Source organism: Saimiri boliviensis, chromosome 19 (genome assembly GCF_048565385.1).
Source record: "Saimiri boliviensis isolate mSaiBol1 chromosome 19, mSaiBol1.pri, whole genome shotgun sequence".
Lineage (NCBI taxonomy): Eukaryota > Metazoa > Chordata > Mammalia > Primates > Cebidae > Saimiri > Saimiri boliviensis.
In genome coordinates this window covers 34,256,546-34,327,044 of record NC_133467.1, presented here as the reverse complement: position 1 = coordinate 34,327,044, position 70,499 = coordinate 34,256,546, and the positions used below count along the sequence as shown (strand labels likewise).

At 49.1% G+C, this 70,499-nt stretch overlaps 1 protein-coding gene and 1 non-coding gene across 3 annotated transcripts; one reads left to right on the top strand and one right to left on the bottom strand.

The window, feature by feature from the left end:
* Positions 1-22,625: 22,625 nt before the first annotated feature.
* On the bottom strand, positions 22,626-68,171 carry IQGAP3 (IQ motif containing GTPase activating protein 3). Of its 2 annotated transcripts, none has more exons than XM_074390238.1 (38): positions 68,082-68,171; positions 65,158-65,245; positions 62,128-62,284; positions 61,775-61,852; positions 60,370-60,446; positions 59,520-59,587; positions 59,317-59,430; positions 58,898-59,076; positions 58,366-58,453; positions 57,645-57,808; positions 56,741-56,828; positions 54,564-54,727; positions 51,996-52,153; positions 49,859-49,980; positions 49,592-49,755; positions 48,110-48,200; positions 45,998-46,165; positions 45,774-45,913; positions 45,499-45,669; positions 42,007-42,090; positions 41,775-41,846; positions 41,604-41,673; positions 38,381-38,589; positions 37,535-37,687; positions 37,071-37,234; positions 36,506-36,730; positions 35,196-35,336; positions 32,867-32,951; positions 32,202-32,434; positions 31,726-31,858; positions 31,493-31,595; positions 30,694-30,820; positions 28,900-28,987; positions 27,859-28,071; positions 26,389-26,555; positions 25,982-26,083; positions 25,430-25,538; positions 22,626-24,093 (listed from the first exon to the last, which is right to left on the bottom strand). In XM_074390238.1, the coding sequence occupies exons 1-38, from the start codon at positions 68,116-68,118 to the stop codon at positions 23,980-23,982; spliced, it is 4,908 nt and encodes a 1,635-aa protein (XP_074246339.1). In that variant the 5' UTR covers positions 68,119-68,171; the 3' UTR covers positions 22,626-23,979. The 2 variants fall into 2 exon arrangements, with proteins under 2 accessions (XP_074246339.1, XP_074246340.1); XM_074390239.1 differs by having other exon boundaries at positions 45,774-45,910.
* LOC120360269 (small nucleolar RNA U13) lies at positions 26,799-26,897 on the top strand. The gene has a single exon (XR_005576839.1). It is a non-coding gene; the product is annotated as a small nucleolar RNA U13 (small nucleolar RNA).
* Positions 68,172-70,499: the final 2,328 nt, after the last annotated feature.

Here is a 70,499-nt window from a genome sequence, read left to right as displayed (position 1 = left end):
GTGGGGGTGGGGGCAGCTGAAACACAGCCTGACAGTCGTCTCCCCAGCTCCTCCCTTCTTCTCTGGTGCCCCCCCCACATCCGCCCCCTCCCGGTCACGTGCTCCCAGCCGGGGCACCGACGGACTATTTCCCCCTTTCCGCGGAAGGACATAATTGTCCCAGCAAACTACAGTCGCCGCTGACTTCAGCTGTACCACGCCTTTTTCTTGTCCCATAACCCAGGACCGAAAGTTTGCCGAATACACATTTCTTTAAGGCCCTGATTGCTAACCAAGGAGTGGCTCCTTTAAATGCAAATTAACCGCCTTCTCTCTCGCCTCCCCCCCACCCCCAGCCCAACTTCGCTCCTCGTGCCCAGACTCCACCAGCTGCCATTGACGTCACGCGTGCGTCAGCGTCGCCAGCCCAACCAGACGGCACGTGGGGGGAAGAAGGTAGACTTAAAGGGACAGACGCTCGCGGCCTGCCAGATTTCGGCTGTGAGACTTGGCCTGGGGGGAATGAAATGGGATGTGGGGAAGTGTCTTAGAGCATAAAGAAATGCAGGGTAGAGCCGGGCGCAGTGACTCACGCCTGTAATCCCAGCACTTTGGGAGGCCGAGTTGGGAGGATCACCAGGTCAGGAGTTCGAGACCAGCCTGTCCAATATGGTGAAACCCCATCTCTACTAAAAATACGAAAATTAGCTGGATGTGGTGGCGCGCGCCTGTAGTCCTAGCTACTCAGGAGGCTGAAGCAGAAGAATCGCTTGAAGCCGAGAGGCGGAGGTTGCAGTGAGCAGGGATCCTGCCACTGCACTCCAGCCTGGGCGACGAAGCAAGACTCCGTCTCAAAAGAAAAAAAAGAAAAAAGAAAAAGAGAAAGAAATGAAGGGTAGACCCTAAGAAGGACTTCCCAGAGTAGGTGGATGTATTTGCTCATGGGAGAGAAACCCAGGAGCAGGAGGAGCAGAACCACTGTGAAGGTGGAGGCTTGGCATTTAAGACTCACCCAGTTATAATTTCAGCTTTTCCATTATCCCTGCCCGGCACGTCCATAAGCACAAGGACTTTGCTCACTTCTGTGTCGCTACCTAGTACCACATAGTACCACGTGCTATGAATGCAGCACCTAGTAGGGACTCAATTTAAGTCCAGTCCTCCCTCCTTACCTGGCGGGGACTGGTTCCAGGACATCTCTCACAGCAAAATCTGCTGAATCTGTGATACAATGTAACATTTGCATGTGACCTCTGCACCACCTCTGATACACTTTAAATCATCTCTAGATAACTTATAATATCTAATACAATGTAAAGGCTACGAAAATAGTTGTTATACTGTATTGTTTAAGGAATAATGACAAGAAAAAAAGTCTTCATGTTCAGTAGTACAGATGCAATTTTTTTCCTGAATATTCACTATCCAAGGTTGGTTGACTCCGTGGATGCACAGTATTTGTAGAATGAATGAACTGATCCACTGAGTCCAGTGCAAAACCACCTCCTTTAGATTTTCCTTGATTGCTCCATCCAGCATGCATAGCAGAAACAAGCTCAGCTAAAGACAATCGCACTGTCTTTTGCACACTCACAGCAGTTAATAAACCTGTCGCTTCCTTCCATGCATTAGAGACTGTGAAAGCAGTGGTTAAGAGCACAGAACTAGGAATAATATCAACTTGGGTTCCAGTCCATTAATACTGTTTACTAGTTGAACAACGTTAGACAAGTCTCTTCATCTTAGTTGTAATAACTGTCCTATGGGGTCAATGCTACTTAGACCTAGACTTGCTGTTTGAATTAAATGCAACCATTTCTGTGAAGTTCTAGTATGGCACCTGTTGCATAGTAAGCATTCAATAATTGTGGGGAGTAGGTTTACCTGGCCCTCTCCCCCACTAAATTGTGAGCTTCTTGAAAACAAGGACCTTGCCATCTTGATTTATTTCCCAGCATCAAGCTGGGGGATAAAGGCTTACAATTGATGCCTTAAAAATGTTTTTGGGGGCTGGGTGTGGTGGTTCACACCTGTAATCCCAGCACTTTGGGAGGCTGACGTGGGTAGATTACAAGGTCAGGTTAGTTCAAGACCAGCCTGGCCAAGATAGCGGAACCCTGTCATTACTAAAAACACAAAAATTAGCCAGCCATGGTGGCGGGCACCTGTAATTCAGCTACTTGGGAGACTGAGGCAGAGAATTGCTTGAACCTGGGAGGCGGAGGTTTCAGTGAGCCGAGATTGCTCCACTGCACTCCAGCCTGAGTGACAGAGCAAAAAAAAAAAAAAAAAAAAAAGTTTCTGGGCCAGGCGCAGTGGCTCACACTTGTAATCCCAACACTTTGGGAAGCCAAGATGGGAGGATCACTTGAGGCCGGGAGTTCAAGACCAGCTTGGTCAACATAGTGAAACTTGGTCTCTATTAAAAAAAAAAAAAAAGAAAGTTCTAAAAATGAAAGGGTGAGGCTTTCATTTGTCATCCCAGGTTCTCAGGGGCTGAGGCAGGAGAATCTCTTGAGCCCAGGAGTTTGAGACCAGCCTGGGTAACATAGTGAGACATCATCTCTTAAATAAAAATTTAAAAAATTAATATGTGAACAATTTCAGTATTCCCTGAAATTTGACCTCCAAACTTAGCTCCGAAGTTGTTATCCAAAGGAAGAAAACATTACAAATACCCCTTTACCACCTCCTGTGTCCCTCTGTGTCCCAGGTTTTAGGGCTCTGTGGTAGAACCTCAAGGTAGAGTTGAGGTTAATCTCTGCATTTGAACCAAAAGTACTGTATTATGCAAATAAGCCACAGAGAATTGGTCTGTGATCAAGACCTGCAGGGGTTGGGGGTTCCTGACCTCTCCTCATCTCCAGCTTAGCTACTGAAACCCTGTCCCAAGAAAGCCAAGCTAGGCTTCTGCCAAAGACAGAGGACACTAAAAGAGAGCTGGAAGAGGGAACTTTTCATCCAGACACTAACTCACCTTCAAGCTTTTCTTCTCTGGAGCCTCATCTTACCCCGGCCCCCAGCCCATTCCTCTCCTGTCGCTGGCTCTGGCTTCCACTCTCCACCCCAACCTTCATTCCCTCCACAGCTCCCCAGTGGTTATAGTGGAGGGAACAAGACCTCCTATCACCTGATTCCAGCTCCTTGGCCAGAGGAGCAGTAGCCACCTTGTCCTTGTTCAGCCTGTCTTGCAGCTGTTTATCGATCTGATTTGCAATATCTGTCACCATCTCTGAAGTAGGAAAGCCTGACAGACAACAGGAGGGACTTCCTGCCAGGGGGACAGCTATGATCAGAAGGCAGTGAGAGCCCTCTCTTTCCTTGAGGAGGAGGAAGAAGTGGTGAGACCCTCCTCTGGCTAAGAGCAACCTCCTCAACCCAAGGAACCTTGGGGGTGTGGGTGGGTTTCCCCCACAGGAATCTCCCATCAGCCTTGATGCTAGCTCCGCCCCCCCTGCAGCGGTGGGGTGACACCCAGGAGCACTGTGTTCCAGAAAACCCCAAAATAACCTGCCTCACTGTCCGGCTGCTATTTCTGTCCATCTTGTTTAATTATTCAAACCTAAGTTAGGGAGTGAACTATAAAAAGCTCTCCTACTTGGGGACCCAGGAGAGCTGGGAGACTCGCCAGGTTGCAATAGCAGCAGACCACAGCGTTTGGGTGAGGTCGCTTGGTCCGGCCTCCTGCCTAAAAGTTCCATCTGCTGTGTGGCTGCTTCCTCTGCTGGAAGGCAGAACCCAGGCCTCTCTCCCAAAGCTCCCTCATGCCCTCACTTCAGCATCCCTCCAGCTCCTATCCTGCCTGGGAGCTGTCCTTCCCACGCTTGACTCTGGCCATACTTACTCTCAGCTGTCCCTTTGCTGACCTGTTCCCTAGTTCAGGCTTCTTTTTTTCTTCTTTTTCTTTTTTTTTTTTTTTTTTTAAGATGGGGTTTCACCATCATGGCCAGGCTGGTCTTGAACTCCTGACCTCAGGTGATCCACCCACCTCGGTCTCCCAAAGTGCTTGGATTACAGGCGTGAGCCACTGCACCCGGCCTAGTTCAGGCTTCTTTTTTTTTTTTTTTTTTTTTTTTTTTGAGACGGAGTTTCGCCCTTGTTACCCAGGCTGGAGTGCAATGGCGCGATCTCAGCTCACCGCAACCTCCGCCTCCTGGGCTCAGGGAATTCTCCTGCCTCAGCCTCCTGAGTAGCTGGGATTACAGGCACGTGCCACCATGCCCAGCTAATTTTTTGCACTTTTAGTAGAGACGGGGTTTCACCATGTTGACCAGGATGGTCTCGATCTCTCGACCTCGTGATCCACCCGCCTCGGCCTCCCAAAGTGCTGGGATTACAGGCTTGAGCCACCGCGCCCGGCGCTAGTTCAGGCTTCTTAACCGACAGATAATATTGTTAAACTCAAGCATCAGCAGTGGAGGGAGGTGGGAGGGCAGAAGACTAGTTCAGTGGACACAGAGACAGGGAGATGGCAGCAGGCCCTTGGGTGGCATCACCATCAGCGGGGGGTGGAGAACAATGTTCTGGGTGGAGCAGTTCTCAGCTGTCACCGGTGCTGAGCCTCTTCAGGAGCTTCTCTTGGGAACTCTGACGCAGTGGCTGAAGGGATGGAGGTAAGGCAGCAGGAAGAACCTGGTCCTTCTTTTCTTTTATGGGCCTGGTCCTCTTCGAATTGGACTAGGCTGAAGTCCAATGTCAGTTTCCATTGAAACGGAAACATAGGGCAGGCTAAGTGAGAAAGGCTCGTCTCCCTGAGGGCCACTTCTGTGACCCTTCCTACCGCAGGCCTTTCCTAAAAAGGTAGTAACGGAAGGTTACAGTCATGGTGGCTCTGGCAATGTGAGATTGTCACAGTGACTGGTCTTTGGGGGTGGGAATGAGAGGATTCTTGCTAGTGAGAGAGAGACTGGCAGTCACACAGCTTGTGCAGGAAGAAGGGCAAGGGAGGCTGTGGCAGCCACAGAGACCCACACATGAGCAGGAGTTACAGGGTGGACAGAAGGACGAGGGGCAGCAAAAGTGACACTTGAGCCCCAAGGAGGGAGAGACCCCAGGAGCAGACGCAAACACCCAGGGCAGACAGAGGGGCTGACAGCTGAGAGCACGGAGGTGGAGTAAGAGGCCCAGTGTGGGAGGGGAGCCGCAGCCCGGCAGAGCCCGGGACAGGGGAGCCTGGCAGGGCTTTCCAAGAGTCAGTGTGGGACCCGAGTGTTTAAAAAGAGCCTTGGGTTTCACACTCAGGCCTATTTTGGGGCTTGTTCCCACACATCTCCGTCAGCAGCAGTGGCAGCTCCTGCGAGGTCCAGCCCAGCTCTCCCTTTCACGGCTGCTCCTTGGCTGCTGGGGGAGGTTGCCGAGGTACCGGGAAGAGGTGCGCCGTCGCTAAGCAACAAGAGGCTGTACACCTGGAGGGCCTGGGAGGGGACCCTGGCACCGCAGGCCCGGGGGAGGCAGGGAGACAGTAAAGGGTGGACCAAGCGCAAGGCTCCCTCTCCCATCCTCCCCAAGACAGTTGCAGAGGAGGGACGGACCCGTCTCTCAGGAAGCCTGTTGAGTTAGCTCTCTGTCCCCCGGGAGGCTGCTCCGTGGACGGAGAGTTTTGGAGGGGGTGAGGCTAGGGCATGAGAGGCAAGGGTGAGCATCTTTCACACCAGTCTTGGAGGAAGGTCGAGGACTTACTGTCTGCTAAATGGTAGGAACTTCTGTGGAAATCCAAAGGCCTGAGAGCGGAAACGTAGGGAGGTGACAGAATGGGAAGAGAAGCCCGTTGGAACCTGGGCCAGCCTTCCAGTTGCAGAGGCTACCGAAGAGCCTACACAGAAGGGAGGCGGCAGGACAGCAGGGGCCCCGCACCCATCAGCCATCTGCCGGAAGTCTCCGTGTCCTCAGAGCTGAAGGGCTGCACTGTATGTCCTTATGTTTCTTCCCATTTATTATTTTTTTCCCTGGTGGACAAGAGTTGGAGTGAGGTAACGATCGAGAGGGAAAGACCCCTCCACTGAGCCCGCCTCACTGCATCTCTAACAGGCCTGTGGGCCTGTAAATGTGAGGAGTAGCTAAGGGTGATGCGGAACCATTGCCGCCCTTTTCCTGACACTTCCTGCATTGCCTCAACCCCTGTCTGGAAGAGTGCACCTGCATTCAAGAAGCAAGGATTGAACACTTGTGATGCGCCAGCCAGGGTGCCGGGGAAGTGCTGAGGGGTGGGTGCCATGGTGGCCGACACCCCGCCCCTCCTCCACGGTGCCCGTCTCCTCCCTGGTATCTTGGCAGGCTCCCGTTCTCCCATCAGACGCTACGTTCGCACATGTTGCACATGCTGGTTAATAGCTTCTTGCTGTCCATCCTGGCACGGTCCCGAAATTCCGCAGGGAACAGGGTGTGCTTCAGCCCCCTCCTTCTCTCACTACGGGCTAGGAAGTTTTGAGTCTTCCATCTCGCACGCCCCAGAGGCTGCATTTGCTGAGTAGACACAGGCAGCAACGTGAGGCCTTCTTATTCCTGACCCACGAGAAGGATGTCAAGTTGGGGACAAGAAGGCTACAGGCTTGTTTTGCTTTCTTTCCTGCTGTATGCCAGGCACTCTGGAAGGCATTATGTGCACTATTTTCATCATCACACAATAGCCCATAATTCTTTGTCTGACATCTGACAAAGAATGATCAGCCTCATTTTACAGACGATGAAACTGATGTTCAGAGGGGTTAAGGAGCATGTTCATGTTCATACAGCGCAAAGTGGCTATGGGATTTCAACCCATAGAGTACAGTTGGGACAATACCCTCCTGAATTCTTTTATTTTCTGTTTTTTTTTTTTATTTTTTATTTTTTATTTTTTTTTTTTATTTTTACCCTCCCGAATTCAATGTTGAAAGTGCTACTGAGACAGAAGAGGGCACAGAAAGATCCAGTTACCCAGACACCTCTCAATTGCTCAGATTTAGAGAAGGTTGGGAGAGAAGATTGGGTCAAACAGACCTGAGATCCAGTCCCGGCTCAGTCATTTACAGCTGTGTGATCTTGGGCGAGTCACTCACCCTTTCTCAGTTTTCTCAGTGATGGTATGACAGCAATGTTTGTGAAGTGCTGCCAACATTACTGTAGATCATGTAAACTATGTACAGTATACTTCATTGCCTTGCAGCAATGGATGGTGCCTCTCCTTCCATCCTCCACAGAAAGAGGAAGAGGTAACCAAGAGCAAATTCAAGAGGGTGCAGATCTGTCGGTATAGAATCAGGAAGCCCAAAGCCTGGCAGAGGCTTGTGGCATAGGCAAAGAATAGCAAAAGGCCCTTTCTCTCTCTGTGTCTGTCAAGGTGGGAGGTGGGAGGAGGGCACTGGGGGAGGGGAGTCATTTTTGGAGCAAGAGTTTCAGGAAAAAACAAAAAAGGGGTCTCTGCTGGAGCAGGTAATGGTGACAGATGACAGAGTGAATTGAACTCCCAACTCCTATTTCCTTCCCATTTCTCTCCAAGACAGATGTTTAAAGTGGAAATAAGACAACTGGAGTTCTGAAAATGTGAGAATCAAACCTACAGCCGCACTCGTTCAGTGACTTCCTATCTCCACCCTGTGAAGTTCACCGAGGGAGCTTGCCCAGATGGTTTGGTGGCATTGTCCCTGGTGTGTGAGGAATTCTGGATAAGAGGTGTCAAACAACTATAGATGGAAATAGGAGGTTCTAATCTTTAAGAGGGGAAAAGATATTTTCAAAACTCTGGGATTTCATCCCCACAACCGTGTGGAAAGTTAGAGAAAAAAAGGGGGGCCATCAGGAGCAAGTTGGGGTCCGCTAATTAACCCCTGACTACCCCAGTGAGAATGGTTGTCCCCAGGGAGGTTGTCAGAATGGCAAAGGAGCCCACTCCACTCCGGACCTGCGAATCACAGTTTGTACTTTAACAAGAGGCATAGGTGATTCAAACGTACATTCAAGACTGAGATGCACTGCATAACCTGTTCTGTTCTTTTATTTTTGGAGACGGAGTTTCGCTTTCTCACTCAGGCTGGAGTGCAACGGCGCAATCTTGGCTCACTGTAACCTCCGCCTCTGGGTTCAGGCAATTCTCCTGCCTCAGCCTCCTGAGTAGCTGGAATTACAGGCATGTACCACCATGTCTGGCTGATTTTTGTATTTTTAGTAGAAGTAGGGTTTCACCATGTTGAACAGGCTAGTCTCAAACTCCTGACCTCGTGATTCACCCACCTTGGCCTCCCAAAGTGCTGGGATTACAGGCGTGAGCCACTGTGCTCAGCCCATAACCTGTTCTTGAACCATATTAAGTAGGTGAATAATGTTAAAGGTGCCATGGAAAGCTAAGAGTTCCTTCTGGAACCTCTTTCTGCAGGAGAGGAGAGGCACTGTGCAAGGCAGCGTTCTGCCTCCTTTGCCCCATGGCTTCGTTCATTTGTTTTACATAGTGGGCTTCCAACTAAACTTTCCCTTGAAGAGCGGGGCCACAGCCAAAGATGTTTGAAAATCATCTGTACTATGTTATGGAACATCTGTGCTATGGAATGTTGCTCAGCCTTACGAGGCATGCACTGGATCTTGGCCCACTGACAGAATGGTCCCAGAGACAAATTGTTTAGTGAAAAAAGCAAGTCTCGGGCCAGGCATGGTGGCTCATGCCTGTAATCCCAGCAATTTGGGAGGTCAGGGTAGGTGGATCACCTGAGTTCAGGAGTTCAAAACCAGCCTGACCAACATGGTGAAACCCTGTCTCTACTAAAAATGCAAAAATTAGCCAGGCATGGTGGCGGGTGCCTGTAATCCCAGCTACTCAGGAGGCTGAGGCAGGAGAATCACTTGAACCCAGGAAGCAGAGGTTGCAGTGAGCCAAGATCACATCACTGCATTGCAGCCTGGGTGACAAACTGAGACTGTGTCTCAAAAAATAAATAAGAAAAAAGAAAAAAGCAATTCTCAGTGCAATCTATAGAACAGGCTACTTATGTCAATAAGCATGAAGAGGTATATGTGTTTTCATCAACTATCAACACTCAGTGGCTTAAAACAGCAATTACTGCTTTTGGTTTTGGGGACCGACTGGGTTCCGCCAGGTGATTTTCCCTTAGGGTCTCATGCTGTTGCAGCCTGACAGGGTTTGGATCAGGGTTCTGAAAGTCTTCTTTGCACGTCTGCCACGGAGGCTGGGAACACTCAAGCAGGTGGCATCCAGAACAGCTACAGTCTCTTTCTCTCTCTGGTCTCTCCTTGTGGTCCTTGCGGTCTCTCCAGCACGAGGGCTTCAGGGTAGCCAGCCTTCTTACAGGGCGGAGTTGGGGGGGACTAGGTCTCTGAAGGCATTATCCTGAGATAGAGAGCAAGGGGAATCAATATTGCTTTTTATGACCTAGGCTTGGGTGTCACCCAGCATCGCCGTCATATATTAGTGGAGGCAGTCACAGAGGCCTGTCCATGTTCCAGGGTAGAGGACAGAGCCTTCTACCTCATGGGGAGACTCCAAACTTCAGGGTTTTGGAAGAGCTCATGAAATGGGAAATGTCGAGACCATATTTGGAAAATACATTCTGCCACAATATGAGCATACATACGAGGGCAAATGTATAGGAAGAGCCGGGCGCGGTGGCTCATGCCTATAATCCCAGCACTTTGGGAGGCTGAGACGGGTGGATCACGAGGTCAAGAGATCGAGACCATCCTGGTCAACATGGTGAAACCCCATCTCTACTAAAAATACAAAAATTAGCTGGGCATGGTGGTGCATGCCTGTAGTCCCAGCTACTTGGGAGGCTGAGGCAGGAGAATTGCTTGAACACAGGAGACGGAGGTTGTGGTGAGCTGAGATCGCGCCATTGCACTCCAGCCTGGGTAACAAGAGTGAAACTCCATCTCAAAAAAAAAAAAAAAAAAATGTATAGGAAGAAGGCCTGCCGGGATCTATACCAAATTATCAACAAGGCTTGTTTCTGGAGAAGATGCAGATATATTTTACCTTACTTTTGAATGTATGATTTGGGCCTTTTACATTGAGATGATATATACATTATTTTATTTGTTTAAGGAAAAGGGACCTCAGAAAAGAAAAAATTTGCTTTTTATAATAAAAGGGTTTAATAGATTGGTATTTCTGAGGAGTGTTGCATAATGCATCTGAATTTTATGAAGGCATTTCATTAGGTTGATTATCTTTTTAAAAAGATGCAGGAACGTGGCCAGCATTATGCATTCACTTAACTGATAGTCATTGAATGCCTACTGTGTGTTAATGGAACAGCTATACCCAGAAAATCTTGTTTATAAATCTGAGTCAGCTTGGAGAGATCACTCCTAGCTCCATCCATTGCCCTGCACTGTTTAGCACTTTTATGTGGAAAGAGAAGAGGCAGACTTGGCAAGAAGGTGGCTCATTGGTGCAAAAGGACTTGAATATATGAGATTAAAACAGTGGGAAATGTTCAGACCAACTCTTCCATTTATCTGTTGCTATGTCACAGACCACCTTAAAACCTGGAAGCTTAAAACAACATCCTTTCGTTATTATTATGGTACTGGGCTCTACTGGGCTAAACTAGGCAGTTGTCACTTGACAGGTCTCTCCTGTGGTTGCAGACAGCAGCTGGAGTAATCTCAAAGGCTTCCTGACGTGTCTGGTTGTCAGCTAGGATCTTAGCTGGGAAAGTCAACAGGAACATCACATAGATGCTGACTTCTCCAGGTGGCCTCAACTTCCTCACAGTATGGCAGTAGGGTTCCCACAGCAAATGGCCCATAGGACGAGGTGGAAGTTGTTTTTTTATTTTTTATTTTTTTATTTTTATTTTTGAGACGGAGTCTTGCTCTGTCACCAGGCTGGAGTGCAGTGGCGCGATTCTTCCGCCTCAGCCTCCCAAGTAGCTGGGACCACAGGTGCGTGCCAAACGCCTGGCGAATTTTTGTATTTTTAGTAGAGACGGGGTTTCACCATGTTGGCCAGGATGGTCTCGACCTCTTGACCTCGTGATCTGCCCACCTTGGCCTCCCAAAGTGCTGGTATTACAGGTGTGAGCCACTGCGCCTGGCCAGGACCAGGTGGAAGTTGTAAGTCACATAACCTCACTTTCACTGTAGTTGGAGGCCTTCCAAAATTCAAAGGGAGGGACCATGGATGCCACCTCTCAATGGGATGAGGGATAATACCCCTATAAGAAGAGCATGGGCCGGGCGCGGTGGCTCACGCCTGTAATCCCAGCACTTTGGGAGGCCGAAGCGGGTGGATCACGAGGTCAAGAGATCGAGACCATCCTGGTCAACATGGTGAAACCTCGTCTCTACTAAAAATACAAAAAATTAGCTGGGCATGGTGGTGTGTGCCTGTAATCCCAGCTACTCAGGAGGCTGAGGCAGGAGAATCGCGTGAACCCAGGAGGCGGAGGTTGCGGTGAGCCGAGATCGCGCCATTGCACTCCAGCCTGGGTAACAAGAGTGAAACTCCATCTCAAAAAAAAAAAAAAAAAACAAAAGGGTTGGGTGTGGTGACTCACGCCTGTAATCCCAACACTTTGGGAGGCTGAGGTAGGGGGATCCCTTGATCCCAGGAGTTTGAGACCAACCTGGCCAACATAGGGAGATCCCATCTTTATGAAAAAAAAAAAAAAAAAATTATCTGAGTGTGGTGACACACGCCTATGATCCTAGTCACTTGGGAGGCTGAGGTGGGAGGACTGCTTGGGCCCAGGAGGTTGAGGCTGCAGTGAGTCCTGATCACACAACTGCACTCTAGCCTGGGCAACAGACTGAGATCCTGTCTTGAAAAAAAAAAAAATGTGATGGGGTCTTGCTATGTTGCCCAGGCTGGTCTCAAACTCCTGGGCTCAAGCAATCCTCCCAACTCAGCCTCCCAAAGTGTTGGGATTACAGGTGTGAGCCATTGTGCCTGGACACATAGGGGATTTTTATTGCCTCAGTGTGGAAACGGCACACTGTACTTCCAGTAGGCTTTCACTAGTCATATAGTTCTGCCTAACTGCAAGGGGATTGGGAAATGCAGCAGAGAAAATGGTTTTTTTGGTGAGTGTTTGGTGGTCTCTGCCACAACTTGTTATAGTCTACAAGGCTGTATCAGATCTGTTCTTCCACCTTACTTTTTAGAACTTGTTGGCTGGGCGCAGCGGCTCACACCTGTAATCCCAGCACTTTGGGAGGCCGAGGAGGGTGGATCACGAGGTCAAGAGATCGAGACCATCCTGGTCAACATGGTGAAACCCCGTCTCTACTGAAAATACAAAAAATTAGCTGGGCGTGGTGGCGCGTGCCTGTAATCCCAGCTACTCAGGAGGCTGAGGCAGGAGAATTGCCTGAACCCAGGAGGCAGAGGTCGCGGTGAGCCAAGATCGCGCCATTGCACTCCAGCCTGGGTAACAAGAGCCAAACTCCGTCTCAAAAAAAAAAAAAAAAAAAAAAAAAAAAAAAAAAGAACTTGTCTCCAGGTATTCACACATAGCTCATCTTTTTTATTTTTTTTATTTTATTTTATTTTATTTTATTTTATTTTGAGACGGAGTTTCGCTCTTGTTACCCAGGCTGGAGTGCAATGGCGCGTTCTCGGCTCACCGCAACCTCCGCCTCCTGGGCTCAGGCAATTCTCCTGCCTCAGCCTCCTAAGTAGCTGGGATTACAGGCATGCACCACCACGCCCAGCTAGTTTTTTGTATTTTCAGTAGAGACGGGGTTTCACCATGTTGACCAGGATGGTCTCGATCTTTCGACCTCGTGATCCACCCGCCTCGGCCTCCCAAAGTGCTGGGATTACAGGCTTGAGCCACCGCGCCCGGCCTATTTTTATTTATTTTTATTTTATTTTTTATTTTTTTTAAAGACGGGGTTTCACCATGTTGGTCAGGCTGGTCTTGAACTCCTGACCTCAGGTGATCTGCCCACCTTGGCCTCCAAAGTGCTTGGATTACAGGCATGAGCCACCACGCCCAGCCGACGTAGCTCACCTTTCGCCTCCTTCAAGTCATTGTGAGATGTTGTCTTCTCAAGGAAGCCTCTCCTGATCACCCTACTTAAAATTGCAACCCACTCTTCTCCTCCACTTTTGATGTCCCTTACCCTGTTTTTCCTTTTTCCAAGCCACTTATTCCTTCCTTTTTTTTTTTTTTTTTTCTGAGACAGAGTCTTGCTCTGTCACCCGGGGTGCAGTGTAGTGGCATGATCTCGGCTCACTGCAATCTCCGCTTCCCAGGTTCAAGTGATTCTCCTGCCTCAGCCTCCAGAGTAGCTGGAATTACAGGCACATGCCACCACACCCGGATAATGTTTGTGTTTTTAGTAAAGACAGGGTTTCACCATATTGGCCTGGCTGGTCTCGAACTCCTGACCTTACGCAATCTGTCCACCTTGGCTTCCCAAAGTGCTGGGATTACAGGTGTGAGCCACCATGCCCGGCCATAAGTCACTTGTTTCTTCTAACATACTGTAGAGTATCTGTCTTTTTCTGCTGCAACGTCAGCTTCACTAGGTCATTGATCTATGTCTGCTTTGTTCAGGGATGAATTCCAAGTACCTAGGGCAGTGTCTGGCACACAGAAGGCACTTAATAAATAGTTGTTGAAGGATTCGATTTTTTTTTTTTTTTTTTTTTTTTTTTGAGACGGAGTTTCGCTCTTGTTACTCAGGCTGGAGTGCAATGGCGCGATCTCGGCTCACCGCAACCTCCGCCTCCTGGGTTCAGGCAATTCTCCTGCCTCAGCCTCCCGAGTAGCTGGGATTACAGGCACGTGCCACCATGCCCAGCTAATTTTTTGTATTTTTAGTAGAGACGGGGTTTCACCATGTTGACCAGGATGGTCTCGATCTCTTGACCTCGTGATCCACCCGCCTCGGCCTCCCAAAGTGCTGGGATTACAGGCTTGAGCCACCGCGCCCGGCCACCCACACATATTTTTTAAATGTCCGTGTTTCTTGCGGAGAAAGGGGCCCTCTTATGCTACCCTGGTGGAAAGGCAACTGAGATGTTTCATAAGCCCCAGCAGACACAGATTTGTGTAGATTTGCAGCACAGTCAGTCTGGGCTTCCTTCCTGACTCTGGAGTACTGGCCCCAGTAGTGTGGACCATTTTCTCTCACTTTCTGTCCCTTCTTTCTTTCTGTTAATTGGCACAGATTTTCTTTAGGACGTTAGGCCACGTGTAAAAAGATCCTTTATAAAATGCAAACACTCTGACTGAGCCACTTCTCATCTAGACATATAGTCCAACACAGCATTATTTTATTTTTTTGAGACGGAGTCTCACTCGGTCCCCAGGGTGAGTGCAGTGGCGTGATCTTGGCTCACTGCAACCTCCATCTCCGAGGTTCAAGCAATTCTCCTGCCTCAGCCTCCCTAGTAGCTGGGACTACAGATGCACGTCACGGGGCACAGCTCATTTTTGTATTTTTAGTAGAGGTGGAGTTTCAAGCTGGTCTCAAACTCCTGGCCTCGAGTGATCCCCCCGCTTTGGCCTCCCAAAGTGTTGGGATTACACGCGTGAGCCACCGTGCCTGGCCAATACAGCATTATTATACTAAAACTTAAACAATCTAGTTATTTTATAGTGGATGCATTAAGTAGATTATGTTGCAGCCCATTTAATATGGGAAAAAGTTTATAATGGTAAATGGAGAAAGCAGGTTACACAAGAAGCTGCGTAGTGTGGTTCTAATTGTAAATATAATTGGAAGAAATGTTACAAGTGTTCACCACTTGTTACGGTATCATGAATTATTTTTACCCTTTAAAAAAATACATTTTCTAAATTTCCCACAATAAATATGTATCATAATTAGGAAAAAAACCTCCAATTTTTTTCTTTTTTTTTTTTTTGAGACGGAGTTCTGCTCTTGTTACCCAGGCTGGAGTGCAATGGCGCGATCTCGGCTCACTGCAACCTCCACCTCCTGGGTTCAGGCAATTCTCCTGCCTCAGCCTCCTGAGCAGCTGGGATTACAGGCACGCGCCACCATGCCCAGCTACTTTTTTGTATTTTTAGTAGAGATGGCGTTTCACCATGTTGACCAGGATGGTCTCGATCTCTTGACCTCGTGATCCACCCGCCTCGGCCTCCCAAAGTGCTGGGATTACAGGCGTGAGCCACTGCGCCCGGCCCAATTTTTTTTTTTTTTTGAGATGGAGTCTTGCTGTGTTGCCCAGGCTAGAGTGCAATGGCACAATCTCAGCTCACTGCAAACTCTGCCTCCCGGGTTCAAGTGATTCTCCTCCCTCAGCCTCCCCAGTAGCTAGGATTACAGGCGTGCGCCACCATGCCAGTTAATTTTTGTATTTTTAGTAGAGACAGGGTTTCACCATATTGGCTAGGCTTGTCTCAAATTTCTGACCTCGTGATCCGCCCACCGCAACCTCCTAAAGTGCTGGGATTACAGGCATGAGCCACTGCACCCAGCCAAAAACCTATAATTTTTTAGAGAAGTGTATACTCTCTGAACTACCTTCTGTTCTAGTGTTCTGTTCTAAGGAGTTAATTAGAAATGTAATGGAGAGCCGGGTGCAGTGGCTAATGCTTGTAATGCCAGCACGTTGGGAGGCTGAAGCGGGAGGATCACTTGAGCCCAGAAGTTCGAGATCAGTTCAAGCAACATGGTAAATACCCTGTCTTTAAAAAAATTAAACATTAGCTGGGCATAGTGGTAAATACCTGTAGTCCCAGCTACTCAGGAGGCTGAAGTGAGAGGATCCCTTGACCCCAGGAGTTGGAGGTGGCAGTGAGCTGTGATCATGTCACTCCCTCCAGCCTGTGCAACAGAGTGAGACTCTGTCTAAAAAAAAAGAAAGAAAAGCCGGGCGCAGTGGCTCAAGCCTGTAATCCCAGCACTTTGGGAGGCCGAGGCGGGTGGATCACGAGGTCGAGAGATCGAGACCATCCTGGTCAACATGGTGAAACCCCGTCTCTACTAAAAATACAAAAAATTAGCTGGGCGTGGTGGCGCGTGCCTGTAATCCCAGCTACTCAGGAGGCTGAGGTAGGAGAATTGCCTGAACCCAGGAGGCGGAGGTTGTGGTGAGCCGAGATCGCGCCATTGCACTCCAGCCTGGGTAACAAGAGCGAAACTCCGTCTCAAAAAAAAAAAAAAAAAAAAAAAAGAAAGAAATGTAACAAAGATTTTATCTACAAAGATATCCATTATATAATTACTTATACTAGTGAACATGGAAAACAATTCAGTCTTGTAGAAATGTTAAGTACATATGGGCTATATTATAGGCATTAATATTTTTGAAGAAATTTTAAAGACAGGAAAAGATTTTTTATGGCTGAGCGAATAAAGCAGAATCTAAAATTGCATATACAATATGCTCTCAGCTACTCTCAAGTCTCTTTATTTTTTATTGTCAATGGACAAATTATAGTGCTATATAAGTCTCTTTAGTTTGACTCAACAGAGCTAATGCATTCTTATATCATGTTATTAAAGTATGCCTCTAGAACAGTTCTCAAACTGTCTGTAGTGAAGAATGCATTTTTTAAAATTTCCAGTCTTTTATGGAGTAATATTTTTGTGAAATACAGGACAACTAGTTACTAGAAAACTGAAATTAAAAAGACCTATAAAACACAGGCCTCAGTTTTAAAAATGATTACCTTCAGATGGAAAATTACTGGCAGTTTCTATAAGCTTCTAAACACTTGCTCTCAATTATTGCATGTATCTAGCTGTGAGCCAGTAAAGCCTGTGGAGCCCACTGTCAGAAGCACTGCTCTAGAACGAGTGGTATGCCACTCTGTCATGTTGCTCACATCTGGGCAACAGAGGGAGATCCTATCTCTATTTTGTTTTAAAGAGCAATATAAGCTTATTGTATTCATATTACAAGAAGAACCTTCCCCTCATCTCTACTGTCCAAAAGTGACCACTGCAAAGTTTCTTTGTGTATCCGTCCAAAATGACAGCTTTCCACATTGGCACACACAGATCCACCTCTTTTTTTTTTTCTTTCTTTCTTTCTTTCTTTTTTTTTTTTTTTTGAGATGGAGTCTCCCTCTGTTGTCCAGGCTGGAGTGCAATGATGCGATCTCAGCTCACCGCAACCCCCACCTTCTAGGTTGAAGCAATGCTCCTGCCTGAGCCTCCTGAGTAGCTGGGATTATAGGCTCCTGCCTCCACGCCTGGCCAATTTTTTTTGTATTTTTAGCAGAGACGGGGCTTCACTATGTTGGCCAGCCTGGTCTCGAACTCCTGACCTTGTGATCCACCCTCCTTGGCCTCCCAAAGTGCTGGGATTACAGGTATGAGCCACCACACCCGGCCGATCCACCTCATTTTTTTAAGAGACAGGGTCTCACTGTGTTGCCCAGAGTGGTCTTTTTGTTTGTTTGTTTGTTTTGTTTTTTAGGGATGGGGTCTCACTATGTTACCCAGGCTGGCTGGAGTGCAGTGGCTATTAACAGGTGCGATCCCACTACTGATCAGCACGGGAAATTTGACCTGCTCCATTTCTGACCTTGGTCGGTTCACCCCTCCTTACGCAACCTGGTGGTCCCCCACTCCAGGGAGGTCACCATATTGATGCCAAACTTAGTGCAGACACCTGATTGGCATAGTGCACTACAGCCCAGAACTCCTGGGCTCAAGCGATCCTCCCACCTCAGCCTCCCAAGTAGATGGGACTACATTTTTTTTTTTTTTTTTTTTTGAGATAAGTTTCGCTCTTGTTGCCCAGGCTGGAGTGCAATGGCACAATCTTGGCTCACCGCAACCTCCACCTCCCGGATTCAAGTAATTCTCCTGCCTCAGCCTCCTGAGTAGCTGGGATTACAGGCATGCGCCACCATGCCCAGCTAATTTTTTATTTTTAGTAGAGATGGGTTTTCTCCATGTTGGTCAGGCTGGTCTCTAACTCTGGACCTCAGGTGATCCACCCGCCTCGGCCTCCCAAAGTGCTGGGATTACAGATGTGAGCCACCGTGCCCGTCCTCTTTTTTTTCTTTTTTTTTTTTTTTGAGTCAGAGTCTTGCTCTGTCACCCAGGGTGGAGTGCGGTGGCACAGTCTCGGCTCATTGCAACCTCTGCCTCCCAGGTTCAAGCGATTCTCCTGCCTCAGCCTCCTGAGTAGCTGGGCTCACAGTTGCATGCCACCATGCCTGGCTAATTTTTTCTATTTTTAGTAGAGATAGGGTTTCACCATGTTAGCCAGCCTAGTCTTGAACTCCTGATCTCAGGTGATCCTCCTGCCTTGGCCTCCCAAAGTGCTGATATTACAGGTCTGAGTCACTGTGCCCAGCCTTCCTAGGCTGGTCTTGAGGTCCTGAGTTTAAGCTATCCTCTGACCTTGACCTCCCAAGTGCTGAGATTACAGGCATGATCCACATATCCAGCTTCCAGCTGATAATTTTTATTGGCTGCATAATGTTCCATTGTGTGGCTGCCTACTGAGTTTATTGCCATTACAAACAATACTGCAACAAATGCTCCAGAACTCTTTGCCCACATATCGAGGTACATCCAAAGGAAAAAGTCCTTGCTGGGTATGTGTACTTATATTAAGAAAAACAAACTTTATTGAAATATAATTCACAGACCATGCAATTCACCCTTTTAAAGTATATACTTGTGTGGTTTTTATTATACTTAGAGTTGTGCAGCTATCACCACTAATTACAGAATATTTTTATCACCCCTAAAAGAAAGCCCGTATTCATTAGCAGTCACTCTCCATTCTCCACTTTCTCAGGCCTTTGCAATTGCTGATCTACTTTCTGTTCCTATGGATCTGAGTCTTTTAGACATTTCACGTAAATAAAAATATACAGTATGTGGCATTTTGTATCTGGCTTCTTTCACTTAGCAGTTGTAGCATGTGTCAGTACTTCATTCCTTTTGATGGGTGAATAATAGTCCACTGCATGGAGATACTACCTTTGTTTATCCACTCATCAGTTGAAGGCCATTTGAATTGCTTCCACTTTTTGGTGGTTATGAACAGTGCTGCTGTAGATATTCGCGTGCAGATTTTTCTGTGGACATATGCTTTAAATTTTCTTGGATATATATGTAGGAGTGGAATTTTTGGGTCACATGATGACTCTGTGTTTAACATTTTGAGGAGTTGCCAATTGTTTATCAAAGTGGCTCCACCATTTAACCCTTCCAGCAATGTATTAGAGTTGTTATTTCTCCTCACCAACACTGGTCATTGTGTCTGCTTTATTTTAGCCATCCTAATGGGAGTAAAATGGGATCTCATAGTGATTTTGATTTGCATTTCTCTAATGGCTAGTGATGGCTGGGCACAGTGGCCCAGGCCTGCGATCCCAGTACTTTGGGAGGCTAATGTGAGCGAATCACTTGAGTCCAGGAGTCCAAGACTAGCCTGGGCAGCATGGTGAATACTTTGTCTCTACAAAAAATACAAAAATTAGCTGGGCATGATGGCACATGCCTGTAGTCCCAGCTACTTGGGAGGCTGAGGTGGGAGATCACCTGAGCCCCAGGAGGCTAAGGCTTCAGCAAGCCATGATCACGCCACTGCACTCCAGTGTGGGTGACAGAGTGAAACTTGCTTTCGAAAGAAAAAAAGCCATTTGTATATGTTCTTTTGGGAGAAATGTGTATTCCAATCCTTTGCCTATTTTTTTTTTTTTTTTTTTTTTTGAGACCGAGTTTCGCTCTTGTTACCCAGGCTGGAGTGCAATGGCGCGATCTCAGCTCACCGCAACCTCCGCCTCCTGGGCTCAGGCAATTCTCCTGCCTCAGCCTCCTGAGTAGCTGGGATTACAGGCACGCACCACCATGCCCAGCTAATTTTTTTTTGTATCTTTAGTAGAGACGGGGTTTCACCACGTTGACCAGGATGGTCTCGATCTCTCGACCTCGTGATCCACCCGCCTCAGCCTCCCAAAGTGCTGGGATTACAGGCTTGAGCCACCGCGCCCGGCTCCTTTACCTATTTCTTAATTGGGTTGTCTTTTTATTGTTGAGTTCTTTATATAGTCCAGATATAAATCCCTTATCATTTATATGATTAGCAACTACTCTCTCCAACTTGGTGGGTTTTTTCATTTTTTAAAAAAATTTTATTTTTATTTTTTGGAATGGAGTCTTCCTTTGTCACCCAGGCTGGAGTGCAGTGGCACAATCTCAGCTCACTGCAACCTCTGCCTCCTGGGTTCAAGCAATTCTCCTGTCTTGGCCTCCGAGTAGCTGGGATTACAGGTGCCCGCTACCACGCCTGGCTAATTTTTGTATTTTTAGTAGAGACAGCGTTTTGTCATGTTGGTCAGGCTGATCTCCAACTCCTGACCTCAAGAGATCCGCCTGCTTTGGCCTCCCAAATTGCTGGGATTACGGGTGTGAACCACTGTGCCTGGCTTATTTAAATTTTAAATATATATATATATATATATATATATATATATATATATATATATATAATTTATTTATTTATTTGATATGGAGTTTTGCTCTTGCTGCCCAGGCTGGAGTGCAGTGGTGTAATCTTGGCTTACTGCAACCTCTGCCTTCCAGGTTCAAGCGATTCTCCTGCCTCAGCCTCCCGATTAGCTGGGATTACAGGAATGTGTCACCACGCCCAGCTAATTTTGTATTTTTAGTAGAGATGAGGTTCTCCATGTTGGTCAGGCTGGTCTCAAACTCCTGACCTCAGGTGATCCACCTGCCTCGGCCTCCCGAAGTGCTGGGATTATAGGCATGAACCACCGCGCCTGGCCTAAAATACATATATTTTTTAGAGATTAGAGTCTCACTATATTGCCCAGGCTGGTCTTGAACTCCCTGGGCTCAAGCAATCTCCCATTTTGACCTCCCAAAGTGCTGGGATTACAGGCGTGAGCCACCATGCCTGACTTTTTAGAAAAGAGTTTTAGAAGGCTGGGCACGGTGGCTCAAGCCTGTAATCCCAGCACTTTGGGAGGCCGAGGTGGGTGGATCATGAGGTCAAGAGATCGAGACCATCCTGGTCAACATGGTGAAACCCCGTCTCTACTAAAAATACAAAAAATTAGCTGGGCATGGTGGCACATGCCTGTAATCCCAGCTACTCAGGAGGCTGAGGCAGGAGAATTGCCTGAACCCAGGAGGCAGAGGTCGTGGTGAGCCGAGATGGCACCATTGCACTCCAGCCTGGGTAACAAGAGCCAAACTCCGTCTCAAAAATAAATAAATAAATAAATAAATTAAATTAAATTAAAAAGAGTTTTAGAGTTTTATCTCTTACAGTTAGGTCTGTGGTCCATTGTGAGTTTATGTTTGTATATGGTGTGGGGTAGGGGTCCAACTTCCTCCTTTTGCATGTGGATTTCCAGTTGTCCTGACACCATTTGTTGAAAAGACTTTCTCTGTTGAATTATCCTGGCACCCTGCACTTAATTTTTTTTTGCCACTTTGTCTAAGAAGCACTTACACTTTTGATGTTCCCAAATTGTCCTCCAAAGAGGTTATACTGATAGAGTTGCCTCCATAGGAGCTAAGAGACTGTATCTCAGATTGGGCCCCTAAGGTTAGCAAGGACACTGATGAGCTCAAGCTTATCAGGGACACACAGCAGAGTGGAGTGTGGGAGGAGCTTGACAGCGTCATGTAAGGGGAGGTCAAGGAAGCAAAAATGTTTCTCTCAGAGAAGAGAAAAATGCAAGGGAATGTATATTTCTTCTGTGAGTAGATGGGCCTGAGTCTGAAGCCCTGTTCTGCTCCTTTCCAGCTGAGTAGTCTTGATCAGTTACAGGATCCAACTCTCCGAATCTCAGTTTCATCATGTTAAACCAAGATGGTGACCACAATCACCTTTGTAGGGTTTTGGGAGGAGCAAATGTATGTAAATATCCCAGCCCACAATAGGCTCTCCACAACCGTAGCTATTGTGACATTTCTATATGTGGTATATGTGGCTGAGATCATGTGACTGTGGGGGAGAGTGGCAGCCATTTGGTGAGTGTGAGATTTTTAATCGTGACTGATCACATGTAGAAACTTGGATCTACTGGTAAATGTCACTGTCACCCGGAGCAAGGCAGTACTTGAAGCCTTTGCTGTGACATGTTAAGGGGGGGAGAGGCTGTGACTGAGATTGGATGTGACAGCAAGACAGATCCTGAGTGACAGAATGGAATGGAGTGGAGGGAGGCAGGCTGCACCAGGCAAAGGTGTGTCCCCAACAGGGGCTGCCTGGGAGTTCAGATGTCAGGGCAAGTGTCTGTACTGTCTCCTCCCCAGCAGACTTCCCTCCCTACTTTCTGAAAGCAAGGAGGAGAGGAGGGGGCTTTCCTCTTGGAAAGGAGATTTTGATCAGAGTGTAGAATCTACAATACCTAAGAAGTTAATGCTTAAGAGCCTTGGTGGGTATCACCACCCAAGACTCAGGAAAAGAACCTGCAGGTACTGTGTGTGAAACGGGTAGAAGTTAGACTGGCTTCTCCTCTCAGCTTTAGTCTTCAGAGTGGCCGATAAAAACAGAATTGAAACCTAAGCATTCCTTCCTCCTCTCCGTCCCCTGGGGGAGGGAAGAGAGAATAAATGCCACATCTCATTAAGCTTTTACGAGCTCAGGCAGGCAGAGTGGACTCACACCGGAGGCAGGCAGAGGGCTGGGGGAGGCTGCAGGAAGGATTCCCCAGCTCTCTCAGGGAAGATGTGTTCCAGAACTTAGAGGCTGGCTCCACAGAAAATGAAATAAGGGTTAACAGATGTGGGAGTAACCGCTGCTTTTATTAACATCAGAAGGGCAACAGTACAGGAAGTTGGGTAGATGTGGGGACAATAGAGACTGTGAGAGGCAGGACTGCAGATCTATGGAAATTGCCTGGAAAAGTCAGCTGCAAGGCATGAGAATCCTGAAGGTATAAGAGAGAAGGGAAAGACTCCTCTTTAATCTTATGGAGCTGAAATGAGGAGATCTTAAACATGAGTGAGAACTCTGTTGCCCCAAACTAAACTGACTTTAAATCCAAGGTATAAAACACTGGCATGGGCCAGGCACAGTGGCTTATGCCTGTAATCCCAGCACTTTGGGAGGACGAGGCAGGTGAATCACCTGAGGTCAGGAGTTCAAGACTAGCCTGATCAACATGGAGAAACCCCACCTCAACTAAGAACACAAAATTAGCTGGGTGTGGTGGCACATGCCTGTAATCCCAGCTACTCGGGAGGCTGAGGCAGGAGAATCGCTTGAACCTGGGAGGCGGAAGTTGTGGTGAGCCAAAATTGCGCCATTGCACTCCAGCCTGGGCAACGAGAGTGAAACTCGGTTTCCAGCAAAAACAACAAACCACTGGTATGGATATTAGTTTGAATAGGAAAAATGAGAACTCTCTTTGAGCTCAAAAAAATCGAAGAATTAAAACCTTGATTAAGGCTGCACAATGATCCAGAGTGTAGGGATGGGAGAGAGAATAAATACCCTAGTGACCCACATATAAAACACTACAAATGAGAACGAGACTTGAGGTTAATGGAAGGTCATCTTGCCCATGCTGCCAGGGGGCCAACAGTGCCACAATGCCACATGGGCATTAACGCACACTGCATACCCTCAGTCCCTGCCTGGTTGGAGGGTATGCAGATCACACAGCAGAGCTGCTTAGGCTGAGGCAGACAGGGAACACCCGCTGCTAATGCAGTGGGAGGCAGGGATGGGGAGCCTGGCCCTGGCTTTGGGAGTGTAGAAAGGCAGGCAGCAGGGAAATCAGGCTGCTGGAGCAGTGCCTGTAAGATTGGGGTGACCATGGGAGGGCAGTAGCAGATACAAGAGTAGTGGCCTTCCCAGGCCAAGGCCCATGCTCTACCATCTGGCAGGAAAGCCAGTGGTTTATCATGCATGATAAAAGCCACACAGTTGGACTCTGGGCAAGGCCCACTTTGGCCAATTAGAAGATACACTGTGGCCAGGCAGGCAGGCTCCTCCCAGCTGGGGAAGGGGTGAGAATCCCTGGGCTTTGCCCAGTCCTGAGCTCTAGGTGTCTGCAGAGAAGCGCAGTGGTGAGTTAGTGTTAAAGAAAGCATCCAGTGAGGCAAGAGGGGCTTGGGTAGCACCCTTTGCCTCTGTCACTTCCGCAAAAACTTCTTGTTGAGGAGGAAGATAAGAAGGTTGACATTGACTTTGGCCTTGTTGAAAAGTTTCATGACAGCCACGCCCTCATACTGGAGCTGCAGGAGGTCCTAGGAGGGAAGAGGCAGGGAGGGGAGTTTAAGGGGTTCTGAATGTGGTCTAGCCAGGCAGTGTACAAAACACTCACATCATGGGGCCTTCTGCAGTCACCGGTGGCACTGGCCACTGAAGCAGGGCACTGAAACCCCACTTCACAAATGAAGAAACTGAGGCAAGAGAGGTACAGTGACTTGATCAAATGTCAATTCAAGCAGAACTAGGGCTTGAAATCATTTTTCTTTTCTCTTTTTTCTTTGTTTTTTTTTTTTTTTTTGAGATGGAGTCTTGCTCTGTTGCCCAGGCTGGAGTGCAGTGGCGTGATCTCAGCTCACTGCAACCTCCGTCTCCTGGGTTCAAGTGATTCTTCTGCCTCAGCCTCCCAAGTAGCTGGGATTACAGGCATCCGCCACCATGCTTGGCTAATTTTTGTATTTTTAGTAGAGACAGATTTCACCATATTGGCCAGGCTGGTCTTGAACTCCTGACCTCAGGTGATCCGCCTGCCTTGGCCTCCCCAAGTGCTGGAATTACAGGCATGAGTCACCGTGCCCAACTGAAATCATTTTTCTTATTCAAAAGACAAAACACCAGAGCAAAAAGATTTGGATTTAAAACCACTGCTTGGCTGGGTTTGGTGGCTCACACCTGTAATCCCAGCACTTTGGGAGGCTGAGGTGGGCGGATCACAAGGTCAGGAGTTCAAGACCAGCCTGACCAACATGGTGAAACCCCGTCTCTACTAAAAATAATTAAAAAAAAAAATTAACTGGGCATGGTGGTGCATGCCTGTAATCCCAGCTACTCGGGAGGCTGAGGCAGAATAATCGCTTGAATCTGGGGGGTGGAGGTTGCAGTGAGCTGAGATCTCCAGCCTGGGCAACAGAGCAAGACTTCATCATCACACACACACACACACACACACACACACACACACACACACACACAGTTTTCCTGAACACTGGCCTATGACTTTAGGCCAGCTTCTTAAACTTTTTGCCTCAGAGCCTGTAAAATAGGGATAATACTTCAGAGCTGTGGAGAAGATTAAAGGAGGTAACATGTAAAGTCCCTGACATGTGATAGGGTTTCAAATATTAATCCTGCTTCTGACACCAGTGGCCTACTCCAGTCTCCCTGATGCTTGGTGGTGGGGTGTCAGGGTATGGGGAAAGGGGGCCTTGGGCTGCACAGACCCCCATTCTTCTCTTCAGGAACAGAAGATACTGATCGGGTGAAGAGCTGAGCTGGTGTCATCTGAGGACTAGGGAAGTGAGGCCAGCTGCTCTCTTCAGGCCAGCACCTAAAGCCCAGCAGGTGTCTTGTAGGTTCATGGAACTGTCCTCTCACCTGATAGTGAAGCTGGAATCGCTCCATGTCCACACCCAGGAACTTGGCATTTACTTCAAACTTTCCTGCCTCTTCTCCCGGGGTGATGTCAAAGATGACGTTTCTGAAGCTGTCAGGAACCAGATTCAAAACAGGAACCCACTGCCTCTTCCCAGGGCTACAGCCACACTCTTGCACCCACTGCTCCTCATCCCGGGCAGCAGTGTTATCCGGAGCCAGCTTTCCCCTCTGTCACTCCAGAGGGCCCAGCGCGCTGTCTCCTCCCAGTTTTACTTCTGCTCCTGTCTTTACCTGCCCCGCCCTACCCAGCTGTTCTCACCTCTCCAAAGCTTTCCCAGTACCCTCTGCCTGAGGGCACCTAGAATTGTGCTAGACCATGTCCATGGCGCTTCATGTTCTGTCTGGGCATGCTCTGTCTCCACCATCATTCTAGCAACTCCTCCAAGGCCGGGACCGCTCCTCCTTCCCTTCCACCCAGTGTCCAGCCCAGAGTTCCACCCCCAGGTTAGAGGACAGGCAGGGGCTGACATCCTGCCCTCCAAAGACACCTACTGAGAGGCGGGAAGATCTTCGATTTCCACCAAGACCCCCTTTTCCAGGAGCTGAGCAGCAGTGTAATGAAGAGAAGGCTGTTTCTTCCCCTTCCCAGAACTCCTGATTAAAAGAAGGCCCCAGAGAATTCATCCCACAAACTCTTTACCACCAAAGACACTCATTCCCTGTGGCTGGAAAGGAAATGAGACCCCGAGGAAGACTTCTCCCTGATGGAAGACAGAGGAGGGGGATTGCACTTGAGCCCAGGACTTTGTAAGTGAGGCTCAAAGACCAGACTTAGGAAGGAACTACGCTGTGTTGGCTGAGATTCCCCTTTCAAAGCTGGGAGATGGTGAGGCAAAGGTGACATGGGCAGAGGTGAGAAGTCACACATAACCTTCTGAGTGCAGGAAAGCAGCACCTACTTGGAGTCGGGGGCCAGGTGGTCCAGGCAGGCCCGGATGTACTGGCTGTAGTAGTCCCCCTGTTCCTCATAGAAGGTGGTCTTAGTGCTCAGGCCCTGTAATGTGGCCTGAAGCTTCACCCGCTCCGCTTTCCTCCTGTGCCTGTGTCTGTGCTGGTTGCGGATGTCCTGGGGTTGGGGAACAGTGGGAGGGATGAGTGTTCCTTCCTGGCAGGAGAGCCTTAGGGCCTGACACAGGCCCAAGAACTACACACTGTGAGGCTCTTCAGAAGAGCAGGCTTCAATATTGTTTTCCTAGAAGGACAATCTCAAGGATGGTATCTCAAATCCTCAAAGCACGTCCTCAGGGCCTCTTCCCATTGAAGACTGAGTTCAAGACTCTTTGTTTTTTAGAACAAGAAAGTCGCAAGGATACTTTTGTAGGTCCTAAGCAAAGGATCGGGTTTTCATGCTCATGTGTGAGGTCTGCCTCCCTCAAACCTTCTGATCTGGGCACGTACCTGGCTAATGTGGAAAAAAAAAAAAAGAGAGAGAGAGAGAGTTGCAAGAACACCTCCTCCCTAATTTCAAGATCTTACCTTCAGGGCAGGTGTGGTGATTTGATTCACACCTGTAATCCCAGCACTTTGTAGTAGCCCAAGGCGGGCAGATTACTTGAGGTCAGGAGTTTGAGACCAGCCTGGCCAACATGGTAAAACCCTATCTCTACTAAAAATACAAACATCTGGCAGCCAGGTGGAGTGACTCACACCTGCAATCCCAGCATTTTGGGAGGCCAAGGTGGAAAGACCCTGAGATCAGAAGTTTGAAACTAGTCAGGCTAACACGGTGAAATCCTGTCTCTACTAAAAATACAAAAATCAGCCAGGCATGGTGGTGGGCAGCTGTAATCCCAGCTACTCGGGAAGCCTGAGGCAGTAGAATCGCTTGAACCCAGGAGATGAAGGTTGTAGTTAGCCAAGATTGCACCACTGCTCTCCAGCCTGGGTGACAGAGCAAAACTCTGATTCAATTAAAAAAAAAAAAAAAAAAAACTGGCTTCGCACAGTGGCTCACGCCTATAATCCCAGCACTTTGGGAGGCTGAGGCGGGCGGATCACAGGGTCAAGAGATCGAGACCATCCTGGCCAACACGGTGAAACCCCGTCTCTACTAAAAAAATACAAAAATTAGCAGGGCATGGTGGCACATGTCTGTGGTCCCAGCTACTCGGGAGGGTGAGCTGGAAGAATCGCTTGAAGCCAGGAGGCGGAGGTTGCAGTGAACTGAGATTGCGACACTGCACTTCAGCCTGGGGACAGAGCAAGACTCCGTCTCAAAAAAAAAAAAAAATCTTTCCTTCAAAAATGACCCTGGCTGGTGACAATTTGGGGTGGGCACTCATCAGGGAGGGGCCTGCCAACACTATGGATCAACCTGTACATGCACACACATACACATGGGCACACAGAGCCCAGGCCCAGGTCGTTACCTTGGCCAGGTCGTCCACTAGCCCCTGGTAGCCATTGCTGGCGCTGACCAGCCCCAGGCCTTCAAGTCGGCGCAGGTTCCGCAGGACGCGCCGCTGCTTCTCTGCCAGTGGCAGGAGGGAGTGAGCTGTCAGTGAGCGGTGTCGTCGCAGTGGCTCCGGGGTCTGGGCTGCACAGGCCTGGCGTTGGCTCATCAGCTGCTTGTGGGCTGCTTCCTGGGGACACAGAGATGCTAGAGGGGTCTACCAGGACCTACCTTTCTGTCCCCACACCAGTGAAGGCCCCAAGGGCACCAACAACTAAGGGAGGCCTGAACATTTTTCTGTGTGTCATTAAGAAAGTGCCCTAGAACCCAGCCTCTGCAGGGTATGGCTGGGCAGGGCATAGCTTAGGAAGACAATAAAGGTATAACATCATAACACACGGTGTCACACATGGGAGGGCCTCGTGGATCACCACAGGGGAGGAGAGGCCCAAAGGAAACCCAAACTGAAGCTGGGGATTCCAGACAGACACCAGCAGTGACTTCCCAACAATGGACCTTTGTGATGGCACAGGGTGTTTGAGGCATTTCCCTTTCTGTTCTGTTTTGGGATATCCCTCTAGCGGCCATCCCCACTTTTTCTCTGGGAAGACCTGGGTTCAGTCTTCACTCCAGCTGGCCCGACCTGCCCCTGGCCCCCACGTGTCTACCACCTTCTGCCTCCAGGCCTTCTAGCGGACCACTCTTTTCTGAGTGCAGGCTTTCCAGGGGAGCCTTCCCAGATGGCCTCTCAGCGCTCCCCATGGCCCTAGTGTTGGCGCTGGATTCGGCGTGTGCAGTGGGGAGACGGGTGGGGCCCCATGACCCTGCAGCCTGAGGCTTCCCGAAGCTAAGGCCATGCCCCTCACCCTGTAGGCCTCCAGAGTTCTCATTACTGGTGAACACAGGTGTCTGCTTCTGGCCGACTGTGGGTGAGGTTCAGGGGAGGGAAGCGGCGGTGCAGGCAGGGTGAGGCAGGCGATGAATGAGACAGAACCTGTGGGCTGGCCCGGCCACTCACCTGCTCTCTGGAAGCCGAGAAGGACAAGATCTCCTTGAGGGTGTCCCCAGGATGGAACTGTATGATGTCCACCAACAGCTGCTTGGTGCTGCACAAGGAGGGCAGGAATGGAGGAGAGGTGAGGGGCAGAGGCAGGGCCTGGACATGGGACTGGCCAGAGGTCTGAGAATGAATGGATCCTGCTCTATAGCATGGCTGCTAGGAGGTAAGGAGAGAGCGAGAGGGATGGGGGATGACGCTGCCTAGAATACCCTCCACACAAACTATCTTCCTTTGAGTCCTTCAGCTGAGCACACAGGTCCTCCCTGCCCAGCCATCACTTCTCCCTAGCTCTCAATGCATCTGACACCCATCACCCTCTTGGTGGTGCTCTGACTGTGTTCAGCCCTAGCCCAACCCTGCTCTCAGCCCTTTGATGGCAGGACAAAGACGATACTTGGCTCACTTGTTTATGAGTGAATTAACGGGTGGAAGGGGTTTCCTTGTTGGCAGGGACCTTGAGCTGGTACTTTGGCTCCTCATCTGCCCAGATGAGCAGCCCAGCCCTTCTCAGTTTTGCAGAACTGGGGAAGAAAAAGCTCAGGCCTATCTCCTAACCATCACACTCAACAAGAATGTGGAATTATGCCGGGTGTGGTGGCTCACACCTGCAATCCCAGCAATTTGGGAGGCCGAAGCAGGCAAACCACCTGATGTCAGAAGTTCAGAACCAGGCTGGCAAACATGGTGAAATCCCAATTCTACTAAAAATACAAAAATTAGCCAGGCACCTGTACTCCCAGCTACTCGGGAGGCTGAGGTAGGAGAATCGCTTGAGCACAGAAGGCAGAGGTTGCAGTGAGCTGAGATTGTGTCACAGCACTCCAGCCTGGGCAACAGAGTGAGACTCCATCTCAAAAAAAAAAAAAAGAATGTGGAATTAGAACCTGCTCTACAACCCACTGGCTGTGAAACTTTGGACAAATCACGTAACTCCTGAGTCTTTCCTCAACTATGAAGAGGGGAAGTCACCATCTATCTCATAGCTTGTTCCTGAGAGTAAGCGGTAACATATAAAAAGCATTTGGGGCCGGGCGCGGTGGCTCAAGCCTGTAATCCCAGCACTTTGGGAGGCCGAGGCGGGTAGATCACGAGGTCAAGAGATCGAGACCATCCTGGTCAACATGGTGAAACCCCGTCTCTACTAAAAATACAAAAAATTAGCTGGGCATGGTGGTGCGTGCCTGTAATCCCAGCTACTCAGGAGGCCGAGACAGGAGAATTGCCTGAGCCCAGGAGGCGGAGGTTGCAGTGAGCCGAGATCGTGCCATTGCACTCCAGCCTGGGTAACAAGAGCGAAACTCCGTCTCAAAAAAAAAAAAAAAAAAAAAGCATTTGGGCCAGGCGCAGTGGCTCAAGCCTGTAATCCTAGCACTTTGGGAGGCTGAAGCAGGTGGATAGCTTTGAGGCCAAGAGTTTGAGACCAGCTTGGACAACATGGCGAGACTCCGTGTCTACTTAAAAAAGAAAAAATGAAAAAAGCACTTGGTAAACAGTACAATATGCAAACACCTGCTGTTGCCAATATCTTTGCCATTCTTTTATCTTCAGTACAACACAGCGCAAAAAGCTGAGGATGCCAGGTGGAAAAGAGCCAAGGCTGTTGCGAGGGGAATAAAGGTAGGCTTCAGGAAGAACTTCCTGAAGGATAAGGGAGCCCAGGAAGGTGGAATGAGTCCCTCAGAGTAAGGCTATTTTACCAGCCTCAGGGCTGGGGAGCTCAGGTAGGGAGGGGCAGAGGCCAGCGTCACCCACCTCAGAAGCAGGTTACGTGTGTTGGAGTCATCGGTGTCTGCCTCTAGTCCTTCAAACTTGTTGGTCAGTGTCAGGGACACTTCTAGTTTGCTCAGGTCTGTGTGCCCACCTGCAGCAATGCTCTCCCCTGAGGTGTGGTGAGGAATGAGAGGGAGACAGGCATACACACACACACACACACACACACACACACACACACACACACACGCATGCACGTACACACAGATGGGGTCACGTTAAATCGGCTGCTCCACATGCCCCTCTTCCAGGAAGTTTTCCCACACGGGTCCGCAGAACCACCCTGTGCCCACAACCCTTAGCACTGATGGAAGGGCTGTTAACCAGAGTACCCTTGCGTTACTGGGGCTGTGCCACCCCTACACCCTCAGCCCTGGGTGCTCTGAGGGTAGAGGAGCCATGCCCCCTGAGCCTGCAGCTCCTGGCTCTTTCCAGTCACCATCTTCATTCTGTCCTTCTTCCCAGTAAGTCGGCTTCCTCCTATTCCATGGCCCGGAAACCCCTCCTCCTCAGCCAGACCTAACGAGACCCTTATCCCTGTGTCTCCTGCACATCCTTTAATTGGCCATTTACATGATGATCATGGGTCCCTCTACTGTCTACCTTCTCCACATCAATCTGTGTTCCTGTGCCCATGTCAGGATCAGAGAGAGAGTGTGGAGCTAGCTGCCTGGCACAAGACCTAGACTGCATGGGCACGCTCCCATTTGCTGTTGGTCTGCCTGTCTCTCCCTCCCTACAGGCCCCCCAGCTGGCCCCAGCTGCCAAGGGGGGCACACACCGATAAGGTCAGGGATGGTGGGCAGCTCCCCGAGGTCGTCCAGGAGCTCATGCAGGGGGTCTTGGTGATCGGGGGCAATGCAGTCCTGGTGCTCCAGCAGCAGCTGCAGGACGGAGGAAGAAAAGGAGGTGCAGGGTCTGAGCCAGGCTCCCCCTTGGGCCAGCCTACTACCCTGTCATGGGCTACCAAACCCCCGCCCACCCAGCCAACACCCTGCAGATCACAGCCCTCACCCTGTGCGTGTTGACTAGCTCCCCCACGGTGATGTACACCACGGGTTTGGCCACAGCCACCATGTCTGAGTACTCGTCTACTGCAAAACGCTCCTCTGGCTCTGGCACCTGGCAGGCTCTATGGATGAACTTCCTGTCCGGAGGGAGGGCATGAGAGTGAGGAGGGCCAGCACCCCATTCATGTTCTGTCCCCATCATTTCCCCAGCCTTCTCCAGCCAATTCAGGCTCTCCAGTCTCTGCTTCTACCCTCTGTCCTGCCCTACTTCCATCCCAGTGACCCCTCAAGCCAATCTCTCTTAATAGTCTCCCTTTCTCTCCATTGGGGAGTCCTGCCAACAACCTATCCTCCACCCCACTCACTCCCCTCTTCTCCTCTATTTATGACTCTTGTCCTCATGGATTCTGGAGGGGAGAAGTGGGATGTCAAAGATGAGAAGAGGGAAGAAAGGGGACAGAGAGAAAGGGGATCCAAGACCTGAACTTGAGGTGCGTTTCCTCCAGATAGCCGTTCAGGACCCGCAGGTGCTGGCTCTGCCCAGAGAAGGCCTTGCCAGCCGCAGCGTGCTGCAGGAGCTGAGCCACAGCCCCCAGGGCATGGCGCTGGGGGGCAGTCAGGGCGCCACCAGCTGCCATGGCCACTATGTCGAAGGCGTCAGGAGCCACCACGGCTGGGTTCAGGAAGCGGTAATACAGGAGGTTCCCGACCACCTGAGGGCGGAGGAGAGTCTCCCAGAAGTGGCCTGGGGCCACCTTGACTGCTGCAGCCCCACATTCCCAGCTTGCTTGGCTGGAAGAAACACCTGGGCCAACTCCCTTACTTCAAAGAAAACAGGCCCAGAGCAGGCGGGCAACTTGCTCAAGGCCACACAGCAAACCTGAACAAGAGCTGGGACATGAACCCAGATCTCCTGACAAGAAGCCCGGTGTTGCCCACTCTGTTTGCTTATGCCCCAGCTGCCTTCCCACCTGCCACCTGAAGCCCTGCTGGTGAGCCAGGCTCCATTTATAGGGGGCAGCATATTTCCTTCCTTGGATTTTTATGGCATAGGATTCTCTGTGTTTTTGTTTCAGTCTGGGGATCGCAGCTGCCAGCAGAGCACAGGAGGGATTGGGAGGTGGGGGTGGGGAGACCACACTTGCCTTATAGACCTCGCTCTCTGTGGCATCAGGGAATTTCTCTACCAGAGTTGTCTTTAGGACTTTGGCCACATATCGCATCCCGTACCTGGGGACAAAGAAATAGGTGCACTGTGCCTGTGCCTCTGCCCATGGCTCTCTGCCCATGGCTCTCAGGGCTTGAGTGCCTGGCTTTCTCTCCTTCCCCAGGCTCAGCCACTCCAGAGTAAAGCTCAACTCCACTATCCACAGCCAGCTCCCTCCACTATCCACAGCCAGCTCCCTGCTGCCTTCCTCCTAACACCTCTGGGTCTTCTCCCTTCTTTCTGCCTTGTGTCAGTAGCCAGGACCAGGGTCCTGTCATTTACTAAATCTCTCACATAGCCTCCAACCTGGCTCAAGAGCCTCTTCTTTGAGAGTCTCTGGTCTCCCCTGCAGAGCATTCCTGATCACCATAGCCATCCCCCATTCCCCCACGGACAGCGTTAGCCTAAAGCTTGGGTATCTGACACTCACAGCCAAAACCCTGTCCTAGGACAGCCCAGGCGGCTCCAAGGTAGTCAACCTTGTCAGCTATCACAGAGCAGCTGTGAGGGGCCTGGTCTGGGCTAGAGGCAGCGGCCCGAGGGGATCAGTGAGCCTGAGCCTGGAGGATAAGCTCCAGTTTTGACTCCACCACCGACCAGAGATATCTTCTTAGCCTATTTCCTCCCCTTTTGTAAGACGGTCCCCTCGTCTAGAAAATGCGAATGGTCATTCTTGCCCTCTTTTCTCTCAGGGTTTTCTGAGGATCAAGTGAAATTTTATCTGTGAGAGTAACGTATAACGGCAGAGTGCTATTCAAATAGGCTGGACCTTATCATCGTTACTATTCCTATTATGGATGTGCCTCCTATGAATGTAATTAAATTCGTTTAAAAGCAATTTCCACCCCTAGGGTACCGGAGACAGAAGTTTACAGCTCACTGTGTACTTTCCTTTCTTAAGCCTAGACCAATCTTTTCTTACTCCTAATTGTAAACTCTTCAGCCACTTCTCCAGGTTTGGGGAGCAGGGTTATAAACTCTGTGGGTTCCCCTTCCAGCATCCTCATCTTGCCCTGGGCATTTCAGCCTGGGTAACAGAGTGAGACCCTGTCTCAAAAATAATAATAAAGAAAAATAGAAAAAAAAAAAAAAGAATGAAATCCTGTCATTTTTTACAACGTAGATGAACCTAGAGGTTCGTGTTAAGCCAAACACAGACAAATATTGCATGATCTCACTCAGAGGTGGAATCTAAACAAGGTGATTTCATAGGAGTAGAGAGTAGAGTGGTGGTTATCAGAGCCTGGAGAAGGTGGGCGGGAGAGAGAGGATGGGAGAGGTTGGTCAATGGGTACACAATCAGTCAGGTAGGAAGAGTAAGCTCTGGTGCTCTATTGCACACAGGGTGACTAGTTGATAATCATGTATTGTATATCTCAAAATAGCTACAAGAGAGGATTTTCGGCCGGGCGCGGTGGCTCAAGCCTGTAATCCCAGCACTTTGGGAGGCCGAGGCGGGTGGATCACGAGGTCGAGAGATCGAGACCATCCTGGTCAACATGGTGAAACCCCGTCTCTACTAAAAATACAAAAAAACTAGCTGGGCGTGGTGGCGCGTGCCTGTAATCCCAGCTACTCAGGAGGCTGAGGCAGGAGAATTGCCTGAGCCCAGGAGGCGGAGGTTGCGGTGAGCCGAGATCGCGCCATTGCACTCCAGCCTGGGTAACAAGAGTGAAACTCCGTCTCAAAAAAAAAAAAAAAAAAAAGAGAGGATTTTCAATGTCCTCAACCACAAAGAAATATATGTTTGAGGTAACATGTTAATTACCTTGATTTTATCATTCATTGCACAATGTATACATGTATTGAAACATCACACTGCACTCTATGAATATATACAATTATTATGTGTCAAAAAATAAATGTAGAAAACCAAATTTATTGACTACATTTTAAGAAAGGAGAGAACTATAAAGTACTTTATGGGCTTAAAATATTTATTTTTGATATTGGGAACTGAAGAGTCCCATTTTCTCCTCATTTCGCTCAGATAATCAAGTGTCCCTGAGATCACTTCAGGGTCCCTCCCCTGGCTCCACTGACACCCTATCAGGCCACACACAGACCTGCACGCTGTCTTGCAGCTCAGCTCTCTAGCAGGAGCTTCGAGCACTCCCCACATCTCTCCAGGAAGCCCTCTGAGTAGCCCTGGCTCCATCTCCCTCCCTGCCTTCCTCCCTGCAGGACTGTCACCCTGCTCTGCTCCCACGGTGGCCTGGCCCTCTTGAAATCTCACGTGTAGGTTGGGGTGGGGCTGTTGCACATACGGAATTTGGTCCACAGATGAGGTGATGGCTACAAGGAACTTATCAGTCATGGTGAGGAGGTTGCGTAGGGAGATGTCCAGTCGTCTCCGGACCTCGGGGTGGCTCAAGGCCTGCTCCGGGGTGACATCATAGGGGAGACAGCTGTGAGCAGAGAGAGACAAGATATAAGCAGAAGTCCCCTCCAATGGCCTCCCTCCCCGAGGCCCTATTCCTTAAACGCTTTTCCAACAGTAAGATCTGATACAGATGGGCTAAGGGGAGCCCAACATCCTAAAGAAAGGGTCAGAATGAGAGAAAGGACTGGAGAGATGCAGCTGGGAGGTGAGGAAGGCAGTTGGAGTATCTACAGGGAAGCTGGAAGAATGTAGGAAGGAATGGAGAATCTGGAATCTATGGACACTTCTAAAGGGAACAGATGACAAGTACGGGGCTGTGCTGCAAATAGTCTTTGGCAGTTTGGAACCACGGGGAGGCTGGGCCAGGGCCTTAGAGTTCCCTCACCTAAAGCCTCCTGTGCCATCCAGAGCAGCCACCAGGATTGCCTGCTGGCCTCAGTGGCTAGGTTTCCCTAGTACCTAGGGACCCGAGTAGTGACCCCAGGCTGCAAAGCCAATCTATTTCTACCATTATCTCATTTGCCTATTCATCTGTAAATAGAGATATTCATCTATACCTCTATCAACAGGAGTCTGGATCCTAATTCCCAGCAAATTTTTTTTTTTTGAAACAAGAATCTTGCTCTGTCACCCACAGCTGGAGTGCAATGGCCTGATCTCTGCTCACTGCAACTTCCACCTCCCAGGTTCAAGCGATTCTTCTGCCTCAGCTTCCCGAGTAGCTGGGACTACAGGAAAATACCACGATGCTCAGCTAATTTTTGTATTTTCAGGAGAGATGGGGTTTCACCATGTTGGCCAGGCTAGTCTCAAACTCCTGACCTCAGGTGATCCTCCTGCCTGGGTCTCCCAAAGTGCTGGGATTACAGACGTGAGTCACCATGCTTGGCCCTACTCCCAGCAAATCTGACATATCATTTGCAAGCACTGACATAGCAATTAAGCACATTTGCATATTCATCTGTACTAATTTTATGTTAAGCCCACCAGGTCTGGAGTCATTTACATCAGTTTCATGTTAATTATCAGAGGGGGTCTAAAAGACTACCTTATTCATGCCTACAAAGCTGGTGTCATATTTGCATAAATCAGCATGCCCAATTATATGCCACCTTCAAAGTACACCCAAGCTTCCCCAGTAAGGTCCAAGATACAGCTGATGAGAGAGAGCTCTCCCTCTGCCCTTGTGCTCACCTGCGCTGCCCTGTCTGGGCCTCAGTCTGGTTGATCCAATTCTTATAGAGGTGGACAGGGTCTGTGTGGATGCTGAGCACTTTGTCCTCTAGCACGTCCTGGACAACCTTGCTCAGAATCTCCTGCAGGGCACTCTGTCCCCGCCCATTACGGTAGAATCTCACCACCAGCCTCACCACTGTTGGGTTGCCTGTCACCACGTCTTGGGGCTGCTCCACCTTTGACCTGTGGTTCAAGAGGTCATTGAAGCTAGTCTTCTGCCTTTGTGTAAGGCAAATCATTGCTTTTCCTTTTTGAGATTTTGGCTCTCAAAGCCTGCTCTGGTGTCCCTCTTTTAAGGACTATCCTGATAGCTCTCTCTCATCCTTTGTGCTAGCATGTCAGCCATATCCCCCCACTGTGCTGTCCCAGATGTTTTACAGTTTCTCCACAGGAGGTGGAGAAAAGAGGTCTTCTTATTCCATTTCTACACTTAATCCTCAACAAGCTGTCATCTTATGAAGGAGCCAACAGGGGCATCTCTTAACCCATTCTCTCCCCATTTCTTTGTGTCTGGAGAGCCTACTTGATTTCCTCCTGGAGCGCTGTCTTGAACAGCTGGAGCAGGAGATAGGCCTCTCGGCGGCTGGAGGCATAGTTGTATAGGCTGAAAATCACTGCCTCCATGAACTTGGTGGTTTTGTTCTGTGGCATCTGAAAGATCAGCTTGGCCAGGTAGATGGGCTGAGTCTGCAAGCAAAAGGGGAGACAGGAATGGCTGACCACGCACCTGGAGGACTAGTGATAGGGTAAGGAACGGCTCTCCTCTGACGGAAACCTGGAATGGAGAAAGCACTATCACACTTTCTCTAGGTGCTAGTAACATTTCAGACAAACAGGGGAAGAGGTAGTCTCTTTTCCTGGGGACAAGGAATTAAGGTTATGGGAAAGGACACCTTGCATGGTGCTAAAGGCACAGACAAGAAAGCCTTGAAGTCTCAGACCCTCAGGAGATGGGAGAAACTTCTCCTTGGAAAGTCCTCTGTTAACCTGGAGCAGGTAGAAGAGGTGTTGGTATGCTTCTAGTTTCTGCCGTTTCTCTTTGCTCAGCGACTTTAATCCCTTCTGCTTGTCCAGAACCATCATATCCGACAGCTGTTCCTTATTCCTCTTGGTCAGCTTCTTGCAGTGGGAGACCACTTCCTGCAGTGGGGGAGGAGCGGGTGATACAACCAGCACAGGCCATCCCAGGGCACAGAACATATGGTCTAGAAGCAGTGCCTTGAAGAGCCAGGGTTTTCTGTTGTTCAGGGAATAGGCCTAAGCTTGGGGAGAGAAGCAGTTCTAGGGTGAGGAAGGGCCCCTCCTAGTACCCTGAGACTCCATCTGTTTTCTCTCCTGTCATGGGAGTGAGTCCTCAGAGAGAAATGGGTTGCCAGGCTGCAGACTGTGTCTATTTGGCTTTTGCTGTCATTTCTTATTAGACTGCTACACACATTTGAGGTGGAGATATCACTACTACCCTGACACTGCATGTTTGTATGGTAATTTATTATTTAAAGAGCTTTCATATCTATACTTGGCCTGGAGAGGTGGATATTCTCATTATTCCCAGTTTGCTAATGAGAAAATAGACTTAGAAGTTAAATGACTACCCACAGCCCCATCCCTAGGAACCAGCAGAGCCAGGCATCCCAATTCTAGGCTCTTTCTACTCTGTCATGGGTTGCCCAAAATGATTTATTAGAATGGCAGAGGGCCACTGGAACAAGGACCTAGTCAGGTGATAAAATCCACACCATTTTGAAAAAAATTGATTAGGAAGCAGAGAACGGTTAGCATCACATCTCCAGAGGCAGGCAGATCTGGGGAGGAGAGGACTAGTGGGCCCCTTACCTGCAGAGTGATCCGGTTCTTCACCAGCAGGCCAATCTTGATGTCCATGATGTTGAGGTCCTGCTCCAGCTGCTGATTTGATCGGATCTTCCTAACTACTTCCTCCTGGAGCTTCAGCAGCTCTGCCTCAGCCAAGAAGTCCTGCTGGCTTTGATTCAGGAGATGGGCAAATCGGCGTACCACACTGAGAGGAGGGTGCGGTGCATGCACTGGGAGGAAGGGAGGAGGCATCAGGATTAGGATGCCTCATCAGAGGCCTCCTGGCCAGCCCCTGCCCCAGAGTCAGCACATCCCAGTCCCCATTTTGCTTAGGATCAGTAGGTCCCCAACCCCAGTCTTCTTCTAACTGGTTCTGCTTATACTTGGAGGGCAGTGGGCAGCCTCCCAGCCAGGCCTGTCCCTGAGCTCCCTGTCTTATAACCGGAGATGACATAATAGCTTCTCTTCCCCTGCCTCTGATTCACCCCAGCCTGGGCCTATCCCACGGACCTCTGACACAAAAGCCAGAGCCACAGCTCCCTCTGATGATCCTCCCAGACCTCCCAAGTCTACCCCAATTACTACTCACTTCTGCTGGGCCAACCTGCTCCTCTTCCCCCAACCTGCCAGCCACCACTCAGCCCATTTGCCCTCACAGTGCTCCTCTGCCAGGAGTTTCTGTGTATACCAGGAAGCACAGATGGGATGGACAGTGGGCTTTATAATATAGGGGACGTCAGAAATAGCTGGTGATTCTCCTTGAATCACCTTTGGAATTGGTATTCGAGCAAAAAAGAAAGAAGCCTCTGAGCTAATTTATTGGAAATAACAACAAAATAGCAACTAATACATACAATGTTGACTATGAGACAGAAACTGTTCTAAGTGCTTTACACTTAAGACCACCTGTGAGGTCAGTATGCTGTAACGATCCTCTCTTACCAAGGATAACTCTGAGACTCAGAGAAGGTAAGCAACTTGCCCTACGTTACACAGCTAGTAATAAATGAAGGAGTCAGATTTGGAAGATGAATAAAACTAGCCCCTGTCCTTAAAGGCCGTCTAGTAGAGGAACTAGACAAATAAACCACGATTCACTGCAATGTGGTTAGCGCTTTGAGAGAAGCAAGCATGGGGATGTTTGGGAAAACAAAAGCGAGTCATCCAATCCCACCTGGGGAGTGAAGAAACACTGCACGGAGGAGGTAAGATCCCCTGATGCTAGTGAAAAGGAGGTGGAGAGGGTGAATGGAGGGAGTGCTGGAAGTCCACTGTATCTGGAACACAGTGCAGAAGGTGCAGGTAGTGAAGGGCAGGTCAGTGAGGTTAGAGGTACTGGGAAAGGCTAGATCACAGAGAGCCCTAAAGCTGTGGTTAGGAGATTGGACTTTATCCTCAGGGCAACAGGGAATCATGGTAAGTCTTAAGTAGGTGAGTGACAAGATCACACGTACAGATTTAATGGATTAATCTGGGTATAGTAAGGGAACAAATTTTTTTTTTGTTTTAGACAGAGTCTTACTGTTGCCCAGGCTGAAATTCAGTCCTGCGATCTCAGCTCCCTGCAACCTCTGCCTCCCTAGCTCAAGAGATTCTCCTGCCCCCGCCTCCCAAGTAGCTGGGATTACAGGTACCAGTCACCACGTCTGGCTACTTTTTGTATTTTTAGTAGAGATGGGGTTTTACCATGTTGGTCATGCTGGTCTTAAACTCCTGACCTCAAGTGATCCTCCTGCCTTGACCTCCCAAAGTGCTGGGATTACTGGTATGAGCCACCACGCCTGGGCTGCGGACAAATCTTTGAGGAGTGGAGAGGAGTAGAATCCAAGACAATTCATGGCATCTTGGATTCGATGAACTACAGCATATAATATCTTGTAGGACAGCCCTACAAGATAGGCATTAGCATTATCTCCAGTTTATAAAGGAGAAAAGTGGGCAATAAGGAAGTTAAGTGGCCGGGTGCAGTATCTCATGCCTGTAATCCCAGCACTTTGGGTGGCTAAGGCAAGTGGATCACATGAGCTCAGGAGTTTGAGACCAGCCTGGGCAAAATGGAGAGACCCCCATCTCTACAAAAAAATCAAAAGTTAGCCAGGTGTGGTGGTGTACACCTGCAGTCCCAGTACTCAGGAGGCTGAGGTGGAAGGATCACTTGAGCCTAGAAAATTGAGGCTGCAGTGAGCTGTGATCGTGCCACTGCACTCCAGCCAGGATGAGAGAGACTCTGTCTCAAATAAATAAATAGACAGACAGACAGACAGACAGATAGATGTTAAGTAACTTGCCTAGGGCTACACAGCTAGTAAACCACAGAGCTCTGAGTAGAGTTTGGGGGCCAGTGAAGTCAGGAGACAGCGCTAGGGAAAAACAAGTTCTTCCAGAAAAACCATGAAATGAAGAGAAGAAAAAGATATCAAGAATGGCCAGGACAATGGTATTAGTGTAACCAAAGAGACAAAATAGAAAGCGCCAGGCTGGGGAGAGAGAAGGAGAGAAGGGAGCTTCTTGCCAGGAAGCAGATGGCCTGAGTGTGTATGGCCAGAGAAGGGACAGGCAAAGCCCCTGTGGGCAGGACAGGGCAAAGAAGGACTGAGGAGGTGAAGGAGAGAATTCCTGAGCAGGACATTTCACCAGAAGCCTGAGAGCAGCCTCAAGGCCAGGAAAGAAAGGGGCCTTCTGCTTTAGGAACCCAGGGGGCTAGAGGTGAATGTGGAAATGGACTACTTAGCAATTTCACAAAAAAGAAGGGGATGCCATTTGCTGGGCTTCTGACCTTGAAGATCAAGGGCCAGGAAGGACCTCTTTAAAGCTAATGGGGAATATGGAGCAGGAAGATGGCCCTCCCTTGAGTGCTCCTCACATTCCCCACACCACAGAATGGACTCTATGTACCTCACCAGGCCTTGTTTGCGCGGGGCCACAGAGGTTGGAGGGAAGAAGGTTGAACCCTAGGGAAAGAAAGCAAGATCCTTTTCTTTTTGCTTTGGTGGTAGCAATAGGTAGATAATCTAAGCCTGGTACACAAAAAGCCTGTTAGAGGAACTTCGGCTGTGACAAGGCTATCTGTGGTTGGGATGAGCAGAGCGGCTTTTGTTACAACCCGTTCCACGTTTCTACATAGACAACTTCTGACAACCTTCCCCTTACCTGCTGTGCAGTCCCAGAAGGATGTCTAGACCTGCCTGGCTCTATGGGGTCCTCTCCCTCCCATCAGCTGGGAAGGGTGGATCAGGCAGCTCACCTAATAACCTGTAGTCATCCCGGGCTTTCCTGGCTCGGAAGAATGCCTGGATCTTCACAATGGAGTTAACCTGCCACGAACACGGATGGGAAAAGGCTTGCTGGCTGCCCTTGCTCTAGTCTCGTGGGTAAAGGTTGGGTATGTGGGCAGGGGGAGCAAGGCGATGCTCACATTCTTCTGGAAGTAGTGCAGACGCCTCAGGTATTGCCTCCGAGCTGCCCACATCCTGGCCCAGGCCTGGATCTGGGAGGAGAAACACACTGCCTCAGCTCCAGCCTGGGGCCCACCCTCAGTCCCAGGCCAATTCAGCCAAATCAAGAGGTCAAGAAGAGGTGACAGGACTACAAGATTGTTCTCAGAGGGTCCTTCAAGAGAGAGAAGAGCCCACAACCACTGTAGCTACCTTGATTATGGCATCCAGGTTTGCTTTAAAATACTGCAGCCGCTGCAGGTAAATCTTCCGCTGTCTATAACCCCGCCAATGAGCCTACACATCAGGAGAGAAAGGGAAGTAACACAAGCAGGTCTCCTTTGGCCAACGAAGCTTTTAGAAAAATCATTGTCCTGGGCCCTTCAGAGAAGGGGAAGGGGGCAGCTAAATAGAAGGGGAAAGGCCCTGTTCCCAAAGAACTTCATAGGGAAGACCAGATGGCTGCACATAGCCAACAATGCCCTCTGCCATACTCCCTGGTCCCAGCACAAACACCCACACACCCACACCCTCAACCCCCTAACCAACACCTCTTCACAGAAACTCAACTATAAGATATAGGCCGATAAGATAATAAAGCATACACCTACTCACCAACTTCACCAAAGTATGTACCATATCAGCCTAAAATACACTCATATGCAGACCACCCACACCCTATCACACACTCCGCCCTCCCTCATGTGCACAGAAAGTGGGCAGAGAGCAGTCTGGAAATGCATGCAGTTGTGTGGATGGGAAGTGTGTTTCGGCACAGAGCCGTGTGCTCACCATCTCCACCAATGGCCACCTGGGCAGGAGGTCACTAATGCTCTCATAACTCACATTCTCTTTACAACACAATCCAGCTCCTGACCCTAGCTCTCAGCAAATCTTCCAAGGTCTCCAGGCATTCAGCTGTCAGGCTGATGGCCTCTCCCCTAGCTGACCTGCTGCAAAGAGTCCTGACATCTTCACAAATTATGCCTCATTTGGTCTCTAAAACACAAATATCAAGGCCCTCTTCCATTCTGGTCTCCTTCCTAGGAGCCTTTTCCCCATACTCCTCTTTGACTTTCCACTGGCCCCCACCTTATGGATTCTAGATGCATCAGACTTTTCATTTTCTTCTAAACATGCCTTACGGTTTTCTGTCCCGGAACCTTTTACACCCACCCTTGCCCCCAGTCCTATCTCTACCCACTGAAATCCTTCTCATTTTTTTTTTTTTTTTTTTTTTTGAGACAGGGTCTTGCTCTGTCACCCAGACTGGAGTGCAGTGGTTCCATCATGGCTCACTGCAGCCTCAACCTCCTGGGCTCAAGTGATCCTTTCTCCTCAGCCTCCTAAGCATCTGGAATCACAGGCATGTGTCACCATGCCTGATTAATTCTTTATGTTCTGTAGAGATGGGGTCTTACTATGTTGTCTAAGCCAGTCTTGAACTTCTCGGCTCAAGCAATCTTCCCACCTCAGCCTCCCCAAGTGCTGAGGTTACAGGCGTGAGCCACCGTCCTTGGCCCTTCCTGTCTTTTAGGGCCCACGTCCAGCATCTCCTAGTACACAGGCCCTGGGAGACACTCTACCACTGACATTGTCTCAGTTTGGTAACACTTGGAAGCAACCCCTTTCATTCAGTTGCTCCCAGCCCTTCCTAAAGCCAGTTCTGCCAGTTTTCCCTCAAGGCTTACATGGCTCCTCTGTTGGGATAGGATGTAAAAGAGGAGAGCTTGGTCCATGATGCCAGTTGTCCATGTTGGAGTCTAGAGGCCAGGAAGCCCCATTTCTATGCCTGCCCTCAGGACTCTTTCCTCTCCTCCTCCAGGTACTACCTGGAAAGTTGCTGTGGGAAAAGACAGAGTGGTCTGCTCTCTGCTCTTACCCACTACCCAACTTCCACCAGACTCCTTAAGGCCTCTGAATTGGTTAGAATACAGGACCCTGGATGGCGTTCTGGCCAGGGTCAAAGCTTTTAGCAGATAAAGTCTCAGCACACCCAGGCAGCCTCATTTTGGATTCTCATTTCCCCATCGCTGGAGGGCAAGAGGCTCAAGGCTCTGGACTACCTCTCTCTTTCTCTGTCTCCCAGGACCCAGGCCAGAGCCCACACAGCTTTGATACTAGTGACAAATGTTCCCTCTGACTCCATCTTCTCTCCCACTGTTGGTGTGGTTTTTCATCGCCTTAGTGTGAAATTTCAGTCTGGGCCCAGGAGGGAGAAATCTCGTGATTCAGACCACTAAATACAGATCACTAAAGTTTGTATTGAGTTCTGGGACCAATGCCCTGAAAACAAAATCTCATAATGGCTCCTACCAACGGAGCACTTACCATGCTAAGTGCTGCATGCGATTTTCCTACTTAATCCTCCCAATCAGCATATGAGGTGAGTGCCATCATTACGAATGAGGAAACTGAGTGCTAGAGAGGGCTTAAGTAAGGTGCCCAGTGTCATATGACCCAGAAGTGGGTCCCAGCTTCTGACCCCAAAGCCTGAGCTCTCAGTTACCCCCCCACACACCCTTGGTCATCATCAAGGGCTATTTGCCAGTCCCGGTCTGCACATCCGTCTCCCTTGGGCTTCTCCGGTGAGTGCTGTCTTCATGTCCCTCCTATCCCAATGTCTAGCATCAAGTGTACTCCAATTTCTGTGAGGGGAGAGATGTGATCACTTACCCGTGGGCCTCACATCCATCTCCCACCCTTGCCCAGTGCCAAGTGGCATGCTCTTGGCATTCAAAGTTTATGAAAACATCTTTACATTGCCAGCACCTCCATGAGGCCCTCCAGATCACATCTGCCTGGGAAGGTCTCTGCTCATCATTCCTGGCTTGCGATGCCTTTGGCTATCTTCCCTACCGACCTCATGTCTCACTTACTTGTGGGTCAGTCTCAGAGGCCATCCATGGGTTGAAAGAATAAAAATGGGAAGGGCTGTTTGGAGAGAAAAGGTAGAAGACTCTTCTTTTCCTAAAGGATATTCCACCCCTTTTCTGTTTAACCAGCACCACCTCTTTGAGCCCTCCCGGTGTCTAAGCCCTGATGTCTTACTAAATACACACACACACACACACACACACACACACACACACACACACACACATTTTTAGAGACAGGGTCTCGCTCTGTTGCCCAGGCTGGAGTGCACTGGTGCCATTACAAATCATTTCAGCCTCAAACTCCTGGCCTCATGCAATCCTCTTACCTCAGCCTCCTGAGTGGCTGGAATTACAGGCATGAGCCACTGCGCCCAGCTAAATCTCATTTCACTCTTCCCTTGGGGAAGCTAAAAAGCAGCTCTGACTCTCTGGATAGTGATGATGATGATACAACTAGCATGGTAACTTCTACCATGTTCTTACCTACCTCCCAGGCAGTGTTTATAAACACTTGAGATATTATCTAACTTAATCCTCATAACAACTCTATAGGAATCATTATCCCTATTTTTCAGATGAAAAGACTGAGGGACCAGTGAGGAAACTGAGGGAGAGTAAGTAACTTGCCAGGGTCACAGAGCTAAGAGGTGGTAAAGCTGGGATTCAAATGTACATGGTCTGGCTCCAGAACCCATGCTCTTAACCACTACTATTTAGAGGCCAAAAGATCATTCCCATGCCCACTCAGTAAAAAGGAAGTAGGGTGTATACCCTGGAGCCCAGATAAGCCCAGGCCCTGAAGACTGAGAAAGCTAGAGCCTGCCACCTGGATCTTGATGACTGCTGGGAGCCAGGTCCTCAGAAAGTGGGAACGCTCAGCAAACTTCTGCCGAACTAGGAAGCCACGGAGGCGGGCCTGGAGCTGGATGATAAAGCCGACGTTGGCCTTCCAGAGCTGTTGGCGGTCATAGGCAGCAGTGACCTTGGTGACAGCTGACTGTGGGGGCAAGAGAGAGATGCTGTGGTCTTTTGGGGAGTGGGAGCCTCTTCTTCAGGGCATTCACACCTGAGATTCCCTATCCTTGCAGGGGCTCTGCCAACCTGGATCTCCTCCCAGGTCAGGTGAGAGGTGTTGAGGCGGCAGCCAGCGGGTTGCTCCCAGGTCCCCTGGAAGGTCTGCAGATGGAAGTAGTAGGCAGTGCCATCCTTCATGTCATGTTGAACCCAGAAGGCTGTGTCTGCTAAGCAGAAACCAAGCAAGCAGAGAAGATTCAGAGCAGGCAAGGGGCAGGCAGGGAAGAGAAGGGTCAGGCTGGGGCCCTTACCTGGACGCTGTTTCTTTGCCATGACACTTTCCAGGGCTCGCTGGTAGCCTTTGGCACAGTCAGGAACTACCCCTCGAAGGGCTACTGCGGGGTTCCTCAACACCCGCTCAGTCTGGACTGCCTTGCCCTCCTTGATGGCCTGATTGATGGCGGCCACACCAAGAGCCACTGACAGAGAAATCAGGAGACAGCAGTCAATCCTTCCCCCGAGTCCTTCCCCTGGGCCTTGGCCTGTCCACTAGGGACGGATTCAATAAAAGAGGACACAAAATCATCCTGTCTGAAAGTAGATGGGAACATCCCGGGATGGACGGACACATATCCATGAAAAGCAGCAGCAGGCAGCTGTGCTTGGCGGGAAAGGCAGCAGTCAGGGAAGCGCTCCTGAGGGAGGCAGTGTGGGGCTGGGCTGCGCTGGGACTTGATAAAAGGAAAATTAGTTTGAACAGAGTGTAAAGGCAGAGGCCTAGAGCAGTGGCTCACGCCTATGATCCCAAGACTTTGGGAGGCTGAGGCAGGCACATCACTTGAGCTCAAGAGTTCAAGACTAGCCTGGCCAACATGGCAAAATCCTGTCTATAAAAAATACAAAAATTAGCCAGGCGCTGTGGCTCATGCCTGTAATCTTAGCATTTTAGAAGGCCAAGGTGGGTGGATCACCTGAGGTCAGGAGTTCAAGACCAGCCTGGGCATCATGGTGAAACCTCACCTTTAAAAAAAAAAAACAAAACAAAAATTGGCCGGGTGTGGTAGTTCACGCCTGTAGTCCCAGCAATTTGAGAGGCCGAGGTAGGCGGATCACCTGAGGTCAGGAGTTTGAGACTGGCCTTGCCACTATGGTAAAACCCTGTCTCTACTAAAAATATAAAAATTAGGCCAGGCGCGGTGGCTCACGCCTGTAATCCCAGCACTTTGGGAGGCCGAGGCGGGTGGATCACGAGGTCGTGAGATCGAGACCATCCTGGTCAACATGGTGAAACCCCGTCTCTACTAAAAATACAAAAAATGAGCTGGGCATGGTGGCGCGTGCCTGTAATCCCAGCTACTCAGGAGGCTGAGGCAGGAGAATTGCCTGAGCCCAGGAGGCGGAGGATGCGGTGAGCCGAGATCGCGCCATTGCACTCCAGCCTGGGTAACAAGAGCGAAACTCCATCTCAAAAAAAAAAAAAAAAAAAAAAAAAAATTAGCCACAGTGGTGGGCGCCTATAATCCCAGCTACTCAGGAGGCTGAGGCATGAGAACTGCTTGAACCTGGGAGGTGGAGATTGCAGTGAGCCAAGACTGCACTGCTGCACTCGGTCCCGGATGACAGAGCAAGACTCTGTCTCAAAAAAAAAAGAAAAAAAGATTAGCCAGGTGTGGTAGTGCATGACTGTGGTCCCAGCTACTCAGGAGTCTGGCGTGGGAGGATCACTTCAAAGGTTGCAGTGAACCGAGATCGTGGTACACTGCCCTCTAGCCTGGGTGACAGAACAAGACCCTGTCTCAGAAAAGCATAAAGGCAGGATATGGGCAGAGGAGCCTGGGACAGTTTCTTAGGAGTAGAGAGCCTAAGATGTGGGAATGGCTGTTATAGCATCTGCCTTCCAGTCACTAGCAGACAGACAGAAAGACAGAGAGACCCCAGCCACTAAGAACTAACACCACCAGCACCACACATCAGCACACCCCTGTCTATTTGTACTGATTCTCCTATTTTCCTCAAACCCCTGCCAATTCTTCTTCTCTCACTCCAAGTCTAGTCATTTCTAGCCAGAGCTGATTGTCTGTTAGAACCCAAACTCAAACTACCAGCAGAAATGGGATTTCTGGCTACCACGTGATCTCACATGCCCACATTACAGGGAAAGTGCCCACAGGAAGGCACAGAGGAAGGCAGTGGGTGAACTATGGATTCTCACCTCCCGGGAATTTCCTGCCTCGCTGACTGCCAGGAACAGCAGCCCACCCTGCAGTCCAAACAGCAGCCCTCCTGCTCTGACTGTGGTCTTCCTCCCCACAGAGGCTGAAGGGAGCGGGAGGTGACCCGTGAGGCCACCTGATCATCTGGGCTGCTGCTGAGCCCACATTGCCTTCCCTCCCCTCCCAGGGTCCCCTGCCCAGTCCATTTACTTTTCTGAGCTGTATTTGTGTCCTGGTTGGCTCTGACCACTCCCTGGCGGATCTCCTCAAGCCACAGCACAGCTCCAGGATCCCCTGTCACCTGGCAGATTGAGAGATAAAAAAGATGAGACCCCAAGCTGGTCTCTCTAGGTTCCCAGGCCAAGATGCCAAGGGGACCAAACTGCAGGCAGGCATTGGGAGCCACAGGGACGGCAATCTTCACTCAGCTTTCTTGGCCTATGTGGGTGTGTGTGGCCTGAAGTTCCCTGGGATTACTGCCCTATGTGGGCATGTGTGGCCTATGGTTCCCTGGGATGCTGCCAGGCTCAGAAGGCTCTTTTCTTACTGGACTTTCAAGTCTACTTGGCTTGGCCACAGCACCTCCAGGACCACAGAGGCTCTGCATAGCTCCTCAAACTCGCAGCATCCACCACCTTCTAAACAGCTCAATTCCCTGCCTTTGTGCCTCAGCCGTGTCCAGAGATAGCCCACATTGGAGCCTCCACTTACCTGCCCTCACTCCCCACTGCCCTCTGCCTCACTGCATACCTTCTCAGGCCGATTCTGACCCTGACCTTTACCTTCTCCTTCCTTTTCTTGCTCCACACTCCTCTACCTGACAAGGTAGTGGGACGATTACATGAGGCCCCAGGCCAAGTAAGCCCATGCCTGCCACAATGTTAGACTGATAAAGGCGTGTCCCCTCCCTTGCCTCACACAACCCCAGGTTCTATTCCTTCCCAAATCTCCCCGTTAATAATAGACTTTGTAAACTAACATTTTATTGAGTACTGACTATGTGACAGGCAGTATTCTAAAGCACTTTCTTATGCATTAAGACTTGTAAAGCACATAAAATGATGCTTGGCACAGAGTGAGGACTCAATAAATGTTAGCCATTACTACTGTCATATTATCTCACTTACACCCCATAACTCTGAGATACGCTCATTACCGTCACAAGCTTGTAGGTGAGGAAACAGAGACAAAGAGAGGTTAAGTAACACATGCAGGGTCAAGCTGCCAGGACGTAAGCTCCAGTAGTCTGGCTCAGGAGCCTGAGCTCTCAACCACTCTCTACTGCAATATACTCAGGGCATTTCAGATTCAAAACCCTATCCCATTTGTCAATTTATTTGATTTTCACCCTCATTCTGGGAGCTGGGTAGGACCAGGGTAGGCAGTACTTTACGATGAGTAAATAGAGATCAGAGATATCAAGGGATTTGCTCAAGGTCACATGGTCACTAAGGGTCAGAGTGGGAAATCCAGCACGGTTCTCTGGCTCCCAGGCCTGTGCTCTTCCCGTGGGCTGCCCACTGCCCTGGCAATGGGGGGCCATACTCCTTCACCAGATTGGAACAACCCCCTCACCCTCACCCAGAAGCCATTGTGTCCATCAGACTGGAGCTCTGCCAGACTAGGTACAGTGCTACCCACAGGGAATGTTCTTCCTGCTCTGATGACCAACCCAGCCAGCCATAATTTCACCTGGGCCTTCTGCCTTTTGGCTGCCACAAGGAGGAGATGGTACCGAGGGGCAACAGGGAGGCTGACATCATCTAGGCCAGCTGCAGGAAGCAGTAGGGCGGACAGAGTCTTCTCAGGGCTGCCTTTGTCCAGAGCCTCATTGATGAGGCTGACTGCTAGGACCCCTAAGGAAGAGAGATGTAGGTGGGTGAGGGCCCCTAGACTTACGGCTAAGGGACAGGACTGCCTAAGCTGGGCCATCTCCACCCAGCTCCAGACTATACTCACTATCGATCTCTTCCTGGGCCTGTGCATTGACCTGGCTCACGGTGGCCTGCAGGTCATTCCAGCTCAGGAAGTCCTTGTCCGTCCCACGCTCCTGTCGCAGTTTCAGCAGGGCATCGAAGTAACTGGCAGCAGGGTGAAGGACAGAGAGGTGAGCAGCATGTGAATCATCAGTCACAAGTCAGGGGAAACATTTGAACGATTTTCCTCACTTGGCCTCCAGGACACCACATTCTTTGAGTTCTCTTCTCGCCTCACAGGCTGTTCTTTCTGAGACACCTCTGCTGTTCCCTGACATCTAAACATTGGAGCATTCCAGTCTCCAGTCTTCAGACCTCTTCTCTCTGCATGCTCACATCGTAGGTGATCTCACCCAATCTCATGACTTTAACACCATCTGCTCCTGAAAGCACACCTCCAGCCCATTCATTTATCCCAGCCAGCTCCTTGTGATTTCCAAGTGAATGTCTAACAAGCACCTCAAACCCAACAGCTCACATCTGAACTGATTCCCCTGCTTAACCTGTGTGTCTCATGGTCTCTCCCATCTTGCCCCAAATCTTGGAGTCATACCTAATTCCATTGTCTCTTAAATCTCATACCTATCACATAACCAAATCTTGTCAGTTTACTTTCAAAATGTATCTGAAATCTGACTCCTTTTCCCCATCTCCGTTGCTACTGCTCTAGGCCAAGCCCCCAACATCTCTTGCTTAGATTACTCCAATAGCTGTCTAACAGGTCTCCCTGCTTTCTCTTTGTACTCCCGCAGTCAGTTCTCAGCACAGCAGCCAGAATGATCCTGTTAGGTAGATCAGATCACTGGGCACAGTGGCTCACACCTGTAATCCCAACACTTTGGGAGGCCAAGCTGGGAGGACAGTTTGAGCCTAGGAATTCAAGACCAGCCTGGGCAACATGGAGAGATCCTGTCTCTACAAAAAATTTAAAAATTAGCTGGGCATAGTGGCATGTGCCTGTAGTCCTAGCTACTCAGGAGGCTGAGTCGGGAGGATCACTTGAGCCGGGAGTTCAACACTGCAGTGAGCTGTGACTGCACCACTACACTCTAGCCTGGGTGACAGAACAAGACCCTGTCTCTAAAAATAAATAAACGAAGTAGGTCAGATCATCTCCCTCCTGGCTCAAAACTCTTCTGTGGCTTCCTTCCTCACTCAGAGTAAAAACCAGAGTCCTACATGGTCTGGCCTCTGCTACTCTGTCTTCATCTCCCACTCCTCTTTCTTCCTCACTTCACTCCACCACAATGGCTTCCTGGTGTTCTTTGAACACACCACGCACATTGCTTTCTCAAAGCCTCTGCCCCACATAGCCTCATGGCCATCATTTACGCCCTTTAAATCTCTTTCAAAATGACCTCCTCAGCAAAGAAGCTTTCCATAACCACATTATGTAAAACTGAAAAACTGTCCCTACTATGTCTCTACTCGTTACCCCCTTTGCCCTGTTTTATTTTTCTCTACATCTCTTCTTCTTTTCTTTTTTATTGAGATGGAGTTTTGCTCTTGTTGCCCAGGCTGGAGTGCAATGGTGCGATCTCAGCTCACTGCAACTCTGCCTCCCAGGTTCAAGCGATTCTCCTGCCTCAGCCTCCTAAGTAGTTGGGATTACAGGCCTGCGCCACCAAGCCCAGCTAATTTTGTGTTTTTAGTAGAGACAGGGTTTCTCCATGTTGGCCAGGCTGGTCTTGAACTCCCAACCTCAGGTGATCTGCCGCCTTGGCCTCCCAAAGTGCTGGGATTACAGGTGTGAGCCACTGTGCCCAGCCACCTCTTCTTTTCTAATCATCTGTCTCCCTCTACTAGCATGTAAGTTTGACAAGAGCAGAAGGTGTTTTGTTCACTGCTGTTTCCCAGCACCTAGAATAATATCTGGCACACGGGTGGATACTCTAACATCTGCTAGGAAAGAATGAATCAATGAAGAAAAGAGGAATGACTGTGAACCCATCCACTCCCAGAAAGAAACACAGGCCAAGGAACTGTGAACAGACCCAGAGGGTGGGCCTGGGCCCAAGAATGGGACATCATGCACCAGGCACATCCCCAGCAGAAGAGTGCTGAGTCTTGGCTGCATTCCCCCATCCCTCACTCCCAGTGTGTGGCTAAGATTTTCTCACCGCTGGGCATTTTCTCCTTCCACCTCAGCCAGGCCTGTGGCGGGGTTCACCAGGCTGCTCCAGAAGCCACTGGCATCCTGGGTCTCCAGGGCCCGGTTAATCAGGACCACAGCTGAGAGCATCTCCAGTGCCACGAAGAGCTCCTCCTGGCCAAGCTCCTACAATGGGTGGGAGGGCCAATTCCCAAGTGGGCAGGTGAAGGGTCTAAAGGCCTATCCACCATCCTGCCCCTAAGGTTCTTGAATATTCCAGAGTCTCTATCCCAAAACCCCAGTGGCCTGATTCATTCACTAATAATCAATCATATGAAACACTTGAGAATGCTTACTATGTGCTCAGTTATAAGTATTTCACATACATTATCATTTAATTTTCATAATAAGCCGACAATAGAACCATAGTACCATTAATATCTCCATTTCACGGATAAGCCCACAACCAATAACATAACTTCAAAGCCCACACTTAACAAGTGAGCTCTACCAGCTCCCTCCGGTCCCTACTGCACATCAAGAACTGTATTAGCGGCCAGGCGCGGTGGCTCAAGCCTGTAATCCCAGCACTTTGGGAGGCCGAGGCGGGTGGATCACGAGGTCAAGAGATCGAAACCATCCTGGTCAACATGGTGAAACCCCGTCTCTACTAAAAATACAAAAAATTAGCTGGGCATGGTGGCGTGTGCCTGTAATCCCAGCTACTCAAGAGACTGAGGCAGGAGAATTGCCTGAACCTAGGAGGCGGAGGTTGCGGTGAGCTGAGATCGCGCCATTGCACTCCAGCTTGGGTAACAAGAGCGAAACTCCGTCACAAAAAAAAAAAAAAAAGAACTGTATTAGCTGGGTGCAGTGGCTCACACCTGTAATCCTGGCACTTTGGATGCCAAGGTGGGCAGATTGCTTGAGCTCAGGAGTTTGAGACCAGCCTGGCCAACACGGCAAAACCCTGTCTCTACTAAAAATACAAATATTAGCTGAGCATGGTGGTGGCGCGCACCTGTCATCCCAGCTGCTCGGGAGGCTGAGGCTGATCGCTTAAACCCAGGAGGTGGAGATTGCAATGAGCTGAGATCATGCCACTGCACTCTAGCCTGGGTTACAGAGCCAGACCTTGTCTTAAAAAAAAAAAAAAATTGAACCGGACTAGGTCCCAGGTATACAGAGATGAAGACGGAGTGGTCACTTCCACACTGCATCACACACCCAACAAGCCCTAGCCCCATTTCCCTGCCCTGTCCTTCTCCTTTTCAAACATCTGCTTATGTTGTGGCCTCTGTCTAGAACACCCTTTCTATCTTCTTCTTCTTTTTTTGAGATGGAGTTTCGCTTTGTTTCCCAGGCTGGAGTGCAGTGGTGCAATCTTGGCTCACTGGAACCTCTACCTCCCGGGTTCAAGTGATCTCCTGCCTCAGCCTCTGGAGTAGCTGGGATTACAGGCATGTGCCACCACCATGTCCGGTTAATTTTTATATTTTTAGTAGAGATGGGGTTTCGCCATGTTTGCCAGGCTGGTCTTGAACTCCTGGCCTCAAGTGATCCGCCTGCCTCAGCCTCCCAAAGTGCTAGGATTATAGGCGTGAACCCCCATGCCCAGCCCCCTTCCCATCTTCTACTAACAGAATGTTATGTACATCAACAACAATAATATTAATAGCTAAAGCTTACTTTCCAGGTTCTTCTCTAAGTACATATGTTACCTCATTTAATCCTATAGCCTATGAGGCATATAATTATTATTCCCATTTTATATTAAAGCAATTGAGCAGCAGAGAAAGTAAAGAACTTGCCCAACATCACATAGCTAAGAACTAGCAGAGCTGTATTTGAACTCATGCAGCCTGGCTCTAAAGTCCACAATTTTAGTCACAGTGCTTTACTTATTAGTACTTATTTTATGCTTCCTTGTACATAGTCATTCATATGTTGAGACTGTGCCTTTTCTGAGGGCTATGCCTGTGTCCAAGTCTTGCTGGCCGTAGACGCTCTATAAACACCTGCTGTCGGTGTAGTTCTCTATTGATTCTCTTCCAGGAAGTCTTCCCAGCTCTTCCTCTCCATTTCCTTGGTCTGAAGACTTCTTCCACCTGTCATTTGCTCTTCTCTCCCTGTGTCTCTATGTGGACCCTCAGATGTATTCTAACTCCTCCGACAGATGGAAAGTCCCTTAGTGAGGTCCTGTCACCTCACTGTCAGAGAAGAGGTATGGACTGGGACGAGGTGGGACAGCGAAGTGGTTAAAAGCATGGTCTTCTGCATCTACTCTCAGCACTGGCACTCACAGCCGTGTTGGGCAAGTGACTTAACCTCTGCATCTCAGTTTCCCCATCTCTAAAATAGAACGTGTCCCTCATAGGGTTATTTTAAGGATTAAATGAGTTTGTAAAGCAGTGTTTGCTCAAGGTATTGGCTATTAAAATATGCTCAGTAAGGCAGCGATGGTAGCTCTTCCCCCTATCCTCATCTCGTGCCAGCATCTCATGTTGCACTCACAAGAGGGTGGCCTGGGCCGCCTGTCCTGACCCCTCCAGCTGCCTGGGGACTGCAGAGCTAGAAACACATTTCTGGAGCTTACCCGCTGCTGCTGCCGCTGGAGCACTGCCAGCTCCTGCTGGTACACAGTCGACGCAACAGGGTACACTGGAGGCAGCAGGGCCTCAGGGCACATCAGCTCCTTCACAGTGTCAGCCGCCACTCCCCTCTGGATGGCTTTGTTAATCCGCTGCACAGCCTGGAGCACTGCAAGGGAGGAGAGCAACAGGTCGCACAGGCTGGACATTCAGTGGCATCTCCACTCTCCTGACCAACTAGGCTCTGCCAGGGGATCTTGGTGGGGAAATGGCTTTGTAAATGCTCTCGAAGACCTGCTAGTTTTCTGCTAGGTTTAAAATGCATTTCTAGATGTTCAGGAAGAAAAGGGGCTGGGTCACTTTAAGAAGAGACTCTGTAAGAAGCAATTTGTCAGGCCTAGAAATTGAGTAGCTCAGCATGTAACACAGAGTGGCTGTCATGGCAGAGGGTGAATTCCTAAGGTAGTGAGCACAAGATTGACAGGTGGCTACGGAGCGTAACTAAGATGAGGTTAGTCAGGGGGCTCTAGGGACCAAGGCTTGATGACAGCACAGAAGAATAAGGAACCAACTCCATGGTGGAGCTATTTGCTGCAAAGGGCAGCAGTAAGCTTAAGAGGGGCTATGGTGCCTCATTGTAGCCTGAGTTTACAAACTCTGGGGCTTATAAAATGCCAAGCAGATATGGGCAGTGGTATCAAGGAAAGCACAATCTACTGGGAAGAACTAAGAATACCAAAGTACCTACAGTGCACCCCTGTCATGTCGTGTTATTAGTCCACCTCCTCCCACCCCCACACAATGCTATGGCAGTGCAGGGGAGGCGGGATTCTGGCTGGGAGAGAGCAGGAAGACTTTACAGAAGAGGAAGCTTTGGAGATAGCTCTGGAGAATGTTTTCACCTGCTTATCAACAGGTGAGAATGTGGGAGAAATGTAACCCAGAGGACCAGAGGCCCAGTGATGGGAAAGGCTGGAGGGCAATCTAGGAAGCACAGATTGTTTGCTCGGCTGAACTGGGTGGAATGTGAACAGAAGAGCTGGGGAAGAACTCTGGAAAGGTCTTATCTGCCAGGACAAGGAGATAGGACTAAAGTGTGGGCTAAATAATGGAAGAACCCATGAAGGTCTGAAGATGTTCAACAAGGGAGATAAGATCAGATCTGTGCTTCAGAGATTACTCTGGCAGCAGCAATCAGGAATGAACTGAACGGATTAGGCAAGCAGCCAGTCAGGAGTGGCCTGGGGACTACTGCAAGCTAGTGAGTGACGGAAAGCTCTGTTAGACAAAGGTAAATGGTTACTGAGCAACCTCTAAACCTGACAGCAAGTCCAGACTTAGGCAAGCAACTGTCAACAGGTCTAGTGTCCACAGGCTACTGCATTTTGCCTGAGCACTCTGTTTCTCTTCAGACTTGCAGTACAGATTTATCTCTTGGAAAAAGACAATTACTAACTCACATTCTTGTAATAAAGAATTCTATTTGTGGCCGGGCCCAGTGACTCATGCCTCTAATCCCAGCACTTTCGGAGGCCAAGACAGGCAGATTACTTGAGTCCAGGAGTTCGAGACCAGACTGGCCAACACAAAGAATCCCATCTCTACTAAAAATACAAAAATTAACCTGCCATGGTGGCAGGAGGCTGTCAACCCAGCTACTTGGGAGGCTGAGGCATGAGAATCCTTTGAACCCAGGAAGTGGAGGTTGCAGTGAGCTAAGATTGCATCACTGCACTCCAGCCTGGGCAACAGAGTGAAGCTCTGTCTCAAACAAAAACTAAAAACAAAAAAGAATTGTATTTGTATATAATGTTTTTAAGGGAAACTGAGTTAGAAGATGAGTTTCTTGCTCATATTCCTGAAAATTACTACATTTCAGAAGCCAAAGGAATTCAAGCAGGCTAAAACTGTCAAAATTACAGGCAAACTGCCTGGAAGAAAACTGCCTGCCCCAGGAGACCAGCCCAGTGCAGTATTGGCATGTCATTATCTCTAAGGCCTTAATGAACTTATCTGTAGTGTCCCCGCAGGCAGCAGATTAAGTGAGGGGAGAAGTCCCTAGCCAGGCTGGGAAACAGCAGCAGCGTGTATTCCCCAATATGGAAGCCAGCAAAGAGGTGGGATGCTCTTCTAAGAGTCAGAGATAAGCCCAGAGCAGGCCTCAGACCTGGGGATGACTTACTGGCTTGTTCCTGATCACCCTTTGTGTTGGCTGCAGCCACACCAGCCTGGACTTCCTCCTTTTCCAGAAGCTCCATCAGGCCCAGCTCCTAAGAGAGGGAAGAGATGCAGCAGAATGGAGTCCTCCTGGGGCCATGACCATGCTTTAGGAGCTGCCAGCATGAGCTCCCAGGTCTACCCAGTCACCTACCCTCAATAATACTACCTCTCCCCTTTAGTCAGGCTCACCCATCCCTATTAACCCTTTTTTTTTGAGAGGGAGTCTCGCTCTGTCGCCCAGGCTAGAGTGCAGTGGCACAATCTTGGCTCACAGTAACCTCCACCTCCTGGGTTCAAGTGATTCTCCTGCCTCAGCCTCCCCAGTAGCCAGATTACAGGTACCTGCCACCACACCTGGCTAATTTTTGTATTTTTAGTAGAGACGGGGTTTCACCATATTGGCCAAGCTGGTTTCGAACTCCTGACATCAAGTGATCCACCCATCTAGCCTCCCAAAGTGCTGGGATTACAGGCATGAGCCATGGCACCCAGCCCTATTAACTCATCTCTAACCTTTCTTGCTCAGCAAGCATCTAAAATAACAACATAGACAATACGAATAGTGTCAGGGGGAAAGTCAACTGGGTTGAAAACAAGATGGCTAAGTGGAGGCACCAGTTCAGCAATGGGGGAGCACATTACTGCCTATGGGACTGTCCTTGAGTTCCTCCTGGTCAGTCTGGGGGACTCTCAGGGACAGAAGCTGATCAGTCTGGTCTACTAGGCCTTGGGGTGATTTAACCATTTAAACACGTAGGTAGCACTTACAGAATAAAAAGGACCAACAGTAGTGAGGCCTGAGTAAGAGGCCTTCTCCCATCCTATAGTCACATAGAGGGTGTGGCAGGTAATAGACAGAGGCTAACCTGTGCCTTCTGCTCTCTGTCTGAGCTCAACTGCTCCAGGTACCAGTCAGCAAAGTCTCTCCTCACCCCTTGCAGGGCCAGGGCAGGGTCTTGAAGGGCCTTGAGCAAGGCTTCAGGACTCTGTCTTTCCAGGGCATCATCAACAACTTCTAGAGCCCCATGGACTGAAAAAAACCAAGACTCCATAATGGACAGTGTGAGAAAGCCACCTCTCATAATCCCCTAGTCCAGCCTTAGGAATGTGCCCTCTTCCTGCCTGCCCAGAGTTAACCCCATCCTTTCCACCTTGGCTCCTGGGCCCATTCGGTTCAGTCCAAATTCTTCAGCTTAGTCTTCACAGCCTTCTCACTTCACCACACCAGACCCCAAGGATATCCTTACCCAAATAGGCAAATGCCCACCCATCCTGAGCCTTCACACAGCTCCTACTCAGATTCCCCCATCCTCATGTATTTTCCACACTGCCCCTCTCGAAGGACCCCGGTCTGCATCAAGAGCTGCTCCTCTCCATGGTTCTCCATTCAGACAGAAGCTTCCTGGACATGGACCACTTCTCAGAAAGCAGTGCATACTCCTTGGAATCTGATCTTTCCCCGAGGCAAGGGTTGGCCCAAGTGAGACTGTAGGGCTTTCTGGTTTGAAAGAAGCTATCCACAAACCTCCCAGTGCAGGGGCTTACCCTAAAGGCACCCCCAAACCACTCCTGGCCGATCTCTCTTACCGTTGACATGGTTGATATTGCCCTGGATTTCAGCCTGAGTTAGGTAGTGGTCATAGATGTCCTGGCCTTCTTGGTCATTCTGCAAAAACTACATTGAGAAGGAACTTGGAGAACCCAATTCAATCTTCTTGTCCTGCTCTTCCCTCCCTGGCTACACCTATTTTTTTCTTCTGGGGACCTTCCCAAGGCCAAATTAAGGAAACTGTGGGGTCTAAACACCTGGCACTGACACAATTAAGCCAAACCAACCTTTGGAACCTCCAGTCCCATCTCATTCTGTTCTACATTCCCAAGTCCCTCTCGGGCTTCCCTGAAGGTCATCCCCCAAGAACCTCTTCTCCAGTCTTCTCTTCTGAATTCTCATCATTCTCCCAAGTTTCTTTCCTATTTATCTAAAATCACCGACAAGTCATGGGTTCTCTAAGAAGCAATTCTGGATCCTAGAGACACGATAAGACAGGAGTGCTGGTTTCACTTGAGACTTTCCAGCCACTCAACTTTTTGGCCCCGGCACCCCAAGACTACTCCTTACATGGTTCCTGGCATTGGCTGCCTTCTCCATCTTGGCCTGGGCCAGTATCTCCTGGTAGATGGCAGCCAGAGGCTCTCGGAGATTCCCCAGAAGAGCACTGGGATTCTGCAAGGCAGCCAGGGTGTCCTCCACCACCCCTCGTTCTACTGCTTCATTGATGGCAAGAACAGCTGCATGGACTGGGAGCGGGCCATGGAAACAAGGTCAGGAGATCAGAGTGAAACCCAGATCGGAGCACAACCAGTAGCAGGCCACTCTGACATCACCCTTTTTCCCACCCTCAGGGGTCAGGCAAACCAGGTAGCCTGATGGCCCTACCTGTAGTGAGAGGTGGCCAGAATCCATTCAATGGCTGTGAGGCTTGAAGCCCTCCCATACCCACTGAACCTACTCTTGGCAGGGCAGAGTACAGTCCTTACCTGCAGCCTCATCCACCGAGAGCTCATTGGCCAGGATGCCCCCGATCTTGCTGAAGGCAGGCAGCTGGAGGCCATATTTGGCCAGTTCAGATGCCATGTTGCTGAGCTCCTCAGCTGCAATGATGCCACAGGTGCCCTTCATCAGGCCCAGAACCCCCAAGACTCTGCCCAGGCTGTGCAATCAGGGAAGGAGCTGGGCTTACCTGTAAATTTCACTTTCCCGTATAGATCATGTATCTGAGGGGCCAATCCCAGACGGAAGAGGAAGAGACTAGGAGGAAATGGAAGGCAGTAGAAGGCACTGGGGCCTATTCATTTTGACACCCTGCCCATGATGGGTTTGAAGGAGATACTATGGGGACCTGGAGATGAAGACTACTCAGCATGTGCCCTCAAGTCACCCCCAACCCACAGAAATATGACCTTAAATCAGCCCAAGGAAAATGCTGCAGAAGGTAAATAAGATGATATTGGGGGTCTGGGGGGACTGGAAAGGCTTCACAGAGAAGGCCAAATTGCAGTAGTAGGTCATTCAGTGGAGACAGAGGACAGGAAGGGCACAGCAAGCAGATAACTGCTGAGCTAAGGCACAGGAGCACAAAAGGACATGGGAAGTGAAGTCAGAAAGAGATGACATGGTGAACCCAAGGAACTGACAGTCACTTACTGTGATTTAGCCAAATGGTTGCTGATGGCAGGCTCTAAGGAGGACCAAAGAGCCTATGCCATTTACACTAAGTGGCTGGCATGTGTTGCTCTCAATAGGTTCTGTTCTGATTCCTTCATGCCCAGTCACAAACTGAAGGCCCCACCTTGATACCTTCCTGCCTCTGCTATCCTGCCTGTCCTACCCCTTCACCCACACAGGCCATACATAACTGTGCCCACAGACATGCACAAAAATCTAAACACAATTCTGTAAACTGGAAAGCTCACTCTCCTGAGCAGTGCTCCCTGTGGTCTACCCTTCATCCTTCTTGCTGTGTTTGTTCTGTTGATTATTGGTCACATCCACCTAGAGGAACCTGGATGATAAAATTTGAGGTTTCTCACCTGAGAGCATGGATGCAGTAGACTACCCGGGGCATATTCTTTTTGTCATAGATGTCCGTGGTCTCTGGGAAGAAGGTCTAGAGGGGAAACCAGCCAGTTACCGCCATTGGGAACCTTTAAGCAGCACCAGATATGGAGAGGGGGTGCCAAGTAATGGGTCTTCCTCTCCAACCTGAGGTGTGTGCTCCCTTGTTACCTGGGGTGTCTGGGTCAGTCTCCCCCAACCATTTCAAGTCAGCCTAGTATAAAAGAAAGGCACTGGGATGCATACTAAGCCGAGGCTCAGCCACAGACACACAGTCCTAGGGTGCCCTGGGTTGACCAAACACCAGATAGGGCTATCAAGGTTACGGGATATAAGCCATCTCCTCCAAAAACAATAACTACAAAGCTAGGCCCCCAGCTGTCTTCCAGATGTCTACAGTGAGACTGTATGCCTCACTTTAGACTCTTGCCAGAAAGGTGGTTTGCTGGAGAGCTGGCCTACTCCCATGGAGGGCCCAGTGAAGCATATATTGTCAAGGACCACAAAAATGTCGGGCTGTCATCCCTGTCTCCAAGCCAGCGGCTTCTGACCAATGAGAGCCCTTCGAAGAACAGAGTGGCACCAGGTATGGCTTCTCAATGCACCTGACAACTGTAATGAGGCCTAACCTCAATATATCTTGGTTACATTTAGGTTCACAATAATGGACCAAATCTAGAGACCTAGAGTGTTACAGTCCCACTGAAGACGCATGGCCTCTATTGCTTCTGCCTCCCATGAAAGTGTCTTTTTTTTTTTTTACTGCTGTTTCCTGTCTTATAGTTCCTTTCTACAGCAAAGAAAAACAAAGCAGAAAGAAACCATACATTGCAGAATCCTATCATGCCTTCATTTGTATAACTCTTCACAATTCACAAAGGGAGTTCACACAGACCACATGATCCTCCTGGCAACGTTGTAAGGGAGACAGGGCAAGGCTCACTATCCCTATTTTACAGATGAGTAGCAAACTGAGGTTCAAAGAGTGAAACCATGTGTCCAGCTTTGGTTTTGGGCCTAGGCTGGTAACTTGAAGTCGTTTACTACCTAGAGATGTGTATACCCTTGCTTCACACTGTGAACTTTGGTGGAGACAGGGCTGGCCAATATAACATGACACAGGAGGCCCCCACTGCGTAATGGGAACCATGCCACTCAGGCCAGGGAAACTTCACCTCCTTTTGTCCACGGGGAAGAGGAGGCAGAGAAAAAATAGCCTGGTTCAAAGACACATAGCCCCAAGGAACTGTTCTCTTAGATGAGTTAGTTTAAAAGACACATGGAAATAGGGCTAAAGGGCCCAGGGAGATAAAGCATGGGATTGTGGGGGGTGGCTGGTAAGGAGTAAAGATGAATACCAATCTTCAGGCCCAGTATTACCGAAGGCAGACCAATGTGGGCTATTGCAGACAGCCAAAAGTTGATGTTGTCTGTGTGACGGAAATGTAAGCCAGTTGCCTGAAAGGGAAAGAAAAAGAAAATCTATTTCTACAGTTCTCAGCACTCCATATGGGTAAAGCCCAGACCACAGCTTAAAGATTCAGGAGAGAAGGGCAGAGGGGAACCAGAGGACCCCATGCTATGGATTTTCCATCCCTACCAGGACAGAGAAATAACCCCCACTTTTATCCAGATTGGGACAATAAGTTATGTGGTCACCCTACCCTCACAGCTTTGAGGACAAGGGATAGTTTGAGACAAAGAAGGTAGAAGGTGGGGTCCAATCCTCCCACCTGGTACCGCAGCTGCTCCACATCATAGATTTTCTTCAAGGGAACCACAGAAGGTGCAAAACAGTGGCCCAGCTTGGCCAGCAGCACTCCATTCCGAAGGCTCTCCTCCAGCTCCACTGGGGAAGGAAGCTCCTCCTTCAGGCAGGCCTCCATCCAGCTATGAACATGAGAGCACCTTCTCACCAACTCTGGTAGACCACAGTGATTTATTCTAACTATAGAACTCCCCTCTCTCCCTCCTTTCAAGTGGTCCCTGACCCTCCTCTGTCTCTTGTTCCGGCCCTACCCCCAACTCCCCTCTCTGCCCATTGCCTGGCTGTTCCCACCTTCTCCCAGGCTGCTCCAAATATCTGGATTGTCCAACCCTCAGTCCCACTCACCTCAGGAAATCTTCCTTGACCGATCCTGAACCTGCCTATCTTCAGTGAGCCTTAACTGTTACATAGGTTCTCATTCAGTCTAGTTACAGCTTTGACTGTTAAACCAAATTGAATCTGCTCACTTCTTTCATTCTGCATTGTTTTCCGAGAACCTGGGTGCAGAAAGGTCATATCTGCCTGAATGATCTACATGGCTCATAATCCAGCTTTAATGATGATGAGAGTAGCGGAGCTGATGGAAGGGGAGCAGCACAAAGGGACAGAAAGATCACAGCTCTTGGAGTTCGAAGGCTTGCTTTCCACATTATCTCCCCTACTTTACCTCTGTGAGCCTCAGTTGCACAATTTGCAAAATGAGGATAATGCCACCTGTACTTCCTTCAGTGGGCAGGTGCCAGGATCAAATGAGCTAATGAATGTGAAAACACTTTGAATATAAATGTAAAGTATTATTATTGCTGATGGTTGTATGAGGAAGAGATTAAAGTCTCCTCAGAGAGAATCTCCAAACTTCCCTATATATTGGAGTCTAATTGGAAAGTATTCATTTACAAACAGAGAGCCAGTCACACATTGTTTCATACCTTCCCTGCCTTAGACACCTGATTTTTCCTGATTGCCTCATCCTACCAATTCTCTTAAGAACATTAAAAGTATCCTGGTGATTAAAAGCAAAGAATTAAGTATGCATCCTGCTTTTCCTGCACGGATTGAATTTTAGGGTAACCAAATAGTCCTAAGATGATGAGAAAAAGTTATTTAGAATTTCAGCTAGTAAATATGGAAAATATAGAAAATAGTCATTTTGTACCCTTGGTAAAATAATAAATTCTGGTGTGGACCAACAATGAATGAAGAAGCCATTAGATGGAAAGTTAATGGGAAATTTTATGACGTGTAAATCAGGTTGGTTTCACCTAAACTCCCAGATTGAAATTAGCATCACTGAAAGTAGAACAAGCAGACACTGTCTGCTATAAGATGTGATATGGAACACGTATCTTACATATGTTATATATCACATATTTTAGATACACGCATTGCAGTATATAGGAGTAAAAGGATGTAAGTGGGGGAAAAAACCCAACACCAACACTAATGAAGACTTGTCAAAAATGGTTTTTTGTTTTTGTTTTTATGAGATGATGTCTCACTTTTTCGACCAGACTGGAGTGTAGTGACATGATCTCAGCTCACCGCAACCTCTGCCTCCTGGGTTCAAGTGATTCTCCTGCCTCAGCCTCCCGAGTAGCTGGGATTACAGGCATGCACCACGGTGCCCAGCTAATTTTTGTATTTTTTTGTAGAAAGGGGGTTTCACCATGTTGGCCAGGCTGGGCTCAAACTCCTGACCTCAGGTGATCCGTCTACCTCAGCTTCCCAAAGTGTGTGGGATTAAAGGCATGAGCCACTGCACCCATCCAGGTTTTTGGCTTTTAAAAAAAATTTTATTTATTTTATTTATTTATTTATTTATTTATTTATTTATTTTGAGACAGAGTCTCGCTCTATCGCCAGGCGCCAGGCTGGAGTGCAGTGGCGCAATCTTGGCTCATTGCAGCCTCCTTGACCTCTCAGTTTCAAGCAATCCTCCTTTCTCAGCCCCCCAAGTAGCTGGGACTATGGATGCATGCCACCATGCCTGGCTAATTTTTGTATTTTTTGTAGAGATGAGGTTTTGCCATGTTGCTTGTCAAAAATGTTGAACCTAAGTCTAATTAAGCCAACATTCATTTGTAGGAAACAGAGTATAGAGGAACAAGCTGAATGACATAAAAAAGCAGTTAGATAACAATCTCTAAAAAAAAAAAAAAAAAAAAAGAGAAAAAAGAGACAAAATGTAGGATATTCTTTAGGAAAAATGACACAGTTTTCTTTAGCAAGTCAATAATATAATGAACTGAAAAGGGGAGATGGGCTGCTCTAGATTAAATAAGACTTAAGACACATACAAGCAGATGTAATTAGTGAACTTTTTGGATCATTATTTGAATAAGATAACTGTAAAAACAGGTTTTTTTTTTTTGTTTGTTTGTTTTTTAAGACAAGCAAAAAAATTTGACAGTGGCCTGGGTATTGATCTTCCGAGGATTAACTAAAGCTATTATAACGGCATTGTGGTTATATAAGCAAATGTCCACATATTTTGGAGATATGTATTGCATATATAGGGGATAAAAGGATGTGACTGAGATTTGCTTTAAAAAAAAAAAACTAAAGGCTGGGGCACAGTGGTTCACACCTGTAATCCTAGCACTTTGGGAGGCCCTGGTGGGAGGATCAGCTGAGGTCAGGAGTCCATAGCCTGGCCAACGTGGTGAAATCCTATCTCTACTAAAAATAAAAAATTAGCCAGGCATGGTGGCATGTGCCTGTAGTCCCAGCTACTCGGGAGGCTGAGGCAGAAGAATCACTTGTACCTGGGAGGCAGAGGTTGCAGTGAGCCAAGATCACACCACTGTACTCCAGCCTGGGCAACAGAGTGAGGCTCCAACTCAAAAAAAAAGAAAAATTAAAAAGCTCTTTCAACTTGCCCTTTCCCATAGCATGGTCTCCTGATCTGTTGCATTTACTTTGGGGGCAGATGCCTAGGGTGGGGGGTGGTGGAAAGAGAGATCAGAAAGAGTCCATCTTCATGGACTCTGCTCACCGCTTGGCTTCCTCCAGCCGGCACAGGTATTGATAGGCAACATTCTGCCGCCTCTGCTCATCCATCTCCTCAGCTGTGAGGCGTTCATCTGAGAAGTTAAATGGGATAAGGTCAAGGAAGAGAGTATTAGAGGGGCATTGAATACATAAAAAGAAAAAGCATTGAAGCTTTTTCTTTTTACTTATTTATTTTATTATTATTATTTTTTAATTTTATTTTTTTGAGATGGAGTTTCGCTCTTGTTACCTAGGCTGGAGTGCAATGGCGCAATCTCGGCTCACCGCAACCTCCGCCTCCTGGGTTCAGGCAATTCTCCTGCCTCAGCCTCCTGAGTAGCTGGGATTACAGGCACGTGCCACCATGCCCAGCTAATTTTTTGTATTTTTAGTAAAGATGGGGTTTCACCATGTTGACCAGGATGGTCTCGATCTCTTGACCTTGTGATCCACCCGCCTCAGCCTCTAAAAGTGCTGGGATTACAGGCTGGAGCCACCGCGCCCAGCCCACATGCACTTTATTGAACGTCATTGCAGAAAAGTGTGTGAGGATAAAGGGCTGATACAGCACTCGGCTCAGGGCAGGGCAAGGAATGGAAGGTGGAGTAGGTGGGAAACAGGAGTCAACCCCCACTCTTAAGAAATGTAGAGATAAAGGCCTGCATGGTGGCTCATGCCTGCAATCCCAGCACTTCTGGAGGCTGAGGCAGGTAGATTAGTTGAGCCCAGGAGTTTGAGACCACGCTGGGCAACATGGTGAGACCCTGTCTTGACAAAAAATACAAAAATTAGCCTGCTGTGATGATGCGTGTCTGTAGTCCCAGCTACTTGGGGTGGGGCTGAGGAGGGAAGACCACCAGAGCCCAAGAGGTCCAGGCTGCAGTGAGCCATGATCATGCCACTGCACTCCAGCCTGGACAACAGAGTTATTAGTGGGTTTTTGTTTTGTTTTGTTTTTGAAACAGGGTGTCACTCTGTCGCCCAGCTGGAGTGCAGTAGTGCGATCACAGCTCACTGCAGCATTGACCTCCTGGGCTCAGGTGATCCTCCCACCTCAGCTCCCCATCCCCAAATAGCTGGGACCACAGGTGCGCACCACCACGTCTGGCTAATTCTTGTATTTTTTTGTTGAGACCGGGTCTCGCCATGTTGCGCAGGCTGGTCTCAAACTCCTGGGCTCAAGTGATCCTCCTGCCTTGGCCTCCTAAAGTGCTGGGATTATAGGCATGAACCACAGCACCCAGCCAAAGATTATTATTAGAAGAGAAAAACATGTAAGTAAATAAATCTAATGTGATTATGGCCCATGAATAAAAGCTATGGAAGCAAAGGATTCTAGCTATTAACTAGATATTAAGGAATAAATAGGCAAGAATATGGGGGAAAGGCAGTCCAACAGGGGAAAATGCCACTCACTTCCAAATAAGTGGAAAGATAAAAAACATTTTAAAAGATCACAAAGGTACCTTCACTTTCCTTTTGGGTATAGGTCACCTGAGGAGGAAAACAATCTTCAAGCTAAATATAAATGCAGAATACTGATTCTCAAACTCAAGAATAGAGAATCCCTCAAGTGAGACAGCACTCCTAATTTGCCTTAGTCATAGTCTCCCTTAATTCTCCCTTCTCTCCACTTTCTCTCTATTCTCTTTGAGAAACACAATACAAGATCAAACAGAAGGAGTAAGAGAAAGCTACTCACAGAAAATGAACTCATTTTTAGAAAATGAGTTCATTTTCTAACTGTGTGTAGCTTAAAAAAAAGGCAGAGCTTAGCCGATCTGACTTTGACTCAGCACTTAATGTCATTCCCAGTCTTTATTCTATTTACTTATATTGCATATTCTGCAATATGATTCAGGGAAGGGCAGGGCTTATTTGAATGAGCAGTTGAGTAAATTAAAACACACGCGCACACACACACCCCTCCAAATACAGATTTGAAAACACCGGCCAACCACAGGAAAGCCATCGGTTCCTCCAAGGGAGTGTACAAGGAACAAGTGTTGGTTGTTAAGCATGGAAAATAAACCAGTAAGTGAATGACATCACCTCAGAGTTATGAGCTGAGGACTGTGGGCGATGGGAGGGATTTTGCACAAATACATGCTGTCTAAAAAGGAAAAAAAAAAAAAGCTTTCCTGTCCTTCTCAGGTCTGGAACTCGTTTTCCTTTAACAGAAGAGTGGACATGAACTTTGCTTTTTGAATCCTAATGGAGAGGAAGGGAGGGGTGGAAGGAGGAGCAGGTTGTGACTTTCATTCGGAAAATCAGATAAAACCTTTCTGCCCCTCCCTTCCTTCCAACTCCAGTCTCTCTCTTTCTAAAACAGTGTTTTTGAAAGTGTGGCCCAGGGACTACTTTCCTCACATTCACCTGGGGTGAGGGAAGAAGCGCAGCGGTGTTTGTTATAAATGCGGATTATGGGCCCCAATCCGGACCTTCTGGAACTGCAGCTCTGGGATAGGTCCCAGGAATCTGCATTTCAAACGAGCTTCTCGGGTAATTTCAGCCCCTAAGTTGGAGAGGCATTGTCTGAAAGCGGCATCACAAAGCCGAAGAGTCCCTTTAGGGGTCTTGTGCCGTGGCAGCGCTGGGCAAGTATGGTAGCCAGCAGTACCTGCTGAATTTTAAGGATCATCAGGATCACCTACACTCTCCCGACCTCGGAGCTCCAGAACTTAGAAACAGGGAGAACGTTCTTTGTTAGCTTTAAAGCGCAGCACATTCGTCAAGGGGCAATGCGCCGCTCATAGTTCCACTCGGGCCCGCGGCACCCGGGCTGAGGATTACCGTCCCACTGAGCAGTCCCACCGCCTTCGCCCCTCAGGCTCCACGCCCGACCACGCCCCAGTCTCTCACGCGACGGCCAAGCTCCCGAACAGCCGCACCACTGCGGGACCCTTCTCTGACCCTTCTGGCACTCACAGGCTGTCCGGCCCGGGACTTCTGCTTTCCTCTCCATGTTCCTCCTTCTTCCAGGTTTGAATCTCCCGCCGTTGGGCCACCGCCCCTCACCGTCGCCAAGGCTGGACAGGACACTTCCTGCCTGCACCGCGGAGAACCCTGGGATTTGTAGTTCCAGGCCGCGGAGGCGGGCCACCCAGGTGCTGGAAGAAGAGAAGCCGCGGGCCGGGCCGGCTCGCCTTGCAGCAGTTCTTCAGCTTGTTCCTCCCAGACTCTTTCTTTGCTAAACAGCCTTATTCCAGCCGCTGCCCCTGCCTTTGCCTCTGTCATTTCCACCAGAATTCCCATTCACCCCTACTGTGCTTCCTGTATTCCCGGGTCCAGCTAACTTATGGGCCTACTTGGGGCTATGCACTAAGCTAGGTAATACGAATGCAGAGATGTATAAGCGCAGGTAATGCTCTAAAAAAGTCTGCTATTCTGGCACGAGTGATAGATGTATAGTGAAATAAATAAATTAGAGGCCGGTGATGCACAGAGGGAGGGGATCATTGCTGTGATTAAGAGCAGCGAAAGGCAGAGAAGACTTCCTAGTGGAGGTGACAGCTGATTTGGGTTGAGAAGTGAAAGAGAATTCATCAGATTGCAGAAGACAGGTGGTGCAGTCAGTGGAACCAGAGTGTGCAAGAACAAGGAGGTGAGTTCAGAAAGCTAAACTAGGTTCAGCTTTAGAGTAGAACAAAGCTCAATCAGGGAGAGGCCGGAAGGGAGCCTGGAGGCACAGGGGCAGGTCCAGTAGCTCCTTGGGCACCATGCCAAGGCCCTGATATGGGGTCTCGTGAGCAGTCACCAGCCAAGGAACACTTTATACATAAGTCAGAGCCAGATTTGTCTTTTAAAAAGAGCCATCTCGGCCGGGCGCGGTGGCTCAAGCTTGTAATCCCAGCACTTTGGGAGGCCGAGGCGGGTGGATCACAAGGTCGAGAGATCGAGACCATCCTGGTCAACATGGTGAAACCCCATCACTACTAAAAATACAAAAAATTAGCTGGGCATGGTGGCACGTGCCTGTAATCCCAGCTACTCAGGAGGCTGAGGCAGGAGAATTGCCTGAACCCAGGAGGCGGAGGTTGCGGTGAGCCGAGATCGTGCCATTGCACTCCAGCCTGGGTAACAAGAGCGAAACTCCGTCTCAAAAAAAAAAAAAAAAAAGAGCCATCTCACAGTGGGGAATTGATTGGAAGCGGGTGAGGCTAGGGACAGAGACCAGTTGGAAGGCTACTGTAGTAGCACAGAAGCGAGATAATAAGAGCCTGAACTAGGCCGGGTGCAGTGGCTCACATCTGTAATCTCAGCACTTTGGGAGGCCGAGGCAGGTGGATTACCTGAGGTTAGGAGTTCGAGACCAGCCAGGCCAAAATGGTAAAACCCCATCACTCGTAAAAATACAAATATTAACCGGGCATGGTGGTGCATGCCTGTAATCCCAGCTACTCGGGAGGCTGATGCAGGAGAATCACTTGAACCTGGGAGGTAAAGGTTGCAGTGAGGTGAGACTGCACCATTGCACTCCAGCCTGGGTGACAGAATGAGACTCCATCTCAAAAAAAAAAAAAAAAAAGAGCTTGAACTAATAAAAAATAATTATGACATCAGCAACTATGCTGAAGAAAGTATGATCTGATAGGTTTCCCCATCTTGTATTTCTCCCTTTCCCCTTTCCCCACACTCCATCCCAGCAACCAAACAGTGGGCTAGGCTTATAACTCAGGCAGGTAGGAGAGGAGAATGTGAAGGAACAGAAAACAGAAATCCATACCTACAGACTTCAGAGGAACAGAGGAGACTCAGGAGCTGAGACAAAACTGGGAAAAGTACGGTTTGAAGAGAGTGGATGGCCCCCTGAAGACCCGGGAGATTCCCCTTCCCTCTCACCAGCTATGGGAAATAGAGTCTAGATGTTGGTGGCTCCTGGCAACTGGGGTCCCATTCTCTGCTTCCTGGAAGGGACCCTAGGTGTACAGGACCCTGAGAAATAACAGTTGCATAATGAGCCAGGCAGATAATAGACAGCTTAGCAGAAATTCCTGACCTAGACAGAAAGGAAGTATCTGAATGAATTACTCCCCTCTTCTGCTTGGTCCCTGGGCTTGAAAGGGCCATGTAGATGGGAAGAAAGAAGGTGTCAGTGGACACCTTTGTGAACAGATGGCTGAGGACCAGATGAGCCTCACCTTGGCATCACATATCTCCTCCTACTTAGACTCCACCCTGGGGAAAAGGAGGGGGCAAACCCCCAAGCAGATTCACCTTGTTTCCATCATCCCAGTGGAATCAGGGCTTGAAACAAAAGTTGAGTAGAGATGAATTTCCTCCACACCAGAGTTATGGATGAACACAAATATAGTATTTACTATATGATGAGTACTATATTTAGCA

Coding starts and splice junctions, on each gene's coding strand:
- IQGAP3 (XM_074390238.1), bottom strand. CDS start 68,118: ATGGAGAGGAAAGCAGAAGTCCCGGGCCGGACAGCCT. Junction 58,454..58,897: donor CAGCCAATGCCAGGAACCAT/GTAAGGAGTAGT, acceptor TTCTCAATGTAG/TTTTTGCAGAATGACCAAGA. Junction 28,988..30,693: donor ACACGTAACCTGCTTCTGAG/GTGGGTGACGCT, acceptor CTCCTTGTGCAG/CACCAAGCAGCTGTTGGTGG.